Source organism: Macaca fascicularis, chromosome 5 (genome assembly GCF_037993035.2).
Source record: "Macaca fascicularis isolate 582-1 chromosome 5, T2T-MFA8v1.1".
Classification (NCBI taxonomy): Eukaryota; Metazoa; Chordata; class Mammalia; order Primates; family Cercopithecidae; genus Macaca; species Macaca fascicularis.
In genome coordinates, this window is record NC_088379.1 from 203,090 (window position 1) to 275,178 (window position 72,089).

Genomic DNA, 72,089 nt, shown 5'->3' on the forward strand with positions numbered 1-72,089 from the left:
TTACAGGCGTGAGCCACAGCGCCTGGTAAAATATATTTTATTTCTAATTATGTGTCCGGAGTTGGTTCCTTCCCGTGGGTTCCTCCTCTCGCTGACCAAGAATGAAGCCGCGGACCTTCACGGTGAGTGTTACAGCTTTTAAAGATGGCATGGACCCCAAGAGTGAGCAGTAGCAAGGTTTATTGTGAAGAGGGAAATAATAAAGCTTCCACAGCATAGAAGGGGACCCCAGTGGGTTGCCACTGCTCCCTGAGGTAGCCAGCTTTTATTCCCCCTCCCATTTCCCCTTAATTGTCCCCTCCCATGTTCCGTTTTTGTCCTATCAGAGTGCCCTTTTTTCAATCCTCCCTGCGATTGACTACTTTTAGTATCCTGTTGATTGGTGCATTTTACAACCCCCTTGTTCACTACAGAGCACTGATTGATGCATTTTTACAGAGTGTTGATTGGTGCATTTTATAATCCTCTTGCAAGACAGAAAAGTTCTCCAAGTCCCCACTTGACCCAGGAAGTCCAGCTGGCTTCACCTCTCAATTCTATATTGATCACATATTAAAACAGTAATATTTTGGAGATAGCAGGCTAAAATTAACACAAACAATTTCACTTCTTCTTCTTATTATTTTTGATGTGGCTAATAAAAAATTAAAAATTCACTAATAGCTAACATTTTAGTTTTTAGAGGATTAATTCCTTCTTAAAAATCTGTGTCCTACACAAAAGACCAGAGGCCAGAAAGGTTATAAAACATTAAAATAATTGTCATTATATTGTTTCCATTTGTGAACATGTGTGTGTGCAAGCGTGCATGTGTACCTGTGTGTGAGTACATGGGCGTGTGTGTGCATGCATGTGTGTACAATTTATATTATAAATGGACTTAACCTTACACACCACAAGGTTAAAAAATGACCAAGCGAAGCACAGAGATAAAACCCAGCCTGGGCCAGACGCGGTGCCTCACACCTTTAATCCCAGCATTTTGGGAGGCCCAAGCAAACAGATAACCTGGTTCAAGACCAGCCTGGCCAACATGGTGAAACCCTGTCTCTACTAAAAATACAAAAATTGGCCAGGTGTGGTGGCAGGCACCCGTAATCCAAGCTACTTGGGAGGCTGAGGCAGGACAATCGCTTAAACCCGGGAGGCAGAGGTTGCAGAAAGCCGACTTCTCGCCACTGCACTCCAGCCTGGGCGAGAAGAGCCAGACTCCCTCTCCAAACACAAACGCAAAAACCTGCCTCAAAGTGCCTGGAGGCCAGAGCCTATCACTCTCGCCTCATTCAGTGTAGTGTATGGTTGCAACTTCTGTCACTCAAGGCCTGAGGGGGGGGGGCTTATAGCCTATCCAATTAGGGCGCTGGATTGACAACTGCCGAATCAGGAGCGCAGTGGAGAGGAGGGGGCGGCATCCGGGATCTGGCGGGGCCTTTGCCTGTAGCTCCAGCCAGAGCTCCGTTAGGGCCTCATCGCTGTGCTTCAGCTCCTTGGGGAGGCGTCGGTGATTCTGCCACAGCCTCAGCCTCTGTCGCTCTGTGACCTGCGGGTATTGCATGATTCCTATCTAAGACTCTGGGACACTCCTGAAGTCGGGAAGTGGTGAGTGTGAGGGGCAGGGGGCAGGGCGTCCCGAGGCTGGGGAGGCCTCATGGGAACCGGCGGGAAATGGCGGCGGCAGGACCGAGTCTATGAATGGAGTTCGCGCTCAGCCCTCGGTCCTCAGTCCCCTCCCATGAGGGAGGCGGGCTCCTGTCAGTCCCCGCACAGCGGCTCTGCCCAGCCTGCAGCCCTCCTGGTGCAGCTCTGCGCCGGCAGTCCCGCACCTTCCCCGGGCTGTGGGGTGAGGAGCTCACCGGGAAGACGCCGGCGGAGCGTGCGCGGTGCCCGCGTGGCAGGAGCTGTGGTCCGGGGTCCTGCCCCAACTTTACCCGGTTCCGAATGAGATGGAGGCCCCGTCAAAACACAGAGTTCATGTGAGCAAACGGGACTCATTAGTGGGACAGTGCCGGCCATGGCTCGTGTTTTGGGGGCTGCCAGCGGGTCTTGAAGGAAAGGCTTTTGTGAGGTGTGTGAGGAAGGGAAGCAAATCGCCCGCCCGCCCCAACTTTCCACCGGTCCCCTTGCCCTGAGCGCCTCCTCCGCGTGGCTGTTCCTGAGCGGCATCTTTTAGAATACGCTGGTGTCCTGCGCACAGCGCTTCGCTGGGTTCTGTGAGTGGTTCTGCCACATTATGGAACTTGAGGAGGGTGTGGGCGCCCCTGGTTTGTTGCAGACGTTCAGAAATGAAGACGGGTGTCCAGAGGCAGGGACTGGTGTCTGCAGGGGGGCAGTTGAGGGAAGAGCGCTGAGCTTGTGGGTCTGCGCTGACTCTGGGTAGGGTCGTTAGTGAGTTACTGGACAGCCCGTTGGGGTTGGAGCATTGACAGGTGTTGAGGAAACTCCGCACGTTTTCTGTCAGAAGAAAGACGTGGCTGAGCCTGGGCTGGAGGGAGTCGCCTGGTGTCTGCGGGAGGCGCGAGTGGGTTCTGCACTTGCGCGGTCCTGCTGGGCACTGTCGGGTTCCTCCAGGTCTCCTCCCGGGGAAAGGGGACTGGGAACTTAAGAGGAAAGGAGGAGTTCTGAGAAACGTCCTTTCCCTGCACCCTGCTGCCAGCCCCCACCCAATGCTAACCCACTCCTGAGCACGCCCACTGGGCATTCGCACGGCCACACCCGTCCTAGGACAGGGTTCTACCCTCAGGAATTTTGGCCATGGCAGCTTTGCTCCTATAGTTTTCTGTCAAAAACACACGCAGTGCCCAGAGGACTCCTGGGTCATCTCAACCCCAGATCTGTAGCAGGAATCTGTTTGCTTCTCCAATCCAGGCTTCTGGACCATCTGATCCTAATCTCCTCTGCCTTTATGGACTCAGGAATCAGAGCATAGCCCTGCCTCAGCCTGTACCTGTAGCACAAACCAGTCCTTTCATCAGTTGTGCCCTGTCCCCACCCCATGGCTCTTGATAGCTCCTTTCTGTCTTCTGCTTTTTCCTTCCCCAAAAATCCTCTTCTGTGCACACAGTGTGCCCAAGTTCATCCCTTACGTGCCTACAATAATTCAGACGTTAGGGAATTCAAGACCATGCCTTTACACCTGGCTGTTGTAGGAACAAATAGAAATTAGAAAGAAGAGGCTTAATGATTTCTCTTTTGAATGAGGGAAGAATTTTTGTTCTTCTCCCTTTTCTTAAAGCATTTAGGTGGAATATTTTTATAATTATTTTCACTGGTTTTTGAAATATATGTAAATCATTTTTATCAGTTAAATAAGTCATTTGTCTTTTTTTGACTCAGACTTGTCTTTATCTAGGACCTGGAAACTATTGCTTTGAAATGTGAATAGCAAGAATATATACCACAGTTTCTGTAGGAGGGTGGGAGGCTGCCTTTAGCAGGTAACTGGCTCCACATTGCGAATCTACATCCTGTCATGAAGATGTGGGAAGTTTATTTTTCCTTTGAATATTACCAATTAGAAAACCCAGATTACCTCCCAAATTACTAGGTGAAATAATAAACTGTAAATGGTGCTTTCAAGTCTTCCACTTGAAAACTAATAATGGTGACTTTTTTTCTGTGTTTGTAGTCTCTTAGTAGATTGCCTTTAATGCACATCACATTTTGGTTTAATTATATAACAAAACATTTTCTTGCTGTTCTATTATGGTGGAAATTTTTTTGGGGATTGGAGATAATTTTTCTTTTCTCTCTCTCTTTTTTTTTTTTTTTTTTTAAGATGGAGTCTTGCTCTGTTGCCAGGCTGGAGTGCAGTAGTGCGATCTCAGCTCACTGCGGTCTCCACCTCCCAGGTTCAAGTGATTCTCCTGCCTCAGCCTCCCGAGTAGCTGGGACTACAGGCGCGCCACCACACTCAGCTAAGTTTTTTATATTTTTAGTAGAGATGGGGTTTCACCATGTTGGCCAGGATGGTCTCCATCTTCTGAATTCATGATCCACCCACCTCGGCCTCCCGAAGTGTTGGGATTATAGGCGTCAGCCACCGTGCCTGGCTGAAAATTTTTATTTTAGTCATGTTTTCCATACATTGTTTAGAAGTACCAGATGTTATATACAAAGTGCCTATCAGGCTTCACTTGAGAGAAAAACCTTCATTCTCAGGATTCCAGCCACAACCCACAATTGTACGACAAAGTGCAGCAAGGTGCTCCCCAAATCTGCAAACAAAATAGTCTCCCTATTTGGGATCTACAGTCCCTTCTAGAGCAGTTAGACTAGATTTCTACAAAAATAACTTCAGAACAGCAATCAGTTATTTCACCTCCTTCAGTGCTCCTGTCATCTTCAGATCTGACACAGATTCAGAGATCATGGGGCCCATAAACCCAACCAGGATCATACATATGCATTGATTAAACTTGAGAACTTCAGTTCTCTCCCTCCTCCCCTTGGCCCAATGCCCACAAATGTGCATAGCTCACCAGCCCTCCAAGACCTAAATGTGCAGTTCCAAATTTTGAATTTATTTTCTGGGATTTGAGAGAAGAAAAGAACTTTTATTTGAGAAATACATGTTCTTTTAATGATCAGACCCAGAGTCTTGTTAAAATGAGACCACAGTGATATACTGTTCCCATCTTTGAACTGTTGGTCTTTTGAAATTGCTTGCTGTTGGCACAAGTGGCTATAAATTAACCTAATAATGCCACACTGGACACCATAACCCACACCCAATAGCTTAAAAATGTATATAACCAATCACTAACCAATGTTACTATTGTAAACCAATAAGAATTCCTGACAACTTTCTATCAGTTGCCTCTCTGCCTTCCTTTTTCCTTTACAAATATACTTGTAACTGGAGTGTATATTCAGGGCAGCTTTATACTCCAGGATTGCAATATTCAAGCTTTGGCCCCAAAACTCTCTACTTATATTATGTTTACCCTAGTATTTCCTTTTAGGTCAAAATATTCTTTAGAATGTGTTGAAGGAACCTCACTGAGGGGATCTCTCCTCTGGTTTTACTGTGCTTGCTCTAATCCCTAAGAATGCAGAAGCACATTGATCCCACCTAGAATCTGCATATAAAAGTCGGCCTCTGCCTAGGATTCCCAACACTGGACCAGACTTTGGGTTGAAGACATACGAAAAACTCACGGAAGACATTTTCTGCATCATGAGAGGCCAACATAGACATCTTAAGCCCCGTTTTTAGAGTGGAGCCCTTTGAGTTTTCCAGATCTTATTCAGTGACCTGCTACAGCTGTGTGAGAGGCTTCTGATGGGAACAAAATCCTGTGGCAGAATCTGTAAGTGTAACAAGCATCTTAGCAGTGGGAGGTAAGGCCACAAAATATCCAGAGCCTTAATGACAACCATAATCACAAGTATGCCTTCCTCCTGTATACTGTGTTATGGGAGTAGAGTATTTTTGTCCTTTTCCTTACCTCAGAGTTAGCTGATCATGGGCAGGGGATATCACATCTGGAGCCAAGATATGCAGGTCCACTAGGACAGCTCCATTTTCTATTTGCACCCCACAAAGTCAGCCTGAGTGTCTCCTCCATGGATCACTATGGGGGCATCAACCAAAGGTCACTGGGGACACACTCACCAGCATCTTTGAGTAATGAGACATTTGAGGATGTCCTGTGCAGACTGGGGTCAGTCTGACAAGAAGGTCTAATTCTGCTCCCATTTCAGAGGAAGATTAAGTGACTCATCCAGGGTTTGTGCCTCCCCTCACAGAAAGAATCTCCTTGGTTTTTACCCAGATAAGAATTGTTCCAGTTTTCTGGTTCTTTGGTGAAAAATGAGGAGATCTGGAGACCCAAACTGATCAATAACCTAATTGCTTCTATTTCATATGGTCATTAGAAAAAGACATAAAGCAGTCATGGTCCCTACTATCAAGGAACTTGCAGTCTGGAGCACATGAATAAATGGTTGAATTCAGCATCGTGTGTTCAGTACAAAGATGGACACTGTACAGGAGACTTAAGCTTCATTTGGGTTACTTCCCTTTTATTGTTTTGTGAGTTTTGATGCCACCACCTGATCAGCTGTTCATTGGCAGAAGAGAAATTGTTGTTATTACTATTCGTATTGTTTTTAACCTTGCTAAGAATAAATAATTAGTTTCTAATATAATTGGTCTAGAAAAACATAAGGGTTTTGGTTGAATTCCTTGCTATTGTGTGTTATAAAATAGGGAATTAGCTAAAATAGATTAAGATACAGAAACTCGGCCAGGCGCGGTGGCTCAAGCCTGTAATCCCAGCACTGTGGGAGGCCGAGACGGGCGGATCACGAGGTCAGGAGATCGAGACCATCCTGGCGAACACGGTGAAACCCAGTCTCTACTAAAAAGTACAAAAAAACTAGATGGGCGAGGTGGCGGGCGTCTGTAATCACAGCTACTCGGGAGGCTGAGGCGGGAGAATGGCGTAAACCCAGGAGGCGGAGCTTGCAGTGAGCTGAGATCCGGCCACTGCACTCCAGCCTGGGGGACAGAGCGAGACTCCGTCTCAAAAAAAAAAAAAAAAAAAAAAAGATACAGAAACTCTGGGAATCAAATTTCTCTTCGGCAGGCTTAGAAAAGACAAAACTGAAAATACTTACAGGCATAGAGAGCAGATGCCTAGGGCCCACCTTCTGTCCCATCTCTGTCCAGATCCACCCTCTGCTGAACCTTTTCCAGGTCTGACCCCACACTGAAATCTCTCATAGAACTGCTTAGAGAAGATCAGAGTTTGGGGTGGCTAACCCTACTGCCTCTCCGGAGCTGGTGCTCACAATTTCCTGAAACCCAAAAGCAGATAAATGGGGAAAAGCGATATACTTTTGTGCCTTAAATTGTTTTTTATAAAATTAAAATTAGTGTTTCTAGAGACATCCTATCCAGCAACCTGTTCCCCATCTCTACAGTTTCAGTGGTTTTTTCACAAGTTTCAAAGTAACTACAAACACAAAAATAAAAAATTCCTCTGAATTGCACTTAACTCTTTCTTTCTGTATATGTCCCATCTATCTATATTGAGCTATTATTTTACGCATTTAAAAAACAAAAAAAACAAAACCAATAAGTAAACAGAAGAGGAAATAGAAATGCCGGGGCCCTGCATTTAAATCCTGGGAAGTATAGGACTACTTTTCAGGATGTTACAGTATTAACACACGTAATGTGAACTTCCCAGCACACTGCTCTGTGACATACTTCTGAGCACATACTACATGCTCCATAAAGACTGCATTAATGCATATACACATTTTTCAAATGCAGACTTACTCAGACTTGCCACCATCTTCCGCCTCTGTAAACATTAAAGGACCTGCAGAGAATGCCATATTTCAAGATGATGATTGGTGGTCCTGTCTTCGGATGTAAAGTATTTGTGTTATGATAAGGGTGTTGCAGTGAGGGACTCATACTGTGATTGCTTTTTCTAGCTGAGTGGTATAATGGGTCTAGGAGCAGAAGCATCAGCAATAAGAAGACTTGCAATAACAGGAGACTTGCAATAAGAAGCTAATTCATGGACCCTTCTCAAACCTGCAGAATTTTGTTACTTACAGTGAGGTTTTGAATACCAAATAATTTGTATGCACATTGAACCTTAGAGGCAATGCTTGGCCGAGTGACTCTCAGCCCAGTCTTGCTGTAGAATCACGTGGACAGTCTGAAGAGAAACCATAACCTGTGCCCTCCCCACAGATCCTGTCTGTTTTACTAGGTGGAAAAATTGCTGTTTTTGGCCAGGCGCTGTGGCTCATGCCTGTAATATCAGCACTTTGGGAGGCCGAGGCGGGCGGATCACGAGGTCAGGAGATCAAGACTACCCTGGCTAACACAGTGAAACCCCATCTCTACTAAAAATACAAAAAAAATTAGCCGGGCATGGTGGCAGGCACCTGTGGTCCCAGCTATTCAGGAGGCTGAGGTAGGAGAATGGCGTGAACCTGGGAGGCAGAACTTGCAGTGAGCCGAGAGTATGCCACTGCATTCCAGCCTGGGCGACAGAGCAAGACTCCGTCGCAAAAAAGAATTCCTGGTTTTTAAATTGAATTCCTCACATGATTCTACCACAAGGCCAGGGTCAAGCATGAGGGCTTCCAGATACTTTAATGAGAAGTCAGTTCACCCTTTGTTCTAGGAAGTCACAGGGCCTGCTCTGCTTGGTTTTGGTAGGGCATGTCAGTGTAGCCCATATTTCCACTGCAGCAACAGAAATTGCTGGCATGCCCTCCTTTTTCCTCAAGAGTTATAGAATAATTTAGAGAACATTACTGTGTTGAAAGTTATTTTATCAGATAACTCCATTCAGTCTTGTAAGTCAGAACTAGTTCTCTTAACTCATTTCACCTGTAGTCAAATTAAGGCCTCACAGCCGGGTGCGGTGGCTCATGCCCTGTAATCCCAGCACTTTGGGAGGCTGAGGCAGGTGAATCACCTGAGGTCAGAAGTTGGAGACCAGCCTGGCCAACATGGTGAAACCCTGTCTCTAACAAAAATACAAAAATTAGCCGGGCATGGTGGTGGGTGCCTGTAATCCCTGCTAGTCAGGAGGCTGACGCAGGAGAATCACTTGAGCCTGGGAGGTGAAGGTTGCAGTGAGCCGAGACCGCGCCACTGCACTCCAGCCTGGGCAACAGAGCAGGACTCCATATTAAAAAAAAAGAAGAATTCTGTCACTTGATAAATATGTATTTTCAGGAGCTCTTAACATTCAGGGATATGGCCATAGAATTCTCTCCAGAAGAGTGGAAATGTCTGGACCCTTCTCAGCAGAATTTATATAGAGATGTGATGTTGGAGAACAGAAACTTGGTCTCCCTGGGTGAGGATAACTTTAATATGTAATTCCTAATACTTTTTCAGAATTTCATTTTCTTCCCTTGTATAACATCTCTTAGGAGCTTTTGCTTTGCATGAATTAATTTCAGTTCCTTCATGAAAAGTTTGGGAGTTTGGTGGTATAAAAAATAAAATCTTTAGGATGTTTCATCTTTACGTAAACCTTCTTTTGAGCTAATTTGTTTCCTTCACTCTAGGCTAGTGGTAATTCTATAAATTAATGATATAAAATAATTGTCTTTCACATCTTAACATGCAATTTGCACTACTTATTTTTGATTCAGTAGTACTTGGTAGTGGAACTTAAAGCCCACAGATTTAAAATACTTAAATATTCTAAAGATTCTGTCAGAAAACAATTTTTGGATTAATTTTCTAGAATCTTCCCTAATTTCTCTATTCTACTTAGCATAGTACTAGGTTGGTAATTGGAGTATCCCCAGCAATAGTCATGTTAATTTTTAAAAAATAAAACAGGTGTTACTATCTCTAACCCAGACCTGGTCACCTGTCTGGAGCAAAGAAAAGAGCTCTACAATTTCAAGATACATGAGGCAGCAGCCAGACCCTCAGGTAGGTGAGAGTGAATGGAGGAGAGGACACAGGCAAGGAGGCCAAAAGTCAAGAAGGAAGCCAGGCCTTAAAATGTAGTTTGGGAGGCTGAGCACTGTGGCTCACGCCTGTAATCCCAGCACTTTGGGAGGCCGAGGCAGGTGGATCACCTGAGATCAGGAGTTCAAGACCAGCCTAACCAATATAGTGAAACCCTGTCTCTGCTAAAAATACAAAAATTAGCTGGGTGTGGTGGCTTGTGCCTGTAATCCCAGCTACTCAGGATGCTGAGGCAGAGAGAATTGCTTAAAAACCCAGGAGGCAGAGGTTATGCTCAGCTGACATCACGCCACTGCACTCCAGCCTGGGCAGTATCGAGCTAGACTCCATTGCAAAAAATAAATAAGTAAATACATGTAGTTTGGGAAGCTCTGTGACAAAATAATTTCCAAAAAGGCTGCATTTTTTCTCATAGGGTCATCTTATGTCCCATGCTCTTAAATCCAAGAGTTCTGTTTTTCCTTTCGTATCTCCCTTCAAGTTTACAGGGAGAGCCGGTGTCCACTTTATCACTTACAAAGGGCTGCATGGTCTGACTGCTGTTCCTTGCTTTTGGGGACCTGGGAATATTTGTATGATTGAAGAGCTCTATGTTAAAGTTTTTTTTGTTTTTTGTTTTTTTCCAAATACTGTTTTTGCATCATGTCTAAAATGTGTAAGGTGAGTAGTGGACATATTGGGATTTGGTTCAGAAATCCCAGGAACACCAGGGACAGATGTTGCATCTTTTCTGCTTGGTGATTTTTAATCCTATAGAGGTTGCAAATGTAATTCTACAAAAAAATTCTTACTCAGCAATTTTATCAGAACAATAAGCATTTTCCTAAATATGAAAAAATGTAATTTTATTTTACTTCAAAATGTTATTGTTTTAATATAAACTGAGATTTGTAATTTAAACTCTACTTTTGCAAGTTTTCAAATTATTTAAAGCATGGGTTTCCAACCTTTGGCTTCCTTGGACCACCACATTGGAAGAAAAATTGTCTCGGCCACACATAAAATACAGTAACATGGCCGGGCATGGTGGCTCACACCTGTAATCCCAGCACTTTGGGAGACCGAGGCAGGCAGATCATGAGGTCAGGAGTTAGAGACCAGCCTGGCAAGCATGGTGAAACCCCATCTCTACTAAAAATACAAAAATTAGCTGGACATGGTGGTGCATGCCTGTAATCCCAGCTACTTGGGAGGCTAAGGTAGGAGAATTGCTTGACCCCGGGAGGTGGAAGTTGCAGTGAGCTGAGATCGTGCCACAGGCACTCCAGCCTGGGCAACAGAGCAACACTCCGTCTAAAAACAAATAAAAATAATAAAAATAATAGAAATTATGCTAACACCAATAATAGCTGATGAACATTAAAAAAAAAAAAAAAAAAAAAGGTTTGCAAATAATTTTTGTGATATCCACCACCACAGATAAGTAAAAATGTCCTCACATTCAAAGGGTTGGCCAGCACTGAATTTCTTAAATGTGCTGTGTCATTAACCAGCTTAGAACATTGCTAAGTGTATATTAAACTCTCAATTGTTACATTATTTCTTAATAACTATTATCTTTTAATTTTGTCTTAGTAGGAAGCCTACTGAAATTCTGTTATTGAAATCTATATATAAAAATGTGTGTTTCACACACACAAACACCTATGTAAGTTTTATACGTGTATAATAAATTCTTACTTAACTTTGCTGATAGGTTCTTGGAAACAGTAAGCAAAGCAACATATTAAGAAAACTAATTTTACCAGAGTTTAGTTAATACAAGAGATATGTTTGCATGACATATAGCAACATTGTTCATTTAAAGATGCAGTTTCCTTTTTTTTTTTTTTTTTTTTTTGAGACGGAGTCTTGCTGTGTCACCCAGGCTGGAGTGCAGTGGCCGGATCTCAGCTCACTGCAAGCTCCTCCTCTCGGGTTCACGCAATTCTCCTGCCTCAGCCTCCCGAGTAGCTGGGACTACAGGCACCCGCCACTTCGCCCGGCTAGTTTTTTGTATTTTTTTAGTAGAGACGGGGTTTCACCGTATTAGCCAGGATCGTCTCGATCTCCTGACTTCATGATCCGCCCGTCTCGGCCTCCCAAAGTGCTGGGATTACAGGCTTGAGCCACCGCGCCCGGCCAAAGATGCAGTTTTCAAGAACCTATTTTGAACATAAAGTGAGGGCTTACTGTACATCTCTGTGCGACCTGGATTTTTCTGATAAATAAAAATTGTATAACTATTAATGTGTACAGTGTAATGATTTGATATGTTTATACGTTGTAAAATAAAATATAGTCAAGTTGATGAACACATCTATTACCTCAGGTAGATAACCAATTTTTTTGTAGTAAGAACACTTAAAGTCTACTGTTGTAGCAAATTGTAAGCATACATTACAGTGTTACTAACTATAAACAATGCTATTTTGCTGATCTAATGCTGATGTACTTTAGATTTTTCAGAGTTACTCAACTTATAACTAAAAATTGGTATTCTTTGAACATCTCCTTATTTTCCACCCTCAGGCACTAACAATCACCATCAATCAATGTTAAAGTTTTTTTTTGTTTGTTTTATTTTGTTTTTGAGACGGGGAGCCTCACTGTCACCCAGGCTGGAGTGCAGTGGCGTGATGTCCACTCACTGCAAGCTCCGCATCTCGGGTTCACCCCATTCTTCTGCCTCAGCCTCCCGAGTAGCTGGGACTAGAGGCACTCGCCACCATGCCCGGCTAATTTTGTTTTTATATTTTTAGTAGAGACAGGGTTTCACCATGTTAGCCAGGATGGTCTCTATCTGACCTCGTGATCCACCCACCTCGGCCTCCCAAAGTGCTGGGATTACAGGTGTGAGCCACTGTGCCCAGCCAATCAATGTTAAAGTTGTTTAAGGTTATACTTAAGTTTTACAATTGTGTTTTCTATTACTGTGAAAAATGACACTAAAATTTTCACATTGAATATAGATAACTTATGATAATATGGTACTTTGACAATATTAGTTATTCTAATGAAATAGGTTTCTATTTATTTGTGTCTACTGCAATTTCTGTCATTAATATCTTATTGTATTTAGTGTATTCATATTTCATTGGTTAAATTTACTTTGATTACATTTTTTATATTTATACTATTGCAAATGAAAATTGTTTCTTCCTTTTTTGGGAAGGTTTGTTGTTACTATTTGGAAATGCAACAAATATTTTTATGTTGGGCCAGGTCCAGTGACTCATTTCTGTAATCCCAGTACTTTCAGAGGCCAAGGCTGGTGGATCACTTGAGCATAGGAGTTTAAGATGAACCTGGGCAACAGAGTATTAACTCCAAAAATCTGAGATGGGTCTCAGTTAATGTGGAAAGTTTATTTTGCTGGCCAGGCACGGTGGCTCATGACCGTAATCCCAGGACTTTGGGAGCCCGAGGCGGGTGGATCAAGAGATCGAGACCATCCTGGCCAACATGGTGAAACCCCATCTCTACTAAAAACACAAAAAATAGCGGGGCGTGGTGGCACGCACCTATAGTCCCAGCTACTTGGGAGGCTGAGGCAGGAGAATTGCTTGATCCCAGGAGGTGGAAATTACAGTGAACTGAGATTGCACCACTGCACTCCAGCCTGGCGACAGAGCAAGACTCTGTCTCAAAAAAAAAGGAAAAGAAAAAGAAAGAAAAAAAGTTTATTTTGTCAAGGTTGAGGACACATGCCCCTGACACAGCCTTAGGAAGTCTTGATGACATGTACCCAAGGTGGTTTGGGCACAGCTTGGTTTTATACATTTTAAGGAGACATGAGACATAAGTCAATCTATATAAGATGTACATTGGTTCCATCCTGAAAGGCAGGACAACTCAAGCAAGGGATGGGGTTTCTAGGTCACAGTACATGAGAGAGAGACTGCTGTATTCTTTTGAGTTTCTGATTTGCCTGTCCAAAGGAGGCAATCAGATGTCCATTTATCTCAGTGAGCAGAGGGATGACTTTGAATAGAATGGGAGGCAGGTTTGCCCTAGGCAGTTCCCAGCTTGACGGTTTAGCTTAGTGATTTTGGGGGCCCTAAGAGTTCCAAGATTTATTTTCCTTTCACAAGATTATGTATCCTGATGCTTTAATGAATACATTTATTGAGTTTTTGTTTATTTACTCTAGAGTTATATGTATATATACACACACATATATAGGCATGATTATATAATCTCCAAACAGCAGTAATGTTTTTATTTCTTTCCCAAAGCTGGAGAGCTTTGTTCAGTCCTTTTCCTTGCCTAATTGTTCTCATACAAGTTTTTAGTAATACGCTAAGATAGAAGTTGTGGCCCTGGAGCAGGCCTGCAGATCTTGGCCTCAGCTGTGGTCTCTGAAGCAGCCCTGTGTCTGTACATTTGAAGGATCTAACAATGATTACAATTTGGCAGGTAAAGAACTCCTTTTGTTCTGTCCTCATGCTGATGAGATTACCTCTGCTTTTGATGGTTGTGTTACCAGAGATTTGGACAGTCATGGATTCTTTCTAGGCCCTGGAAAGATTAAATTTCCTTGAGGACATTATCTGTATGGCAGGCAGTAAGGTAGGGTTTTGAAGTTTGTCTGCATATGATAGGCCAAGTACCAGGTGTATGAATGGGTTTGGCTTCTACTGACAACTGGGGAACAGTTTTCACAGGTCTCTCTGAGTCCGTGAGTATGTACAACTGGCCATGGACTGTGACTGTGAGGGCTAGAACTGAGTCACATGGCTGCTGCAGGGACCATAGCTAAGGCCAAGATCTGTAGGCCTGCCTCCAGGGCCATGGCTGCGTGTGTCTCCTGGCAGTCTCTTGAAAGGAAGGACCACTTGTGTACTCTAGCTGAGAGGAGTTTGAGACAGGTTGCAGAACTGCTTCAGCATCCTTAATAAGACCAAGCTTAGTGTACCATGTTTTGTCTGCAGCCATGTCTATGGGCTCTTGAGTTGGCCACCTGGGTGAGGGCCTGCTTTTTCCAAATACCCCTACTTGATTTTTGGCTCCACTGAGGTTTCACAATCCTAACCAAAGGCAAGTACCTTTCTACTTAGGTTTTCTGTGAGTTTACTACTTAACATATCTTATTTATTCTGTGAGTTTACTACTTAACATATCTTACCTAAGTGGAATCATACACTGTCACTTTGTTAGTGTCTTCACTTAAAATAATGGCTTTAAGATTTATCCTTATTGTAGCCCCTGACAAGATATTTTCATCTGAAGCTAAAGAATATTTCATTGATGTATAAGCCACATCTTTTTAAATCATTCATCTGTTAAGGGACATTTCAATTTTTTTTTTCCTTTTTTACTTTTGTAAATGATATGGTTTGGATCTGTGTCCTCATTCAAATCTCATGTCAAATTGCAATCCCTAATGTTGGAGGTGGGGCCTGGTGGGAGGTGATGGGATGATAAGGTTGACTTTTCACGAATGGTTTAGCACCAGCCCCTTTGGTACTGTCTTTGCCATAGTGAGTTTGTTCTCCTGAGATCTCACTTTTTAAAAGCATGTGGCACCTCTCCTTTCACTGTCTCTTGCTCCTGCTCCCACCATGTGAGGTGACTCACTCCTTATTTGCTTTCTACCATAATTGGAAGCTTTTTGAGGCCTCACCAGAAACAGAAGCTGCTATGCTTCCTGTACAGCCTGCAGAACCATGAGCCAGTTAAACCTTTTTCTTTTAAAAAAAAAAAAAAAATTACCTAGTCTCAGGTATTTATAGCAATGCAAGAATAAACTAAAACAGTGAATATTGCTGCAGTAAACATAGATGTGCAAATATTTCTGTCAGATACGCTTTGCATATTTTGAGTAAGATGCTCAGAAGTAGAATTAGTGGGTCATAGAATAACTTCATTTTTTTTTTGGAGGAATCCCCTTACATTTTTTAGGGGGCTGTATCACTTTCTTCCTACCAACAATGCACAAGGGTTTCAATTCATCTACATTCTTTACATTTGTCATCTTTTGTTCGCTTGATGTTGGCCATTCTAATTAATACATGATAATACCTCATTGTGGTTTTGCTTTACATTTTTCTAAAGATTAAAAATTTTTCAATAATTGCTTGCTATGTGTATTTATTCTTTGGAGAAACATTTTCATCTGTTCATTTGTTAATCATGTTACTCTGTTGATTTTTTAGAGTCTATTCTGGGTGTTAATGTCTGTCAAATGTATACTTTTTACTTTTTTTTTCTTAGTTGGGACTCTGACTAAATGTTAATTTTAATGTGCAGAGATAAATTTAATGTAGTCCCATTTTTCTGTGTTTTTAAATGTGTTACTCATGTAGTTGATGTTATATGCAAGAAAACATTGCCAAGACCAATGTCATAATCTTTCTTCCTGTATTTTCTTCTAAAAATTGTAGTTATGCTTCTTACATTTAAATATTTAATTTATTCAAGATAGTTTTTGTATATGGTTCAGGATTTTAAATTTTTATGAGTACACAGTAGCTTTATGTATCTATGGGTTACATGAGATATTTTGATGTAGGCATGAAATGCATAAAAATTATATCAGGATAAATGGGTATTCATTACCTCAAGTGTTTATTCTTCGTTTTATAGACAACCTAACTACATTCTTTTAGTTATTTAAAAATGTACAATTAAGTTGCTTTTGACTATAGTCACTCTGTGTACTAGCAACTACTAAATCTTACTCTTTCTAATTATTTTTCTACCCATTAATCTTCCCCACTTCCCCCAAACCCCCACTACACTTTCCAGCCTCTGGTAACAATCCTGTTCTCTGTCTCTATGAATTAATTTAATTTTTGCTCCAGCAAATGTGTGAGAACATGCAACATTTACCTTCATGTGCCTGGCTTATTTTTCTTAACATAATGGCCTCTAGTTCCATCCATGTTGTTGAAGATGATGGGATCTTGTTCTTTTTTATTATTGAAAAGTACTTTGTTATGTATGTGCACCACATTTACTTTGTCCATTCATGTAATGATAGACACTTAGGTTGCTTCTAAATTTTGGATAATGTGAACACTGCTGCAGTAAAAATGGAGGTGCAAATATCTCTCTGATGTCCTGATTTCTTTTCTTTTATGTACATACCTATGAATGGGATTGCTGGATAATATAGTAGCTTTATTTTTCATTTTTTGAGGAACTCTAAACTGTTCTCCATAGTCATTGTACTAATTTACATTCCCACCAAGAGAGTGCTAGAGTTCACTTTCACTTTTCTCCACATCCTCACCAGTATTTGTTAATTGCCTGACTTTTGGATAAAAGCCATTGTAACTGGGGTGAGATAATATCTCATTGTCGTTTTGATTTGCACTTCTCTGAGATAAATGATGTTGAGCACAGTGTCATATGGCTTTTTGTTATTTATATGCTCTCTTTTGAGAAATGTCTATCCAAATTTTTTCTTATTTATCATCAGATTTTAACCTATAGAGCTGTTTGTGTGCCTTATGCATTCTTGTTATTAATTCCTTTTCTTTTTTTTTTTTTTTTTTTTTGAGACGGAGTCTCGCTCTGTCGCCCGGGCTGGAGTGCAGTGGCCCGATCTCGGCTCACTGCAAGCTCCGCCTCCCGGGTTCACGCCATTCTCCTGCCGCAGCCTCCCGTGTAGCTGGGACTACAGGCGCCCGCCACCTCGCCCTGCTAGTTTTTTGTATTTTTTAGTAGAGATGGGGTTTCACCCTGTTAGCCAGGATGGTCTTGATCTCCTGACCTCGTGATCCGCCCGTCTCGGCCTCCCAAAGTGCTGGGATTACAGGCTTGAGCCACCGCGCCCGGCCATTAATTCCTTTTCTTATGGGCAGTTTCCAGATATTTACTCCCATTTTGTGTGTTGTCTCTTCGCTTTGTTGATTGTTTCTTTTCTTTTTTTTTTTCTTTTTTTTGAGACAGAGTCTTGCTGTTTCCCCCGGGCTAGAGTGCAGTGGCGCGTTCTCAGCTCACTGCAAGCTCTGCCTCCTGGGTTCACGCCATTTTCCTGCCTCAGTCTCCTGAGTAGCTGGGACTACAGGCACCCGCCACCGCGACCGGCTAATTTTTTGTATTTTTAGTAGAGATGGGGTTTTATTGTGTTAGCCAGGATGGTCTTAATCTCCCGACCTTGTGATCCGCCCACTTTGGCCTCTCAAAGAGCTGGGATTATAGGCGTGAGCCATCGCGCCGGGCCTGTTGATGTTTCATTTGCTGTTTAGAAGCTCTTTAACTGATGTGATTCCATTTGTTCATTTTTGCATTGGCTGCCTGTGCTTGCGGGGTATTATTCAAGACATCTTTGTCCGGTTTAATTTCCTGGAGAGTTTCATCAATTTTTTTTTGTAGTAGTTTCATAGTTTCATGTCTTAGATTTGTCTCTAATCCATTTTGATTTATTTTTTCTTTTTAGATGGCAAGAGATATGGGTCTAGTTTCATTCCTCTGAATATGGATATTCAGTTTTTGTAACACAATTTGTTGAAGAGATTCCCCCATTATATTGAGGCAGGAAAATAGGATCTGGAGGCAGGGAACATAAGACCAATTCATGAAAGAAATCAGGCACATTCCTCAGCCCTGGGCTCAACACAAACAGGCCCAGTACAAACACATCCCACCATATATCTCTCAACTTCCTGAGCCCAGTACAAACACATCCCACCATATATCTCTCAACTTCCTGAGCCCAGTACAAACACCACCTGGAAAATCCCCGATAAGGACACAGCCGTTTGTGGTTTTACAGAAAGCGCGGGAACCAATAGAAAAACTACTAAATGTGTAACTTAAAATGTAAACCAATTGTAATGCTGTAACCAAGATAATTCCCTTGTTCCTCTGTAACTTTACGTAACCTATTTACATCGGGCTATAAAAAGCAAGCACTCGCATTGTTCAGGGCCCTCTTGTATGCTGTGGAATGGAGGGACCAAGTTCGAACTTGCAGTAAACGATCCTTGCCGCTTGGCTTTGACTCTGGACTCTGGTGGTCTTCTTTGGGGAGCAAACGGTCTGGGCATTACATTCACACTTCAGCTATGACAGGAAATACCCTTTCCATAGGGTGTAGGCCATAAATAACTTTGTAATTTTATTTAATCCTCTCCATTTACATAGGGCATACCCGAAGTAACCAGTGGAATCTTCTAGGGGGTATTTAAACTCCCAAAAATTGTGTAATGGAGCCTTTGAGCCCTACGCTTGGGCTTTTTCCCACACTGTGGATTGTACTTTCATTTTCAATAAATCCCTTCATGCCTTCCTTGCTTTGTTTGTGTGTTTTGTCCAATTCCTTGTTAAAGACATGTACAGCTGGTAACATGTATTTTGGCGAGCCAGCCAGGAGGAAGAAGTAAGCCCAATGTTTGGGTTTCATTTTTCTCCCTTTCCTTTCTGCTCCATACAGGGGCTTTCTCTTTTCCTTTCCAACTTGGAACCCTTGGTGGGAACACCTAAACATGGAGGCAACTGCGGGTTTCTGGCCATGGCCTGTGAAACTAATGGGTTTCCATGAGGAGAAGCCTGACTGCCACCTCCTGGATTTAAGGGATCCAGGATTTAAGGAATCCAGATTTAAGGAACCCAGGATTTAAGGAATCCAGATTTAAGGAATCCAGGATTTAAGGAATCTGGGTCTTTTTCTTTCTTTTTTTTTTTTTTTCCTTTATTTCTTTCTCAGTCTTTAAGTGGCTATTTATAATTGCCCTGCCCAGAAGAGGGAATGACTTTTTCTTTATCTTTTCTGAATGTGGTCCCCGATCCCTATGTATGACGCAGTTCGGAGCAAACTTGCACATGTTTCAAGAGACTTAAACCTTCTTATGCTAAATTCTTCCCTTATAGTACTCAACTGGCTAAGGAACAAAAAGGCCCACCCAGAATCCAGTTCTCATTACAGTTCATGGCTATTTTTATAACGCTTATAGTATGCTCTGGAGGTGCCCACCTAAGGTCAGAGACATCTGACACTAAGATCGGATCCACAGGAGGATACTCTGTGGGTCCTGCAGACCTCAACCTACCCAAAGGGGACATTCTCGGCAGATGTTCTGAGGTCAAGTACTAAACCCTCCTTAGAATTTTCTTATAGTTGCAATGCTGTTTGGCCCCAACATTGTTTGGAATCTGGAGTTTACTGTTGAATGGAAAAGTGGAATGGCATTGTATGTATGGAGGCTTTTGTACTGTGATTCCAAGAGGGGGCCTGGTTAATGTGTGATACCCTCCTTTGGTATGGTTTGGTCACAGTGCTCTTTGGATTCTGGGGAGGTTTGGCCTTTAAAAATCAAACTACCATGGAGACTGCTTTACCCAGAATTTTGGTTCACAGCCTTCACTGGATTATATACTGGGGCAAAGTAAAACCAGCAAGTTTCTATTTCTGTCTCATGGCTAAGGTTCCAAGCTATTGAGTCTTCATTTATGTGTGTTCATACATGTCTAGATGTCTTTATTTGCATGCACACTTACTGTTATATGTTATGTCTACCAAATTGGCTTACAAGTAAAAGAACGCTCATAAATTCATAAGTCTGAGCAATTTTCAAGTTCATGTGACTTAAAGTACAACTTTACTAAACAAGCTAGCTTTAAAAGTATTGGTGGACTAAAAATAGAAATGCCTTCATAATTGTCAGCATACATTTTGTCTGAATTTTATGTTTGTCTTTGCTAAATATTTTTAAATGTCAGTGTTAATTCAAGCTGGGAGCTGCTTAGGTTGAGCCTGCCTTCTATTCTATCCGAAGTCTTACTGAGATAAATGCGTATCTGATTGCTTCCTTTGGAAAGGATAATCGGAAACTCTAAAGAATGCAACTGTTTGCCTCCCACCTAGCTGTAATCTGAAAGCCCCCAAGCCTCCTCCTCATGTTGAGTTGTCCTGCCTTTGTGGACCAAACCAATGTTCATTTTACATATGTCAATTAATATCTAATTTCTCCCGTGTTAAAAGTAAATAACTAAGAACAGTGAATAAGATAATTGTTTTAGGTAAACTTTTTGTTTAAATTAAAACCATAAAGTTATTTTTAATGCTCACTTAATAGCTGTGTCATTTCCAATTAAGAAAAGGGCTATGATATGGGAAATATGTTTCTAAAATTGTGGAATTGTCCATATCCAATAGTTTAGGATTTTTTGTATTTTAGGGTTTCATTAAAGTTTTAGGTTTCTATTTAACATGTAATTCTGTATACCAAATGTACCAGAAAGGGTTATGTTATTCATGAAAAAAAGAGAATAATTTTGTCTAATTCAATAGTTACCTAAAAGTTGGTTCAAATTACAGATTTAAAAAGGTTATTCATAAAACAATGTAGTAAGGAATCATTAGACGAAAAATGTGGAAAAAGTTTAAATAATAAAATATTTTTTAAAACCTGATAAAGAATTGGAGACATTTGGCTAATTGAACATTTTCATAAAGCTGTTAGTTTTGATTAAAGTAAAATAAAAAGTATTGTAAAAATGCATCAGCAGTTTGGCAATTTTTAAAAAAAATATAGTTAAGCATGAACCTGGATATAATGTAAAGGCAAATTTCACATACATGCTTGTTTCCTAATGCCTGGCTTTTTGGATGGATCAGAGGGCCCCTGAAAACATTCAGAAAGGAGGTAAAGGGGATTATTTGACATGTTTGGGTACATGTGATTGCTAAAATGGTGTTCAATCTTCTTTAGGTTATATTTTTGTGAATAATACTAATATATGTTCCAAAATTGTATGAGCTTTCTAAAGTAGTATATGCTATCAATTATAATTATGGTTATTATGTTATTGTAAACTGCAGAAGTAATCAAATTTCTTTGTATAAAGCTACTAACCTACTAACCCAAGTAAAACAAAAATTAAATACCAAAAAAAAACTTTGTCAAATTTTCATGTTAAACCAGGTGATACTAAAATTGTTTAAAATAGTTTATAACCAAAACTTAATCCCATATTCCTAGGAATACAATTAAAGTTTAAGGTACATTTGGTCACCTGGTGGGCCATTTAAACATTTTATAAAGGGATTTCATTCTGTTGTTATTTTCAATGCATGTTTTCTGGTTGTATAAAAGCTTTCCTATGCAAGGAGGCTGAGATTATTATGCTACATATACTTCCACCAGGTAAAAAAGCTTTTTATGGTTTAAATCTTATGAGAACATTGGAGAAAAACTGTCCTTGCCACCCACACTACAACAAAATGTCAGGACTTTGGGCTTTGGGTTAATGGGTTTTGAGAAGGGCCCCTCCACATTTTTGGAACCGTGCACCCACTGGAACCCTTGAGGTGAAGCTAACCAGGGAAATTTCTCCCAAGAAGAGGGCATCCTTGATGTAAACAGCTTTTCCCAAGTTCACAAATTAAAACTTCTATCATAAAACTCTTGCCTTTGAATTTTTTTCTTTCTTATGCCTCTACAAACATTAAAAGTAGAAAAGGGGTCTGTTAAGTGCATTTATGGGGTATACTTCTATTTGTGAAGGAGTTTGCAGCCAGCGTTATACATGGATAAGCTTATACTTTGATAAATAAAAGATGAAAGCCCAGTCAGCGTAAGTAAGAAACTTCAGTGATACATACACTGCCTCATAATCAGTCCAAAAACAAAACGTTGGTTCATTCCTGTTAACCCACACCATGGGTTAAAGAGAACATTGCCAGGAGGCCTTCACTCTTCTAGAGGAGCATCATTTGTTAGGTCCTTTTCCGTGGTTTAAAGTAAAAGAAGCAATGGTTAAAAAGGTATCCCTCATGATAGGCTCTATAGCAAATTCTACTGTAAAGGCTACAGTTATGCAGTAGACTTTAAATTCTTTTGTGAAAGTTATAATAGAATTGACTAAACAGAGAAGTACCTATGCAGCTGCTGGCACTTGTTGTGGCTTATGGAGAAATACATCAGATGAAGATTATAGACATTCACTGGTAGGGGATTAACAAATTGCTTAGTTAAGTAAGTAAACTCTTTATCTGGCTCATTCTTTGATTTATTTAATTTTACAAGGTTTGGTTAATGGAAACCTTGAGTAAGGAGCATACTGTGAACTCTCGGTGTTTTCCTCCCAATAGTCATAATAGTAGTCTCCCTGTGTGCTGTATTCTCTCAAAGGTTTAAATGCTTGCATGCAGCCATCTCTAGGATGTCATACGGTCTCTCTTCAACTATAATAACAGGAGCTAAAAGAAATGTGCAACCATGAGAACACCGTAACCTATAAATAATGTGCTGAGACCAGAAATCCAAAATGATGGTAACTGAGAGTGGCTCAAAGGCCCTAAATTTTGGACACACTGTAATCTAAGTGAGAACCTAACCAAAAAGGGAATTTTGTTTTGTTTTGTTTTGAGATGGAGTCTCACTCTGTCACCCAGACTGGCGTGCAGTGGTGTAATCTTGGCTCACGGCAACCTGCACCTCCCAGGTTCAAGCAGTTCTTTGCCTCAGCCTCCCAAGTGACGGGGATTACAGGCGCCTGCCACCATGCCCGGCTAATTTTTTAATTTTTAGTAGAGATGGGGTTTCACCATTTTGCCCAGGCTGATCTTGAACTCCTGACCTCGTGATCCACCTGCCTCAGCCTCCCAAAGTGCCGGGGTTACAGGCTTAAGCCACTGTGCATGGCCAAGGGGGAAGTTTTTAAACAAAATTCTGGGATGCCATTGTTTTGGACTAAGCTCATACACTAGGCCCCAACAGACCAAACCAAAATGGAGTTGTTTGTGCCAAGACTTTAAGGAAACACATAAATTCTAGAACAAACCAGGTTTTTTTTTTGTCCTGCAAATCTCTGTAACAAACATTCCTAACAGCATAGGTATCCACCCCCATTATATCTTTTAATCAAATACATTTGCTGTTGCATAGAGACCATCAAGTTTCAGATGATCATGCAATGAAAGCTCCAGCCAGTTCCAGGTAAAAACACACCCCTGGCAATCAAGAAACTACCCTGTCTCCACTAGACAGAACAGAGCAGGAGTACTGTGATCTCCAATAGGCGGGGACTACATCCCAAGCCAGCATAAAGCAGTTACAGAAAGAAAAAGACCATTGATCCCACTGCCTCCTATAAAGATTTATGAGGATCACATATCTTGGGGGAGATGAGGCAGGAAAACAGGGTCTGGAGGCAGGGACCATAAGGCCAATTCACACTTTAGCTATAACAGGAAATCTCTCCACAGGCGCTGTAAATAACTAACTTTACTTCACCCTCTCCATTTACATAGGGCATACCCAAAGTAACCAATGGAATCCTCTAGGTGGTATTTAAGCTCCCAAAAATTCTGTAACCGGGCCTTTGAGCCCCTATGCTCGGGCTTGCACTTTGGAGTGTACTTTCATTTTCAATAAATTCTTTTATTCCTTCCTTGCTTTGTGCATTTTGTCCAATTCTTTGTTCAAGATGCCAAGGACCTGGACACTTTCTACCAGTAACAATATATTCCTGACAGCTTTGTCAAAAAGAAGTTTGCTGTAGTATGGATTTATCTCTGCGTTCTCTCTACTGTTTTACTGATCAGTTTTATGCTGTTTTAATTATGGTAGCTCTGTTGTATCATTTAAATTCAAATACTATGATTCCTCCAGTTTCTTTTTTCGTACAACGGCTTTGGCTATTTTGAGTCATTTATGGTTCTGTCTACATTATAAGATTGTTTTTCCTATTTCTGTGAAGAATGTCATTCATGCTTTGACAGGAATTGCATTAAATCTGTAGATTGTTTTGGGTAGTATGAAAATTTTAATAACGCTGATCTTTCCTATTCATGAACATAAAATATCTTTCCTTTTTTTTCTCTTGCTTAATTTCTTGCATTGATGTTTTATAGTATTCATCATAGAGATCCTTCACGTCTTTGGTTAAGTTCATTCCTGGTATTTAATTTGTGGCTATTGTAAATGGGATTACTCTCTTGGTTTGATTTTCACATTGTTCACTGTTGGCATGTAGAAACACTAATTTTTTAATCCTATATCTTGACTAAATGTATGAGTTCTAATGGTGTTTTAGTGAAGTAGGTTTTTCAAATATAAGACCGCATCATATGCAAAGTTCTTTTTTTGTGACAGATTTTTTGTTTCTATATGTCTCTTTTGTCTGATATTGAAGGGGGCCAGCCCCTCCACAACCTGTGGGTGTTTCTCGTCAGGTGGGACGAGAGACTGAGAAAAGAAATAAGAGACAGAGACAAAGTATAGAGAAAGAAAAGTGGGCCCAAGGGACCGGCGCTCAGCATACGGAGGACCTGTGCTGGCACTGGCCTCTGAGTTCCCTCAGTATTTAGTGATCATTATTATCTCTACCATCTCGGAGAGGGGGATGTGGCAGGACAATAGGGTAATAGTGGGGAGAGGGTCAGCAGGAAAACATGTGAACAAAGGTCTCTGTGTCATAAATAAGTTTAAGGAAAGGTGCTATGCCTTGATGTGCACACACACCAACATCTCGGTGCAATAAAAAGCAGTATTGCCGCCAGCATGTCTCACCTTCAGTCCTAAGGTGGTTTTCTCCTATCTCAGTAAATAGAACAGACAATCGGGTTTTACACCAAGACTTTGTATTCCCAGGGACGAGCAGGAGACATATGCCTTCCTCTTCTCTCAGCCGCAAAGAGGCCTTCCTCTTTCACTAATCCTCCTCAGCACAGACCCTTTACGGGTGTCGGGCTGGGGGACGGTCAGGTCTTTCCCTTCCCCCGAGGCCATATCTCAGGCTATCGCATGGGGAGAAACCTTGGACAATACCTGGCTTTCCTGGGCAGAGGTCCCTGTGGCCTTCTGCAGTGTATTGTGTCCCTGGGTACTTGAGATTAGAGAATGGCAATGACTTTTAACAAGCATACTGCCTTCAAGCATTTTTTTTAAACAAAGCACATCCTGCATAGCCCTAAATCCATTAAACCTCGAGTCAACACAGCACGTCTCTGCAAGCACAGGGTTGGGGCTAGGGTTACAGATGAACAGCATATCAAGGCAGAAGAATTTCTCTTAGTACAGAACAAAATGGAGTTTCTTATGTCTACTTCTTTCTACATAGACACAGTAACAGTCTGATCTCTCTTTCTTTTCCCCACAAATATAGCCACTCCTACACTTTTTTAGTTATTGGCATGGAATATTCTTTTTCATCTTTGAACCACTAATTCCCAGTGTGGGAATAATGATACCAATCCTTTCATGAGAATAGAGCTCTCATAACCTAATAGCTTCTTAAGGGGCTGACTTCTTCATTTTCTCACCATGGCAGTTAAATATTAACATAAATTTTGGAGGGACACTCAAACAATAGCAGTGTGTGTTTATTGGATAAGTAAATGTTTTTCTGTTTAAAGTAATTATTGACAAGAACTTATTACTGCTATTTTGTTCATTGTTTTCTGACCATTTAGTAGTTTCTATGTTTTAATTCTTTCATGCTTTCTTCCCTTGCATTTTCTTGAATTTTTGTTTTTGTTTTTGTTTTTGTTTGTTATATGCTTTAATTCTTTTTCTTTTGCGTGTATTTACTACCGTTTTTATTTTAATTTCCAAGACACTTACGTAAAACTTCTCATAGTTATAAAAGTCTAGTTTGAGATAACAATGTAACTTCTTTTTTTGTACAGATAGGGTCTTCCTTTGTTACTCAGGCTGTAGTGCAGTACATTCACAGCTCAATGCAGCCTTGACCTCCCCGAACTCAAGCAATCTTCCCATGTTACCCTCCTGAGCAGCTGGGACTACAAGCGCAAGTCTGGCTACTTTTTTTGGTACTCTATGTAGAGACAGGGTTTTGCCATGTTGCTCAGGTTGGTCTTGAACTCCTGGGCTCAAGCACTCCACCTGCCTTGGCCTCTCAAAGTGCTAGGATTACCTGAATGAGACATCACACCCAGTGCTGCTTTTAAAAAAAAACAAAAACAAAAACTAGCCTTGTGAGATCCTTATTTTATTTTATTCTTGTATTTATTTTAGAGACAGAGTCCTGCTATATTGACCAGGCTGGTTTTGAACTCCAGATCTCAAGCAAAAGTTAACTTCTATGTGTAGAAATATTAAATAATTTTCCTTCCTTTAAAACACTATTTATGTCACCCTTTACATTTTTTTATATTGTGTACCTGTTAACAAATATACTGAAGCTGTATGTGTTCTAATGCTTTTTTTGTGACTTTTATGTCAGAGTTAAAAGTGATTTATGCTCCATAATTAGTTATATAGCCTTCTATGTATATATGTTTTCCAGTAAGATTTGTACTTTTATGTTTTCTTGCTGTAAGTTAGGATTCCATCCTTACAACTTGAAAAATTCTCTTTAACATTTTTTTGTAAGACAGGTCTAGTGATTATAAATTCCCTCAACTTATTTTTTGATCTGAGAATATCTTGATTGATACTTCATTTGTCAACGACAGCTTCGTCAGGTGTAGTCTCCTTATTTGTCAGAGTTTTTTCTTTTTCTCTGTTCATTTGCACTTTAAATATATGGTCTCACTTCTATGTGGCTTGCATTGTTTCTGCTGAGCAATTTACGGATAACTTTATGGATGTTCCCTTGTATGAGAAGAATCTCTTTTTCTTGCTTCTTTTAAGAATCTTCCATTGTATTTGAATTTTTGGCAGTTTAATTATAATTGTGTCCTGGGCAATTTTTTATTAGGTTCTTCTTGCTACAGATATTTTGAGCCTCAGAAAACTGAATGTCTTCCAAGATTGGGAAAAATTTAACACATTATATCTTTAAACAATTAAAAAAAAGTTTTCTCTCTTTTGAACCTCCTAAAATATGTACCTTTTTATGGTTTATTATATAGTGTGGATCCCAAATGCTTTATTCACACTTTTTTTTTTTTTTTGAGACGGAGTCTCGCTCTGTCGCCCAGGCTGGAGTGCAGTGGCCAGATCTCAGCTCACTGCAAGCTCCGCCTCCCGGGTTCACGCCATTCTCCTGCCTCAGCCTCCCGAGTAGCTGGGACCACAGGCGCCGCCACCTCGCCCGGCTAATTTTTTGTGTTTTTAGTAGAGACGGGGTTTCGCCGTGTTAGCCAGGATAGTCTCGATCTCCTGACCTTGTGATCCGCCCGTCTCGGCCTCCCAAAGTGCTGGGATTACAGGCTTGAGCCACCGTGCCCGGCCCACACTTTTATTTTTTAAAAAATTCTAATAAGAAACTTCCAAATGACTTAAGTTTGCTGGGGTTTTTTTTTTTTGTATAGCTGAGTCTCCTGTTAAAACTTTCTCTTAAATTGTTTTTTCTTTTTTTTTTTTATTATACATTAAGTTCTAGGGTACATGTACACAATGTGCAGGTTTGTTACATATGTATTACATGTGCCATGTCGGTGTGCTGCACTCATTAACTCGTCATTTACATTAGGTGTATCTCCTAATGCTATCCCTCCCGCCTCCCCCCTCCCCACAATAGGACCCGGTGTGTGATGTTCCCCTTCCTGTGTCCAAGTGATCTCATTGTTCAATTCCCACCTATGAGTGAGAACATGCAGTGTTTGGTTTTCTGTTCTTGCGATAGTTTGCTGAGAATGATGGTTTCCAGCTGCATCCATGTCCCTACAAAGGACACGAACTCATCCTTTTTTATGGCTGCATAGTATTCCATGGTGTATATGTGTCACATTTTCTTAATCCAGTCTGTCACTGATGGACATTTGGGTTGATTCCAAGTCTTTGCTATTATGAATAGTGCCGTAATAAACATACGTGTGCATGTGTCTTTATAGCAGCATGACTTATAATCGTTTGGGTATATCCCCAGTAATGGGATGGCTGGGTTAAATGGTATTTCTAGTTATAGATCCTTGAGGAATTGCCACACTGTTTTCCACAATGGTTGAACTAGTTTACAGTCCCGCCAACAGTGTAAAAGTGTTCGTATTTCTCCACATCCTTTCCAGCACCTGTTGTTTCCTGGCTCCGATGCACTTAACTGCAATATCAGCAGAAATCTCATCAGTCCAGAGATCCAATAGAAGAAGATATTTACCTCCCCAAATTAGTTTCTAATGACTGAAAGAGGTATTTGCTCCTTCAGATGCAAGGACATCCTTAATGGATCATGAAGGATCAGGCAAATATAACACTACCAAAGGAAACTAAAAATGCTCCAGTAACCAGTTACAATAAAACACAGATCTAAAAAATGACTAACAAAGAATTCCAGATAATCTTAAAGCATCTTACCAGCCTGACCAACATGGTGAAACCCTCTTTCTACTAAAAATACAAAAATTAGCCAGGTGTGGTGGTGCACACCTGTAGTCACAGCTACTTTGGAGGCTGAGGCAAAAGAATCGCTTGAATCTGGAGGGTGGAGGTTGCAGTGAGTTGAGATCACCCCACACCGCACTCTAGCCTGAGCAACAGAGTGAGACTGTCTAAAAAAAAAAATAAAAGCTCAGTAAGATGCAAAAGTACACAGATTACCAATTTTTTTTGCAACAATGCATGAACAAAATCACAATTATAATACAAAAAAACCATTATAATTTATATATTGTTTTTATAAGATATATCAGAATATCTATTTTAAAATGAAATAATATTGTATATATATGTCACATTTTAAAAATCTGATACTAATCTGTAAAGGGACATTTGTGTTGTTTCCAGGAATTGTCTTTTGTAGATAATAATAAATGAACATGTGTGTGTAAATATCTATTTAAAGTCCTGCTTTAAATATTTTTGGGATATTTTGGATACAATGATGTAGTACCATGTATATTTTCAGATGTTTGTTTCCTGAGCCTTCCAAAAAATGATTGCCAAGACCAGTGTGTGAAGCCTTTATCATATACTGTTAGATTTCATATATGTGTAAGATCATGTGGTACTTGTCTTGGTGAATCTGGTTTATTTCACTTAATGTAATGGCCTCCAGGTTCATCCACACCCTTGCAAATATCAAACTTTTATTGTCTTTTGTAACTGAATAGTATTTTGTTGTGTATCTGTACTAGATTTTCTTTATCATCTGGTTTTCAATAATTGGATTGATTCCATATCTTAGCTATTATAAATAGTATTGTAATAAACATGGGAGTCTCTTTGACATACTGATGTTGTTTTTTTTTTAGCTACAAAGAAAATAGAACTTTTATATGCTCCAGCAATTGTGTTTAATTAAAAAACTAAAAATAGAACTAACATGCTTCAGCAGTCCTGTTTTATTAAAAAATAAATAGAACTAACATATGACCCAACAATTTGAATTTTGTGTGTGTGTGTTTGTGTGTAGTCATCAATGTTTTATTGTCTAGGTGATGAGTCAAAGAAACAGTCTAAATTATCATATATTGATTATTTAAATATGTTATCCTGTGATGCTTTTTTTCCTGTAATGGCTCTACTAACTTACAGTTTTACAACTGTATTTGTTTCCTTTTCTATACATTCTCACTAACAATTGTTAGTCTTTATTTATTTATTTATTTATTTATTTATTTATTTGAGATGGAGTCTTACTCTGTCACCCAGGCTGGAGTGCAGTGGTGTGATCTTGGCTCCCTGCAACCTCTGCCTCCTGGGTTCAGGCAGTTCTCCTGCCTCAGCCTCCCAAGTAGCTGGGACTACAGGTGTATACTGCCATGTCCGGCTAATTTTTTTTTTTGTATTTTAGTAAAGACGGGGTTTCATCATGTTGCTCAGGCTGGTCTCGAACTCCTGAGCTCAGGCAACCTGCCCATTTTGGCCTCCCAAAGTCCTAGGATTACAGGTGTGAGCCACCACGCCCAGCCAGTCTTTTCAATTACAGTCTTTTCAATTACAGTCTTTTCAATAACAGTTGTTCTCACTGGAGTAATGTTTTTTATTGTTGTTGTTGTTATTGTTGTGTTTTGTATTGTTTTGTTTTGTTTGTTTTGTTTTGTTTGGGACAGAGTTTTGCTCTAGTTGCCAAGGCTGGAGTGCAGTGACGTGATCTCAGCTCACTGCAACCTCTGCCTCCCAGGTTCAAGTGATTCTCCTGCCTCAGCCTCCTAAGTAGCTGGGACTACAGGTGGCCCATACTGTGCTCATTCTGCCTTTTTAGTAGAGATGAGGTTTCACCATGTTGGCCAGGCTGGTCTTGAACTCCTAACCTCAGGTAATCCACCCACCTCAGCCTCCCAAAGTGCTGGGATTACAGGCGTGAGCCACCGTACCTGGCTGTGATGTGGTATTTTATTGTGGTTTTGATTTTAATTTCTCTGAGAATTAGTGATATTGAGCATATTTGCATGTACTTTTTGACCATTTGCATTTCTTCTTTTGAAAAATGTCTGTTAAGGTCTCTTGCTTGTTTTTAAGTTGTGTGTTATTTTTGTTTTAAGTTTGTTAAAAATCACTTGGCTCTAGGCTCATGAATTTATTATTGGGCTCACTGGATACTGTCCTCTGTCTATTTTTATGCCAGAACCATGCTCCTTTGCTTACTGTAGCTTTATAGCATATTATGGAGTCGGGTAGTGTGATGTCTCCAGCTTTATTCTTTTTACTCAGGATTTCTTTAGCTATGTGGGGGTCTTTGATGGTTCCCTATAAAGTTTAAGCTTGTTTTTTCCATTTCTTTGAAAAAAGTCATTGGTATTTTGATAGAGATTGCATCGAATCTGTAGATCACCTTGGGTAGTATAGCAAATTTCTTAATATTTTTTCAATTCATGAGCATAAAAATCTTTCAGTTTTTCATGTCTTTTTCAGATTTTTATCAGTGATTTATCATTTTCATTGTAGTGTTCAGCTTTTTAATGACGTTTGCTGCTAGACATCTCTTTTTTATTGTGGATGCAAAGCAGCATTTGGCAAAACTCAACATGCGTTTGTGACTTAAGAAACTCAATAAATTAGGTATAGATGGTATGTAGCTCAACACAATAAAGGCCACATTTGACAAACCTATGACTGAACAAATCTGTATACTGAACAGAAATCTATATACTGACAAATCTATATACTAAACAGAAAAAAAAAGCAGAAAATGTTTTATTTGAAATTTGGGACAAGATAAGGATGTTATTTGATATTGTAATTGTGTATGACAATATCCAACTGTGTACACTGTAAGACAGTGACTGTAAGATGGTTTGATTGTGTCCCCACCCAAATCTCATCTTGAATTACAGCTTTCATAATTCCCATGTGTTGTGGGAGATAATTAAGTCATGGGGGCAGTCTCCCCCATACTGTTCTCATGGTGGTGAATAAGTCTCAGGAGATCTGATAATTTTATAAGGTTTCCCCTTTTGTTTGGCTCTCATTCTGTCTTGCCTCCCACCATATATGACATGACTTTTGGCTTCTGCCATGATTTTGAGGCCTCCCTAGCCACATGAAACTGTGAGTCCATTAAACCTCTTTTTCTTCATAGATTACCCAATCTCAGGTATGTCTTTATCAGCAGTGTGAAAATGGACTTCTGCAGTAAATTGGTACCAGTAGAGTCAGGAACTTCACCCAAAAATGTGGAAGTGACACTGGAACTGGATAACAGGCAGAGGTTGGAACAGTTTGGAGGGCTGAGAAGGAGACAGGAAAATGTGGGAAAGTTTGGAACTTCCTAGAGATGTGTTTAACCAAAATGCTAATAATGATATGGACAATGAAATCCAGTCCAAGGTGCTCTCAGGTGGAGATGAGGAACTTGGGAAATGCAGTAAAGGTGTCTCTTGCTATGTTTTAACAGAAAGACTGGTGGCATTTTGCCCCTGCACTAGACATCTGTGGAACTTTGAACTTGAGGGAGATGACTTAGAGTATCTGGTAGAAGAAATTCCTAACCCATAAAGCATTCATGAGGTGACTTGGGTGCTGTTAAAAGCATTCAGTTTTAAAAGGGAAACAGCATAAACGTTCAGAAGTTTTATAGCCTGATGATGTGATAGACAAGAAAAACCTATTTTCTGAAGCGAAATTCAAGCTCACTGCAGAAATTCACATAAGTAATGAGGAGCCAAATGTTAATCACCAAGACACTGGGGAAAATGTCTCTAGGGCATTTCAGAGAACTTTGTGATAGCTTCTCCCATCACAGGCCCAGAGGCCTAAGAGAGAAAATAATTTTATGGGTTGGGCCTAGCCCCGCCTTTCCTAGGGCATTGGTTCCCTATGTCCCAGCTACTCTACCCATAGATAAAAAAGCTCAAGGTACAGCTTAGACCTTGGCTTCAGAGGGTCCAAGCCCCAAGGCTTGGCAGGTTCCATGTGGTATTGAGCCTGCAGGTACACAGAAGTCAAAAATCGAGGTTTGGAAACCTCTGCCTACATTTCAGAATATGTATGGAAATGCCTGACTGTCCAGGCAGAAGTTTGCTGGAGGGATGCAGCCCTCATGGAGACCTTCTGCTAGGGCAGTGCAGAAGGGAAATGTGGGGTTGGAGCCCCCACACAAAGTCCCCACTGGGGCACTGCCTAGTGAAGCTGTGAGAAGCAGGACTACTGTTCTCCAGACCCCAGAATGGTAGATCCACTGTCAGCTTGCACCATGCACCTGTAAAACCCACAGGCCCTCAACACCAGCCCATGAAAGCAGCCAGAAGGCTGGTTGTACCCTGCAAAACCTCAGGGGTGGAGCTGCTCAAGATCATGGGAACCCATTTCTTGCATCAATGTGACCTGGATGTGAGACATGGAGTCAAAGGAGATCATTTTGGAGCTTTAAGATTTAACTGCCCTGCTGAATTTTGGCCTTGCATGGGGCCTCTAGCTTCCTTGTTTTGGCCAATTTCTCTTATTTGGTATGGGTGTATTTACCCAATGCCTGCACCCCCATTGTGTCTAGGAAATAACTAACTTGCTTTTGATTTTACAGGCTCATAGGTAGAAGGGACTTACTTTCTCTCAAATGAGACTTGACTGTGGACTTACGAGTTTAACCTGAAATGAGTTAAGACTTTGGAGGCCTGTTGGGAAGGCATAATTTGTTTTGAAGTGTGAGGACATGAGATTTGGAAAGGGCCGGGGGTGGAATGATAGGGTTTGGCTGTGTCTTCACCCAAATCTCATTCTGAATTGTAGCTCCCATAATTCCTATGTGTTGTGGGAGGGACGCAGAGAGAGAGAATTGAATCGTGGTGGTTTTTGCCATACCGTTTTTACAGTAGTGAATGACTCTCATGAGACCTGATGGTTTTTATAAGGGGTTTCCCCATTTGCTTGGTTCTTATTCTCTTTTGTCTACCACCATGTAAGATGTGCCTTTCACTTTCTACCTCCCACAATGATTTTGAGGCCACCCCAGCCACATGTGACTGTGAGTCCATTAAACCTTTCTTTCTTTGGGTATGTTTATCAGTAGTATGAAAATAGAATAATACAGTGTGGAGCACAAGTCAAATATGCATCAGTGATATATCTATTTCCAATATAAGTCTCTGTGTTTGTTTATCTGTATTTGTATTGTTCCTGCATTGCTTGTAAGTTGTATACTTGTTCTGTTTGTGTGTATACAGTGGTCGTTTTACCCTGTCTAGGTGAGTTGTCATTGAAATACTTCTAATTTTACCCTCTATTTATTTGTAAATTTTATTTTTATGTGTGGGAGAAGCATTTTTGTGATTAGAGGATAATTTCAAAAGCTATCCTACCTCTGTATCTGTTTTAGATATCACTATTTTTAATTGTCAAAAAAACAAACTTTACAATCTTAAAAATTTTTAATACTCAGTTTAGTCATATTATATTGACATTGTTGTGCACTGTATCTCTAGAATGTATCTAGCAAAGCTAAAACTCTACACATTAAGCAACTATGTATTTCTGTTTTCTGGCACTTTACAAAAACAACTGCATTCTATTTCAGATTCAGACTGTTTTAGATATCTTATGTAAGTTGATTCATATAGTTTCTGTCTCTGTGGCTGACTTATTTCATGTTGCACAATTTCATTAAGATTTATTTTTATTTCATTAGATTTCTTTTTCTTCTAAAAAACTAATATTAATATTTCAAATTACATTTATCCATCTGATGAGACATTTGCATTACTTTCATTTTTTTGCTTCATTAACAATGCTGCAATAACTATGAGTGTACAAATTGCTCCTCTTGACCATGTATATGAGAGTTTATATTTGTGCTGGATTTAATCTTATGGATCTAGCTGTTCAGCTTATACCCATACTAAATTGTTTTAATTTTTAGCTTTATACGTGTTTTGAAATCAGGAGCTGTGATGCCTCCAACATTGTTGTTTTTCTTTTTCTTTTCTTTTCTTTTTTTTTTAAAGACAGTTTCACGCTTGTTGCCCATGCTGGAGTGCAGTGGTGCAATCTCGGCTCACCGCAACCTCTGCCTCCCAGGTTCAAGTGGTTGTCCTGCCTCAGCCTCCTGAATGGCTGGGATTACAGGCATGTGCCACCATGCCCAGCTAATTTTGTATCTTTTAGTAGAGATGGGATTTCTCCATGTTGGTCAGGTTGGTCTTGAACTCCCAACCTCAGGTGATCCACCCACCTCAGTCTCCCAAAGTGCTGGTATTACAGGTGTGAGCCACCGCACCGAGCCTTGTTGTTTTTCTTATTGAAGATCGCTTGGCGCTATATTGTCTCTTGAAATTTTATCTAATTTTAGGGTTGCTGTTTCTATTTCTGGAAAAACTCAATTTGAAATTTGACAGAGATTGCATTTAATCTGAATATTACATTCAGCAGTCCAGACAGCTTCATAATATTAAATATTTTAAATGTTGAACAAGAGCAAGCTAAAGAGTATATTTTTTACTTTCTATAATTATGTAAGATTTCCCGTTGTTTTTTTTTGTTTTTTTTTTTTTTATTCTACTGTCTTTCCAGTTTGGTCATAAAAAGTAATCTGTAAAATTTTAATTTAAAAAAAATTTGTTAAGGGTCTTTTTGTGGTCTAACCCATGGTTTATCAAGAAGACTTTTGTATGAGCTATTGAGAAGGTTGTGTATTCTGCTGTTGTTGAGCAGTGTTTTCTACACTTCTGTAAGGCATAATTTTTTAATACTGCTTTCAAGTCTTCTGTTCCCTTATGAATCTTGTCTTTTTGTTTTATTCATTACCAAAATTGGGATATCAAAATATCCTAGTATAATTGTATTGCTTTGTATATCTTGCTTTACTTTTGTTAGTATTTGCTTTATATATTTGAAACGCTAATGTGAGTTACACACACACATTTATATATATATATACACATGCATTTGTCATAGGTTTCCAGTAAATGAACATTTTTATTACTGTTTAATGTCTTTTGTCTCTTATAAGCTTTTAGTTAAGGCATATTTTATGAAATAGGACAGTTTTTCACTTAAGATGCACTTTGTGTAATATAATTTTGACCTCTTATTTGGTCATTTGCGTGAAATGTCTTTTTTCATCTTGTCTCCTTTAATCATTAGATTTTAAGTGACTTGTAGAAAAGCAGGTTGGATCTTTTTTTTAATTGTTAAAATTTTTTTATTCGATGCATGTATTTTGAATGGAAAGTTTACTTCATAAATATTTAAATAATTTGCTGAAATAGAAAGGCTTACTAATGTTATTTTATTGTTTTACTTGATAATTTTATCTTCATCCCTTATTTTCTGTCTTCCTTTGTGTCTTTTTGATTTTTGTATTGACAGGCCCTTCCTACTTTTTCAGTATCTCTACAGATCCTTTTTTATTTGGTATCTTGGGAATTACATAAAATTTCTTAAATTTAAAATAATATATTTTAAACTAGTAAAAATTTTTTACTTGCACGTCGAAATTCTTCCTCATTACATCTGCCCTCAACTTTATTATCGATGTCACTAACCATATTTTTCATTTTGCATATTAACAGTTTATGATTACTTTTTTTTTTGCTTTTATCTTTCACATTTTGGAGAATAATTAAAATGTTTTCTGTGCTATCATGGTAATGGCATAGAACTTTATATTTTTGTATGTGCGTATCTTTCCCAGAAAATTATGTTTTCATATGATTATGTTTTGTTTTCTTGCATTATATTATTTTCAGTGAAAGATACTTGCTTTAGCTTTTTTAAAATTTTATTTATTTATTTATTTTGCAAGGCAGATGTAGTGCTAATATACTTTTTCAGCATTTGGTTATCTTGAAAGGTCTTTACTTTTTCTTCATTTTTAGGACAGTTTTGCTAGTAATATTATTCCCCTTAGAAGCTATTTTTCTTTTCTTTTTTTTTTTCCGAGATGGAGTCTTGCTTTGTCACCCAGGGGCACAATCTCAGCTCACTGCCACCTCTGCCTCCCGGGTTCAAGTGATTCTGCTGCCTCAGCCTCCCAAGTAGCTGGGACTACAGGCACATGCCACCACACCCAGCTTTTTTTTTGGTATTTTACCATGTTGGCCAGGATGGTCTCGTGATCTGCCCGCCTCGGCCTCCCAAAGTGCTGGGATTACAAGTGTGAGCCACCATGCCTGGCTGAAGCTATTTTTTTTTTTTCAGCACTTTATATTACAAATTCCCTGACATCTGAAAATTTTTTTTGACAGATTCACTGTTTATCTTATAAGACTACACTTATAAATGACACATCACTTTTATAACTCCTAAGATTCTCTTCTTGTCTTTGACTTTTGAAACTTTGCTTATATGTGTCTTGTCATAAATCTCTGTGTGTATCCTAGTTAATAAATTTGTGGAGCATCTTCAGTTTTTACATCCTTTTTTTACTTTTGAAAATGTCTCAGTCATTATTGTTGTATTTTTCACCTTCATGACTTTTGTTTTTTATATTTTTAATGTTTTCATTGATACTCTTATTTTTCTGATTTTATAAATTGTATGTGTTTCTATTTCACTCATTGAGCATTATTCAGGTTAAAATTTTAAAATTTGAATATCTTCATTATTTATAGTTGTTTTCTGAAAATTTTCAAATTTTTAAATTGGGCCATGTTGCCCTTTTTGCCTACATTGTAACATTGTTATTTGAACATTAACTAAAAGCTATTTGTCACAGTCTTTACAATGTTGCCTTGTCCTGACATAGTCTGAAACCAGTTGTCTTTGATAGAGATTATGGGAGCCTCCCATACATGTTGTAAGGATGTGTCTTGTCTAGAATTCTGTGTTTATTCTTCAGTTAAAAGAGTTCACTCGTTTCTTCTTATGGTCTCTAATCACTTGCTCTACCTGTTCCCTGTGTTTAGCACTGCTGTCTGCTCATGAAACATTTACCTTTGATCTTAGCAGACTCTCCACCATTTCTTTCAGCACCCTGTAGTATTGGAGACAGAAACCAGTTTTTGTAATAATTTCCAAAAGCCAGAAGAAGGACTGTGTATGTCACTGTTTTTCCTCTATTAAGCCAGGTGTTGGCAGTTTACTCCTAAGGGCACAATGCTGTATTTGTGGGGAGGAAGAGCTGCAGTGGGTAAATGTAACACACTTTTTCTTCGTGTTTTATGTGGCTTTTGGCATTGTGCTTACCTGAGGCATTGCACACAGTTAACTCATTTATAGATTTCACACAAAGGTGTTTTCGTCAGTGTATTTTTGTTATGTGTGTCTGTAAAGAAATTATGTCTTGTGGTATTTACTGAGCATCTTACTGATGTACTTTGTATAATTTTATATATTAGATTTGTAATTTTATATATTAGATTTGTAAAGTATATTTATTTACTTACTTGTTTATTTATGTATTGAGACGGGGTCTCGCACCGTCACCTTGCCTGGAGTGCAGTGATGTGATCTCGGCTGATGGAAACCTCTGCCTCCCGGGTTCAAGGGATTTTCCTGCCTCAGCCTCCCAAGTAGCTGGGATTATAGGCATGCACCATCATTCCCAGCACTTTTTTTTTTTTTTGTATTTTTAGTACAGATGGGGTTTCACCATGTTGGCCAGGCTGGTCTTGAACTCCTGACCTTGTTATTTGTCCACCTCGGCCTTGGAAACTTCTGGAATTACAGGCATGAGTCACCACGCTTGGCCTTTATAGTATATTTACACGAATCTAGTAAGTGGGATAATTTGTTATTTTTATTTCTTTCAGCTGTGTGTTCTCATTTCACCCAAGACCTTTGGACAGTGCAGGGCATAGAAGATTCATTCCACAAACTTATACAAAAAGGACATGAGAAATGTGGACATGAGAATTTAAAATTAAGAAAAACTTGTAGAAGTGTGAATGAGTGTAAGGTGCAGAAAGGTGGTTATAAAATGGAATTAGCCAATGCTTATTAACTACCCGGAGCAAAATAATTCAATGTAGTATATGTGTTGAAGTTTTTCATAAATTTTCAAATTCAAACAAACATAAGATAAACTGGAGAGAAAACCTTTAAATGTAAAGAATGTGGCAAATCATTTCACGTGCTCTGACACCTAATTCAACACAAAAGAATTCATACTGGAGAGAACTCCCACACATATGAAGAATGTGGCAAAGCCTTTAATCGGTCCTCAATTCTTACTAAACATAAGAGAATTCATGCCAGAGAGAAACCCTACAAGTGTGAGGAATGTGGTAAAGGCTTTACTCGGTCCTCACACCTTACTAAACACAAGAGAATTCATACTGGAGAGAAACCATACATATGTGAAGAATGTGGTAAAGCTTTTAACCAATCCTCAACCCTTAATTTACGTAAGAGAATTCATTCTGGACAAAAATGTTACAAATGTGAAGAATGTGGTAAAGCCTTTAAGTGGTCCTCATCCCTTAATGAACATAAGAGAATTCATGCTGGAGAGAAATCCTTCTCATGCGAAGAATGTGGCAATGTCTTTACTACATCCTCAGACTTTGCTAAACATAAGAGAATTCATACAGGAGAGAAACCCCACAAATGTGAAGAATGTGGCAAATCCTTTAATAGGTCCACAACCCTTATGACACATAAGAGAATCCATACTGGAGAGAAACCCTACACGTGGAGAATGTGGTAAAGCCTTTAATTGGTCCTCAACCCTTAATGTACACAAGAGAATTCACTCTGGAAAAAATCCCTACAAATGTGAAGATTGTGGCAAAGCCTTTAAAGTGTTTGCAAACCTGCGTAATAATAAAAAAATTCATACTGGAGAGAAACCCTATGTATGTACACAATGTGGCAAAGCCTTTAAATAGTCCTCACACCTGAATAAACATAAGAAAATTCGCACTGTAGATAAACCCTACAAATGTAAAGAATGTGGGAGTACTTTTAAGCAGTATTCCAACCTTCCTCAACATAAGAGAACTCATACTGGAGGAAAATTTTAGAAATGTAAAGCATGTGGGAGCTTTTAAGTCTTCCTCAATCTTTTATAATCATAATTCATACTGGAGAGAAACTCTACATATGTGAAAAATTTGACAAAGCTTTTAACCACAACTCAATCTGTTCTAAACATAAGAGAAATGGTATTGGTGAGAAGCCATAAAAATATGAAAAGTGTAGAAAAGCTTTCAAATGCTTGTCACATCTTACTATTTATAATTCCTACAGAAGAAAACCCCTAGGAATATTAAAAGTGTTGGCAAAACTTTTAACCAATGCTCATATCTCTTAGCACATGATAGCATTTATGCTTGAGAAAAATTGTACAAATATGGAAAATGTAGATGCAGGGGCCTTTGAAAACAGTATGCTGAGAATAGATAGGGCTCAAGGACAGTATCTCCAATTGAACTTTTAATGAACTCCTGTAGGCGCCAAGAAGGCAGGCAGATAAGGAAGAGCATAGAAACAAAGAACTGAGTAGAAGGTTACATCTGGGAAAAGAAAGTTTGTTTTGCATTGCATTCTTTCTGCTGATGTGGGGTTTATGGAGTATAAATAAAGTGAGGCGGACGCTCTGAGCGTGGCCGCCATGTTCTCTGTGTGTCTTTGTCTTTTGTGTGTTCTTTCATTCTCCACCACCCCCGGCACGGACCCCAACAGTAGAAGAGCCACTAATGCCTACTCACGGGTTACTAAATATCAGAGAGTCTGTACTTAATAAAAGCATTATAAATGTAATGTTTGTTGAAAGACCTATTAGAAAATACAGGTCTTAAAAGTGAAGAAGAGTATTCTGAAGACGGACAATACAAATAGTAAGATGGTTGTTGTACCTATACTTGCATCATGGGTCTTATTGTGCATATTTCGTACTAGAAGAAAACCCTGAAGCACTTGCCCAAAATTTCTTCAACATTGGAGAATTTATATTGGAAAGAAATTTTACAAATATAATAAATTTGGAAAAGCATTTGTTCAAAAACTGTAGCTTAAAAAATACCAGAGGGTTTATACTAGAAGATGTTTTGTAGATGCGTTAAATATGAAAAGATATTCAGTCTAAAATTAAGACTAAATGTCAGAATATTTACAGTAGAAAGAAGAAGGCATTAACACTTGAAACATTACAGTAAATCAGAGTGTTAAGTATAAAAAAATTCCAAAGCCGAAACTGTTAGATAATTTCTTTGTATATAAGTTGAAAAGGAGTAGATTTTTGAAGTTATTCCATTGAAATTATACTTTTTTACTTGAAAAAGTTATAGATTTTTTGAAAAGCAAATTCAACTCTAAAATTTATTCATACTGATTCAACTTATTGTTTATATGAAAGCGTGTGATGAGTTGTTGCATCAGAGGTATGAGTGATTCTTTTTAGGTGGGCATCATTCATGAACTTTTCCATGAATGAGTAGGGACATTGAAAGATGCATGAGATGATGTTTGCATCTTTGTGGTTGACTTATATCATTGCATGATTCGTGAGGTACATGTTCAAACTAATATTCTTCTGCATTATAGTGAGAGAAAATCTGAATTTTAGTAATAAATTGTTTTACCAATTGTACATTTAGGTAATAAAATACAGTAAATTTTATTTTATTTTATTTTATTTTTTTTTTTTTGAGACGGAGTCTCACTCTGTCCCCCTTGCTGGAGTGCAGTGGCCGGATCTCAGCTCACTGCAAGCTCCGCCTCCCGGGTTCAGGCCATTCTCCTGCCTCAGCCTCCCGAGTAGCTGGGACTACAGGCACCCGCCACCTCGCCCGGCTAGTTTTTTTGTATTTTTTAGTAGAGACGGGGTTTCACTGTGTTAGCCAGGATGGTCTCGATCTCCTGACCTCGTGATCCACCCGTCTCGGCCTCCCAAAGTGCTGGGATTACAGGCTTGAGCCACCGCGCCCTGCCAATACAGTAAATTTTAAAATTATCTTTTAAGATTGTGTGTGAACTTAATTTTTTAATTCAACAAAATTGCTAATGTGTTGAAATTACTGTGTCTGGAGTGAAGTGTTATTATGCCACAACTTTCACCTATCCCACCTTACTCAAGGGTATAGGTAAAAAATGGTAACAGTATACTTTTAGTAACATAGTTTAATGATATTTCTAGCAATCTCTTTTTCCAGTGGCTTTAAACAGCAAATAAATTGAAGAATATTGTTCTCATGTTAAATTTTTATTATTTTTCTTATTTAAATTTATTTTTAAAAATTTATGTGGGTACATGGTATGTGTATATATTCATGGCATATATGGGTTACTTTGATACAGGCATACAACATGTAATCACATCAGTGTAAATGAGTTATTCATCACCTCAAGCATTTATCCTTTGTATTACAAACAATCCAATTATACACTTTATTTTTAAATGTACAATTAAATTATTTTTTATTACAAGTAATTTTATGATTGTATTCAGTATTATATCAGAATATAATGTAGACATTTCTGTGTCCTGAATACATATTTTTTTAAATGTTCCATATTTTTCTTTGGACATGTGGCTTCTCTTCTGGCAAACACATACAGACTTTTAGTTTTGATTTACATGGAGATAAATATATAAATGTATTGCTCTAAGATAAACCTTAGGTATAAAAAATTATAGAACAAGCAATTGTGTTTGGAAATTTGTACCTATTTTCCAAAGAAAATAGCAACGTTGGGACAAAAAATATTCTTTTAATAATATGTATAACTGATTAGAAACATAAAAACCTAAAATATTCTGGAAACAAATCTACACTATCTTCTTTGTATTTAATTAATTACTGTAAAATCTAATGGATCATTGTTGAGAATCTCCTTGTGCAAATTACCTGTTTTGTCTGGTACTCATGCTAGTGATACAATTCACTTGTTTCTCATAGTTTTTTGTTTTAACTTCATTAAGTATTTATTGTGTGAGCTGGTCAGAAATTGTAAGAATGATTTTTATAAAATTTAGTAGAGCACACAAAATAAATTTAAGATGTTCACAATGTGTGTATTAAGTAATATTTAGTTAGAACATTTTGTTTAATTGGGGAACCATATATAAGCTGTTTAGTTATTGTTCCTTTCACTTTTTATAATTGACATAATTGAGTTTATTGGGCCAATTCAAGTAAGTACTGGGAACACTTTATAAGTTATGAGGATGTTTTGATACATAATTGCAGTGAACAAACATAAGAAAGTGAAGGGTGTGTAGTAGATGCTCCATAATTAGGTACAAATATTTTTCTGGAGTTTATTTGTAGGTCCAAGTAAGAGATTGAAAATATCTGTGGTGAAGAAATGGTATTTATTCTGCATGTTAAGAGGACAGGCTGTAAAAGTGACTCATTCTGAATTTAAATAAGATTTCGGTGTTTATATTCTAATTATCTTCAGTTTTTTGTTTTTGTTTTTTTTTTTTTTTTTTTTTTTTTGATGTCTTTATGTGTTCATCCTCAGCTGTGTGTACCTCACAGCCCTTCTCCTGATTTGTGTTATGGCTACAGTTTTTTCACTCTTCTCTTCATGCCATGTAATTTCACATGGATTTTCTAGGTTCTCATGAAAAGTTTGGATTGTTTTTAATGTGGTAAATTATTGTTTTTAAGTGGGGTGTTTGTATAGTTTATCAATGCAACATTTATATTACTTAAGAGTCATTTACTGTTCACATGTAAAAGGATTCAGTCAGTCAGCATTGTTTTTCTCTGTAAAAGAAAAATTTTATGAGATTCTAAACAAAGTGTGTTAAATGAAACATAAGCTAGAATAGGTAAAGCATTAATATGGGTGGATTGCATATTATAACTACCATACGAAGAAACTCATCCAAATTTTGAAATCTCTTAGAAGAAAATATGTCTTAGAAATAAATTTCTAGGCCGGGCAAAGTGGCTCACGCCTGTAATCCCAGCACTTTGGGAGGCTGAGGCAGATGGATCACCTGAGGTCAGGAGTTCAAGACCAGCCTGACTAACATGGAGAAACCCCGTTTCTACTAAAAATACAAAAATTAGCCAGTTGCGATGGCAGGTGCCTGTAATCCCAGCTACTTGGAAGGCTGAGGCCGGAGAATTGCTTGAACCTGGGAGGTGGAGGTTGCAGTGAACTGAGATGGCAACACTACACTCCAGCCTGGGTGACAGACTGAGACTCAATCTCAAAAGAAAGAAATTTCTTGGCGACTTAGTGATATGTGAAATATTTTACATTAATTTTCTATGACATAGCAAAACTTATTTTGTTATGCAGAATAGTCTATATTCTATATTTATTATAAAGTATATACTGTACATGGTGACTGTAGTCACCATGTTGTACAATAAATTTTCTGAACTTCTCCTAGTCAACTGTACTTAGGTATTATTTTACGGACATCTCTCCAAATGCCTCTTTTTTTCTAAATAACCAAGCATCCAGTAACCAGCATTTGCTGTCTGGCTTATTTCACTTAGCATAATGTCCTCCAAATTTATCCATATTGTTTCAAATGACAAGATTTTTTCTCTTTTATTGCTGAATAGTATTTCATTGTAACACATTTTAAAAAATTTAAATAAGTAATCATTTATTGCTTGAAAAACTCATGTAATGAAAATACATTTGCGTTAAAGCATGTATTAATGTAATTCAGCGTGTAAAATTTTATTAATCATAGCTAATTTGTACCAAACACTAACCAAAACTCTATGTGTGTTAAGGAAGGTAAATTCTCAGTGGTGGAATTGTAGGTTATTTTAATTTGCTTTATTGAATAGTTTTTTACTTCCTAATTTTTGGCATTGTGTCTTTTAATTAAAATAAAACATCATATATGTTTTAACCTTGCCTTTATTTGTATATACATGTTAAAAGAAGTAAGAAAGAAAGAACAAAAGAAAGGGAGAAAAAAGAAACAAAAAGTAAGAATTTAAAAAATGAAAGACAGGAAGAAAGGAAGCAGAGAAAAAAATAAAATTTTAAAAGTGCTATAAATTAGAGCCAAGAAAGCATCTGGATAGTGTAATCACTGTTTTGCTATACAAGGCCCAAGCCAGCAGGGCCTCCTGGGAAAGACAGAGATACTGGAGACTGCAAATCATTCCTAAACATTTTCCATTTTTATCGCTTTTCATTTATTGTGTAAGTTACTACACTTTTTTTGTCAGCTGAAACTAATTCCGGTTGTCTAACAATATTTCACTTTATTATAATCCAGATTCAAAGAATAAAAATGAAAGTGTTTTCTAGGCTGGTTGTTTCTTTGTAAATTAGGCAGAATGATCAGTCTAGACAAGAATCATTTATTAGCATTCTGAACAGGGATCCTGGCCAAGAGAAGGAATTCTCCAGAAAGGAACCAGGGATCTCAGTATGAGAAAAACTCTTGGTCGGTTGCAGTGACAATCACAAGCAATTTCACTCTGACCAGATGAGACTCTGGCTGGCAGTGTGGAAAAAGAGCCCAACTTTGGGGGAATCAAACCAGGACCTTCCAGATATTCATTCATTTACCAAGAAAGCATTACTGATGTAAAATTATGTGCATCACCCTGTGTTTAGGGCAATGAAAGTTAAATAAAAACGCATAATGCATATCCACCCTTCTGGAAACACATTGGGTGCCTCTGAAGGCCTGCATTTGCTGTTGCCATTCTGGGGAATGTGGTGATATTATTGTGGTTTTAGTAGCATTTCCTAACGAGTAATAACATTGAAACATTTTACATGCCACTTAGAATTTGTCTATTCAAACGCTTTATTCGCGTTGCATTGGTAAATTATCGTATTATTATTAAATCATAAGAATTCTCTTAATATATTTATTCCTAGACCCAAATCAGTTTTAAAACTTAAAATATGTTTTGCCATTAGGTAGTTTGTCTTTTGTATTCATTATGCTTCTGTTCAAAAAGCAAATGTTTTTCTCTTTCATGAAGTAATATTCTTTATTTTTCTCTCGTTTTGAGACAGGGTCTCTGCACCCTGTCTGGAGTGCAGTGGCACAATTGTGTCTCACTGCAGCCTCAATCTCCTCTCCTGAGGAGCTGGGACTACAGGCCTGTGCCCCAATGCCCAGCTTTATTTATTTTTTTTCCTTAATTTTTCACAGACATGAAGTCTCACTATGTTGCCCAGGCTGGTCTCGAACTCCTGGGATCAGGTAATTCTCCCACCTCAGCCTCTCTAAGAGCTAGGATTACAGGCATAAGCCATTGATCCTGGCCTAAGTTTTTCTTATTCTGGATTTTGCTTTTGTGTAATTTTGTGTAATATCTAAGATATTTTTTCCTAACCCAATATTATAAAAATTTACTCTAATTTTTGTCCAGTGAATATGATAATTTTAACTTTTATAATTAAGAGATAATCAATTTTTAATATTTTCTTTTGTGTGGTTTGAGTTAGGGGTTCAGCTTTACTTGTTTGTGTGTTGACAACTGATTTCTCAGCATCATTTGTTGAAGAAACTTCTGCTATTAAAATTTCTTGGCATCTTTGACAAAATCAATTTTACCACAAATTAATGTATTTATTAATATACCATCAATTATATTCCTTTAATCCATAAAAATCTATTTTTTTCACTGTATTTCCAACTCTTAAGTCCAGGAGTACATGTGCAGGATGTGTGGGTTTGTTACATGGGTAAACGTGTGCCATGGTGGTTGGCGGCACAGATCATCCAGTCACCCAGGTATTAAGCCCAGCATGTGCTAGCTGTTCTTCCTAATCCTCTACCTCCTCTCAGGTTCCATACTCAGGCCCCAGTGTGTGTTGTTCCCCCTGTGTGTACATGTGTTCTCTTTACTTAGTTCCCACCTATAAGTGAGAATATGCAGTATTTGGTTTTTGGTTCCTGCGTTAATTTGCTAAAAATAATGGCCTCTAGATCTATCCATGTCACTGCAAAGGACATGATCTCGTTCCTTTTTATGGATGCATAGAATTTCATGGTGTTTATATATCGCATTTTCTTTATCTGGCCTGTCATTGATGGGCATTTAGATTCATCCCATGTCTTTGCTATTATGAATAGTGCTGCAATGAGCATATGCGTGTATGTGCCTTTATAATGAAACAATTTATAATCCTTTAGGTATATACCCAGTTATGGGATTTCTGGGTCAAATGGTATTTCTTCCTCTAGGTCTCTGAGGAATCGTCACACTGTCTTCCACAATGGTTGAACTAATTTACACTCTCACCCATGGTGTAAGAGCATTCCTTTTTTTCCACAACCTTACCTGCATCTGTTGTTTTGTGACTTTTTTGTTATAGCCATTCTGACTCGTGTGAGATGATATCTCATTTTAGTTTTGATTTGAATTTATATTTATTTATTTATTTTTGAGACAGAGACTTACTCTGTTGCCAAGGCTGGAGTGCAGTGGCATGATATTGGTTTACTGCAACCTCCACCGCCCAGGTTTAAGTGATTCTTCTGCCTTAGCCTTCTGAGTAGCTGGGATTACAACCACCACCACCATGCCTGGCTAATTTTTTGTATTTTTAGTACAAATGGGGTTTCACCATGTTGGCCATGCTGGTGTTGAACTCTTCACCTCAAGTGATCCACCCACCTCAGCCTCCCAAAGTGCTGAGATTACAGGTGTGAGCCACTGCATTTGGCCTGCATTTTTCTAATGATCAGTGATGTTGAGCTTTTTTTCATATGTTGTTTGGCCACATGTATGTCTTCTTTTGAGAAGTGTCTGTTAATATCCTTTGCCCACTTTTAAGGGGGAATGTTTGTTTTCTTGTAAATTTGTTCAAAGTTTTTATAGGTGCTGGATATTAGACCTTTGTCAGATGTATAGATTGCAATTTTTTTCATTTTGTAGGTTATCTGTTTACTCTGTTGACAGTTTCTTTTTCTGTGCAGAAGCTCTTTAGTTTAATTAGATCCCATTTTTAAATTTTTTTCTTTTTTTTTCTTTTTTTTTCCTTTTTTTTTTTTTTTTGAGACGGAGTCTCGCTCTGTCGCCCAGGCTGGAGTGCCGTGGCCGGATCTCAGCTCACTGCAAGCTCCGCCTCCCAGGTTCACGCCATTCTCCTGCCTCAGCCTCGCGAGTAGCTGGGAATACAGGCGCCGCCACCTCGCCTGGCTAGTTTTTTGTATTTTTTAGTGGAGACGGGTTTTCACCGTGTTAGCCAGGATGGTCTCGATCTCCTGACCTCGTGATCCACCCATCTCGGCCTCCCAAAGTGCTGGGATTACAGGCTTGAGCCACCGTGCCCGGCCTAAATTTTTTTCTTGAAATGGTTTTTTGCATCTTTGTCATGAAATCTTTGCCCATGCCTATGTCCTGAATGATATTGCCTTGGTTTTCTTTTTTTTTTTTTTTTTGAGACGGAGTCTCACGCTGTTGCCCAGGCTGGAGTGCAGTGGCGCGATCTCGGCTCACTGTAAGCTCCGCCTCCTGGGTTCACGCCATTCTCCTGCCTCAGCCTCCTGAGTAGCTGGGACTACAGGCGCCCGCCACCGCGCCCGGCTAATTTTTTGTATTTTTAGTAGAGACGGGGTTTCACTGTGGTCTCGATCTCCTGACCTTGTGATCCGCCCGCCTCGGCCTCCCAAAGTGCTGGGATTACAGGCTTGAGCCACCGCGCCCGGCGCCTTGGTTTTCTTTTAGGGTTTTTATAGTTTTTGGTTTTACATTTAAGTCTTAAAACCATTTTGAGTTGATTTTTGTATATGGTGTAAGAAAGGGATCCAGTTTCAATTTTCTGCATATGGCTAGCCAGTTCTCCCAACACCATTTATTAAATAGGACATTCTTTTCCCATTGCTTGTTTTTGTCAGGTTTGTTGAAGACCAGGTGGCTGTAGATGTACAGACTTATTTATAGGTTTTCTATTCTGTTCCATTGGTCTATCTATCTGTTCTTGTACCAGTACCAGACTGTTTTGGTTACTGTAGCCCTGTAGTATCGTTTCAAGTCAGGTAGCGTGATGCCTCCAGCTTTATTCTTTTTGCTTAGAATTGCCTTGGCTATTTGGACTATTTTTTGGTTCCATATGAATTTTAAAATAGTTTCTTTCTAGTTCTGTGAAGAATGTCAATGGTAGTTTAATGGGAATAGCATTGAATCTCTAAATTTCTTTGGGTAGCGTGGCCATTTTCATGATATTGATTCTTCCTATGTATGGGCATGAAATGTATTTCCATTTGTTTGTGTCAAGTCTGATTTATTTGAGCCATGGCTTTTAGTTCTTGAAGAGATCCTTCACTTCCCTTGTTAGCGGTATTCCTAGGTATTGTATTCCTTTTGTGGCAATTATGAATGGGAGTTCATTCTTGATTTGGATCTCAACTGGCTTGTTTTTGGTACATAGGAATGTTAGAGGTTGTTTTTTTTTTTTTTTTTTTTCCGTTGATTTTGTATCCTGAGACACTGCTGAAGTTGCTTGTCAGCATAAGAAGCTTTTGGGCTGAGACAGTGGGGTTTTCTAGATATAGGATCATGTCGTCTGCAGAAAACATAGTTTAATTTCCTCTCTTTTTATGTGAATACACTTTATTTCCTTCTCTTGCCTGATTGTTGTGGCCACAACTTCCAATATTGTGTTGAATAAAAGTGGTGAGAGTGGGCATCCTTGTCTTGTGCTGATTTTCAAGGCAAATGCTTCTACCTTTTGCCCATTCAGTATAATATTGGCTGTGGGTTTGTCATAGGTGCCTCTTATTATTTTGAGGTATGTTCCTTCAATACCTAGTTTATTGACAGTGTTTAACATGAAGGGATGTTGAATTTTATCAAAGGCCACTTCTGCATCTATTGAGAAATATCATGTGGTTTTTGTCCTTAGTTGTGTTTATGTGATGAACCACATATATCGATTTCTGTATGTTCAGCCAACCAGGGATGAAACCTACTTGGTGGTGGTGGATAAGCTTTTCTATGGGCTGTTGGGTTCAGTTTGCCAGTATTTTGTTGAGGATTTTTGCATCGATGTTTATCAAGAATATTGGCCTAAAGTTTTCTTTTTTTGTTGTTGTATCTCTGTCAGGTTTTGGTATCAGAATAATGCTGGCCTCATAGAATGCCTTAGGGAAGAGTCCATCATTTTCACTTTTTTGGGGGTAGTTTCAGTAAGAATGGTACCAGCTCTTCTTTGTACCTCTGGTGGAATTCAGCTTTGAATCTGTCAGATCCTGGGCTTTTTTTGGGTCAGTAGGTTTTCTATTACTGTCTCAAATTCAGAACTCATAATTGGCCTATTTAGGGGTTCAGTTTCTTCCTAGTTCAGTCTTGGGAGGGTTATATGTCCAAGAATGTATTTATTTATTCTAGATTTTCTAGTTTATGTATGTAGAAGTGTTTATCATATTCTCTGTTTGTTATCTGTATTTCTGTGGAGTCAGTGGTAATATCTCTTTTCTTATTTCTGATTGTGTTTATTTGAATCGTTCCTCTTTTCTTCTTTATTAGTCTAGCTAGAAGTCTATTTTATTAATTTTTTCAAAAAATAGCTCCTGAATTTGTTGATATTTTGAAGGGGTTCTTTTGTGTCTCTATTACCTTCTGTTCAGCTCTCATCTTGGTTATTTTTTGTCTTATGCTAGCTTTGGGGTTTATTTGCTCTTGTTTCTCTAGTTCTTTTAGTTGTAATGTTAGGTTGATAACTTGAGACCTTTTTAGCTTTTTAATGTGGACATGTAGTGCTACACGTTTTTCTCTTAACACTGCTTTAGCTGCACATCAGAGATTCTGGTACATTGTCTCTTTGTGCTCATTAGTTTAAAAGAACTTCTTGATGTTTGCCTTAATTTCATTATTTACCCCGAATCCTTAAGGAGCATGTTGTTCAAGTTCCATGTAGTTGCATGGTTTTGAGTGAATTTCTTACTCTTGAGTTCTAATTTGCTTGCACTGTGGTTTGAGACACTGTTATGATTTCAGTTCTTTTGCACTTGTTGAGGCATGTTTTACTTCTGATTATGTGGTCAATTTTAGAGTAAGTTGTATGTGGTGATGAGAACAATGCATATTCTGTTATTTTGGGGTGGAGAGTTCTGTAAGTATCTATCAGTTTCACTTAATTTAGGGCTGGGTTCACATCCTGAAATCTTTGTTAATTTTCTATCTTGATGTCTAATATTATCAGTGAGTTGTTAAAGTACCCCACTACTATTATGTGGGAGTCTAAGTCTCTTTGAAGGTTGCTAAGAACTTGCTTTATGAATCAGGGTGCTCCTGTGTTGGGTACGTATATATTTAGGATAGTTCACTCTTTGTTGAATTGAAACCTTTACGCTTATTTAATGCCTTTCTTTGTGTTTTTGATCTTTGTTGGTTTAAAGTCTGTTTTATCAGAAACTAGGATTGCAACCTCTGCTTTTTTCTGTTATCTATTTGCTTGGTAAATTTTCATCTATCCTTTTATTTTGAGCCTATGTGTGTCTTTGCATGTGAGATGGGTCTTTTGAAGACAGCATACCAATGGTTCTTGGTACTTTATCCAGCTTACCATGCCGTGTCTTTTAACCAGGGCACTTATCCCGTTCATATTTAAGGTTAGTATTGTTGTGTGTGGTTTTGATCCTGTCATCATGATGCTAGCTGGTTATTTTGTAGACTTCTTTATGTGGTTGCTTCATAGTGTCACTGGTCTGTATACTTCAGTATGTTTTTGTAGTGGCTGGTAATGGTAACTTTCCATATTTAGTGCTTCCTTCAAGAGGTCTTGTCAGGCAAGTCTGCTGGTAATAAATTCCCTCAGTATTTGCTTGTCTGAAAAAAAAAAAAAAAATCTTATTTCTCCTTCACTTATGAAGCTTAGTTTGGCCAGATATGAAATTCTGGGTTGGAATTTCTTTTCTTTAAGAATGTTGAATATTGGCCCCCAATCTCTTCTGGCTTGCAGGGTTTCCACTGAGAGGTCTGCTGTTAGTCTGATGGGCTTCTGTTTGTAGGTGACCTGACCATTCTCTCTGGCTGCCCTTAACATTTTTTCTTTCATTTTGACCTTGGAGAATCTGATGATTATATGACTTGGGAGTGGTCTTTTCATGGAGTGTCTTACTAGGGTTCTCTGCATTTCCCGAATTTGAATGTTGGCCTGTCTAGCTAGGTTGAGGAAGTTCTCCCGGATGATATCCTGAAATATGTTCATACATCTCAGAGGTTTTGTTCATTCCTTTTCATTTTTTTCTCTATTCATGTCTGCCTGTCTTATTTGAGAAAGACAGTCTTCAAGCTCTGTGATGTTTTTCCTCCACTTGGTCTATTCTGCTATTAATACTTGTGATTATATTGTGAATGTCTTGCAGTGTGTTTTTTCAACTTTATTGGGTCATTTATGTTTCTATGTATACTGGCCATTTTGGCTGTCAGTTCCTGCATTGTTTTAACATGATTCTTAGCTTACTTGCATTTGATTACAATATGCCCCTTTAGCTCAGCAAAGCTCATTTGTATTCACATTCTGAAGCCTACGTCTATCATTTCAGCCATTTCAGCCTCAGCCCAGTTCTGAACCCTTGTTGGAGAGGTGTTGCAGTCATTTGGAGAACAGGGTGCACCCTTACTTTTTGAGTTTTCATCATGTTTGTGCCACTTCTTATCTTTGTGGGCTTATCTATTTTCAATCTTTCAGGTTGCTGACCTTTGGATGGGGTTATTGTGGGGAGTTTTTGTTGTTGTTTGTCTGTTTTTCTTTTAATCATTTGGTTGCTCTTTTGTAGGGCTACTGTTGTTTGCTGGGAGTCCACTCCAGACTTGGTTTTTTTGTTTTTTTTTTTTTGTTTTTCTGTTTCTTTGAGACAGAGTCTCGCTCTGTAGCCCAAGCTGGAGTTCAGTGGTGCAATCTCAGCTCACTGCAACCTCCACCTCCAGGGTTCAAGCGATTCTTCTTCCTCAGCCTCCTGAGTGGCTGGGACTACAGGTGCACATCACCATGCTCAGCTAATTTTTGTATTTTTAGTAGAGACAGGATTTCACCATATTGGCCAGGCTGGTCTCAAACTCCTGACCTCGTGATCCACCCACCTCAGCCTCTCAAAGCGCTGGGATCACAGGCGTGAGCCATGTGAGCCACCAGGCCCGGCAGTCACCTTGGTTTTTTAAGTACCTGGAAGTATCACCAGGTAAGGCTGCAATATAGCAAGGATGGCAGCCTGAACATTCCTCTGGGGTCTCCATCCCAGGGGTTACTGACCTGTTGACTGCCTGAACACAACTGTAGGAGGTGGCTGGAGACCACAGTTTGGAGGTCTCACCCAATGAGGAGAAAGGGGATGAGCAACCAATTAAAGAAGGAGTCTGGCCCTGTTTTAGTAGAACGACTGTACTGTGTTGGGGATTTGTTCAGCCCCCAATTGTCTTGGGCTCTCCAAGGCCCACAGACTACACTGGCTGAGATGCTCAAACAGCAAAGATGGTGACCCACTCTGCTTCCTGGGCACTCTATCCCAGAGAGAAATTAGAACTCTGGTGGCCTCAGAACATGGGCATGGGTGGCAGGAAGCCCTGGCTGGGAGGACCTGCCCAGCAAGGAAAAATGGATTGGGGTCCCATTTAGAGAAGCAGTCAGGCCATGCCTCCACAAAACAGCTGTTCCATGCTGGGGAACCACCTTTGTCCCAGTCAGCTTGGACTCTCCAAAGCCACAGGCTAGAATGGCCGAGTCACCCAAACAGCTAAGGTAGCAGCCCATCTTCCCCTTTCTGAGCATTCCATCTTAGGGAGAAATCAGAACTCTGTTCATAGAATATGGGTGGGGCTGGCTGGAGGTCCCTGCTGGGAAGACTTATCCAACGAGGATAATGGATTGGGTTTTTATTTGAAGAAGCAGCCTGGCCATATTTTGGTAAAACAGCTGCGCCGTGCTGTGGGGTCCCTTCCTCATTCGGATTGTTTGGACTCTACAAAGCCATCATCCAAGCAGCAATGATGGCGGCCTGGCTCTCCCCCAGGGCCTCAGACCCATCTCAGTCAGGTGCTAGGCTGTTGCTGGCAGGCTGGCTGGAATTCCAAGCCAGTGGGGCTTGTCATGTGAGGTGCGGGGGAAGTGGGGCCCACAGACTGATGCCCCTCCGCCCCCTGGATTCAGCCCCTTCCTGGAGGCACCCACCGACTCCCACCTTGCAGTCACCTTTGTTTGAAATCCCAGGGCTGAAGTATGTAAAGCTCCTGGGTCTCTGTGTGTGTCTGAGCAGCTGCTCTACTGAGACTCCACACAACTCTGTGTGTCAGGCCCAAGGCCCTGGTCAAGTGGGCTCACAAGGGTTGATCCAAGGTTGCAAAGATCTGTGGGAGAAGTGTGGTTTCCTAGGGTTGCAGATTTTCTCACCCCTATTCTTGGCTGGGGGTGGGAGTTTTGTTGGCTCTGTGTCACTCCTGGATAGGTCCCCAAAATCTACCCTTATAGTAGTACCATACTGTTTGGTTATGATAACATTTTAGTAAGAACTGATATTGGAAGTTAATTTTGTTTTTATTTTCAAAATTCTCAGGTGTGTTTGATTTTTTTGCACATCTATATAGAATTTTCAAAGATCAGCTTGTCAACTTACATTGAAAATAATTTACTTTGAAATTTGCATTGAATCTGTAAAATTTTTTTTGTTTTTTTTTTTGTTTGTTTTGTTTTTTTTTGGGGGGGGAGACAGAGTTTTGCTCTTGTCACCCAGGCTGGAGTGCAATGGTGCAATCTTGGCCCACTTCAACCTCTGCCTCCTGGGTTCAAGCAATTCTCCTGCCTCAGCCTCCCAAGAAGCTGGGATTACAGGTGTGCACCACCACGCCCAGCTACTGTAAATGTTTTCTTTGGGTATTTTGATATTAACATTTCTTATTGATAATCTTGAATATTAGATGTATCTTTCCTTATAGTTCAAAAAATTTCTGGCCGGGCGCGGTGGCTCAAGCCTGTAATCCCAGCACTTTGGGAGGCCGAGACGGACGGATCACGAGGTCAGGAGATTGAGACCATCCTGGAGAACAGGGTGAAAACCCGTCTCTACTAAAAAAAAAAATACAAAAAAACTAGCCGGGCGAGGTGGCGGGCGCCTGTAGTCCCAGCCACTCGGGAGGCTGAGGCAGGAGAATGGCATGAACCTGGGAGGCGGAGCTTGCAGTGAGCTGAGATCTGGCCACTGCACTCCAGCCTGGGTGACAGAGCGAGACTCCGTCTCAAAAAAAAAAAAAAAAAAAAAAAAATTTAAAAAATTTCTTTCAGCATTTAAGAAAATTTTCACTGTAAAGTATGTGTATTTGCTTTTAAAAATATATTCCTAAATGGTTTTTCCAATGTTATTATTAATAAATGTTTTCTTGACTTAATTTTTAGTATGTCAATTACTGTTATATAAAAGTATTATTTAATATTGTATATTAATCTTGTATTTTGTGACATTAATAAACTTTTTTTATTAGTTCAATTAAGTTTTTGGTAAATTTATAAGAGATTTTTATACAACATTATGGCAAGAAAATAGTATTCTACTTTTTTCTAATCCGAAAGTTTTATTTATTTTTCTAGTATAGTTTTCTGGTTAGTGCTTCCAGTACAATGTTAAACAGAGTGGAAGAAATGTACATTCTTGTTCCATTTTTTGAACTTACAAATAAAGTCTGCAGTCATCCACCATTAAGTATACTATTAGCTGTTATTTTTTTATACATGCTTTCTAGCAGGTCTTAGAAGTTCCATTCTAGTCGTTTTCTGAGTGTTTTATCATAAATAGGTGCTGGATTTGTCAAACTTTTGCATCTATTTAAGTTGTCACTTTTTTCTATTGTTCAAGTAACATTTTGTAATATGTTGATTTTTAAAATATTAAGGCAACACTGCATTTGTGAAAAACTATTACTTTGGTCATTGTATGTAATCAGTTTTACATATTGCTAAATTTAGTTTGCTAACATTTCTGAGAATTTCATCAGGAATTCTGTATTTATATAGGATTTTGGTCCACGGTCGTCTTTATTTGTGATCCTTTTATCTAGTTTTGGTATCCCAGTACTCCTGGCTAATAGATAAATAGAAAAATCTTACCTGTTCTAGGCCGGGCATGGTGGCTCTTGCCTGTAATCCCAACACTTTGGGAGGCCAAGGCAGGCAGATCATAAGGTCAGGAGATCGAGACCATCCTGGCTAACACAGTGAAACGCTGTCTCAACTAAAAATACAAAAAATTAGCCAGGTGTGGTGATGGGTGCCTGTAGTCCCAGCTACTCAGGAGGCTGAGGCAGGAGAATGGCGTGAACCCAGGAAGTGGAGCTTGCAGTGAGCTGAGATCGCGCCACTGCACTCCAGCCTGTACGATAGAGTGAGACTCTGTCTCAAAAAAAAAAAAGAAAAAGTTTTAAGTCAATATAGTGAGGAAAATAGTAAATATATTAATAATGTGGAAGAAAAAAGAAGCTATAAGGGTGACAAATCTTATTTGGAAAAAAGTCAAATATAAAGTAAACAATTAAAAATTAATCAGTCTATTTAATTTACAACATTTGAGTGAAACATTAAATTAGTCTGAGCTAATGAGAAAATTAGGGAACTATAATACCGAGCAGAATTAGTGTAAAAGCAGAAAAGGAGAAGTTATATAACCACAAATACACATTTATGAAAAGTAGAATGAGAAGAAATAAATCTATTTTTTTCAGCTGGGCGTGTGGCTCACACTTGTAATCCCAGCACTTTAGGAGGCCGAGGCTGGCAGATCACAAGGTCAGGAGTTTGAGACCAGCCTGACTAACATAGGGAAGCCCTGTCTCTACTAAAAATACAAAAATTAGCTGGACGTGGTGGTGGGTGACTGTAATCCCAGCTACTTGGGAGGCTGAGGCAGGAGAATCGCTCGGACCCAGGAGGCAGAGGTTGCAGTGAGCCAAGATCATGCCACTGCACTCCAACCTGGTGACAGAGCAATACTCCATCTCAAAAAAAAAAAAAAAGATCTATTTTTTTCTCAGAACATATTTTCAAAAGTAAAGTCAATATTCAGAGTTGGTGTCTTCTAAGTTTCTAAAAGTGAAAACCAGACATGTCTTTTTTTTTTTTTTTTTTTTTTTTTGAGATGGAGTCTCACTCTAGTTGCCCCAGGCTGGAGGGCAGTGGTGCCATCTCGGCTCACTGCAACCTCCGCTTTCTGGGTTCAGGCGATTCTCCTGTCTCAGCCTCCTGAGTAGCTGGAACTACAGGAGCACACCACCACGCCTGGCTAATTTTTGTATTTGTTTTAGTAGAGACGGGGTTTCACCATATTGGTCAGGCTGGTCTTGAACTCCTGACCTTAGGTGATCCACCTGCCTCGGCTCCCCAAAGTGCTGGGATTTCAAGTGTGAGCCACCGTGCCCAGCCTAAGTCTTTAAAAGAAGAAACACAGTGGGTCAAAAAATAAATTAAATACCAAAAATAGTCAAGCCACCTAACATCAAAGAGGAGAAAAAACACTATAAATCAGTGAGAGAAAAAATATATACTTTACAAGGATGGAAGTAAAATGTCCATAACTTGTATAGAACCAAAACCAGAATAATAAATATAAATGGAAATGTGAAAAATTATTCTTAAAGCTGGAAATGGATACTTACCAGCAATACCTTCATCAAAATGGGTAAGTTAAAATATTTTGATAAGAAAAATATTAATTTAGTCATCAACAGCATTATGGTCTTTGTTCTTAGAGCTCCCAAGATGGAGTGGGCCACTCCCAAGATGGTGGCAAGACTTTTGTTCTCTGATCTGGGGTTCTTGGCCTCATGGATTACAAGGAATTGAACCTTGGGCCATGCAGTGAGTGTTACAGCTCTATTAGAAGCCATGGGTCACAGAAGAGAACCGTGGAACCCAGGGACTAGTGTTTAGCTCGATTAGGATGAACCCGGGCACTTAGCCACACAGGAACAATGGCGAGCCTCTAGCCCAATCGGGAGTGGCAATGGGTGCCTTGCTGGATCAGAAGTGCAGTGGACACCCTGCTGGATCTGGAGGGGTGGAAGTCAGTGGCAGGTCTGTGACAGCGGTGATCAGCAGTGGTGGATGGTGAGCGATATAGCTCAGCTCAAGCTGGAACAAACACGGACCAGAAGAGTGCAGTTGCAAGATTTAATAGAGTGAAAACAGAGCTCCCATATGATGGGAGGGGACCCAAAGGGAGTTGCCACTCTCTGCTCGCATGCCTGGGTTTATATCCCAATCATTGTCCCTCCCCCTGTGCTCCTAGGTGATACATGATTTGACTATTTCTTTACCTCCTGCTTTTAGCTTAATTTGTATTTTAGTGAGCCCTCTTTACTACCTGATTGGTTGGGTGTGAGCTGAGTTACAAGCCCTGTGTTTAAAGGTAGGTGTGGTCACCTTCCCCAGCTAGGCTTAGGAATTCTTAGTCGACCCAAGAAATCCAGCTAGTCCTGTGTCTTAGTCCCTCCCCCCCGCAACAGGAAAACCCAAGTGCTGTTGGGGAGGTTGGCCGATGACCGCTCTAACTGCTTCCTGTTGAATTGGGGCATAGTAGGGGTAGTGCAGTTGAGATTTCCTCGGGAGGGGTGCCTTCAACATCATTAACATCAGAGCATGGACTAGCAGGCCAGTCCAGGGGTCCTCAGTAGATCTTAGTCATGGACTGCATCTAGGGCTCCATTTGAAGAACTATTTGTAGTTTTACAGCTTTGATTCTGGAAGAGATGAACTTAACAAGGAGGTTAAAGATACAGGGATTGAAATGTATGGCCTAAAGTGCAGGGAATTATTTCTTTGGCACACTTCACAGGTCCTGACTATCTGCTTGATAGTTTTGAAAAGGCCTGGTCCAGTAAATAATGATTTGGCCATCTGATGGGTGCTATCAATGCGTAAGTGAAAGGTTTGGTGAAGGGTTTTAAGTAATTTCCATTGGTTAGCTGCAGACAAAAGTATTTTTCCTTCTTCAGTGGCTAGCCATCCTGAGGAGAGGAAACTATGTCCTCATGAGGTTCCCCATTCTATTTCTTCTGCTGAGTACTGGGGCTTGGTTTCCCGGAGGAGATTATCCCATACTAGGGGTCCTTCTATGAGCATTTCGAATGGAGGGTCCCACCTTGCGGCTCTTTCGGCTTCAGTATCCGCTTGGCGATTCCCTTCTATTTCCCTTTCCTTTCCTTTCTGATGACCCGGGCAGTGTTAGACTGCCACCTCTTTAGGTTTCAGTACAGCCAATAATAATCTCCTGATGGCTTCCTGGTGTTTGATAGGTGTTCCCTTGGAAGTTAGGAGTTCCCTTTCTCTCCATATTGCTGCGTGGGCACAGAGAACTAGGTAAGCATACTTAGAGTCTATATATATATTTACCCTTTTTCCTTCTCCTAATTCTAGTGTGTAATGGCCCCTGCTTTTGCTAGAATGTCTCTCCCTAACAAAGGAGTGGGGCTTTCTGGCATAATTAGAAAGGCATGTGAAAAGAGTAAAGTTCCCCAGTCACAACTTAGTGGCTGGGAGAAGTATCTAGTGACTGCCTGTCCTAGGACCCCTCAGATAGTGACAGATTTGGAGGACAGTTGTCCGGGACAGGAGAGTAAGACTGAGAAGGCTGCGCCAGTGTCCAGGAGGCAGTTAACCTCCTGGCCCTCAATGGTCAAGCATACCCGGGGCATAATGAGGGTGATGGCATGGGCTGGTGCTTGCCCCAGGCACCCTCAGTCCTGCTGCTGGACCATCTAGTTAGTGGCTTCTGACTAAGAGAACCTTCGTCCCCTGGAGCAGTGGGCCTTCCAGTGATTCCCTTGACTTAAGGGGCATGGACAAGGGGGGGGATTATTTTTATTCAGACAGTCTTTTTTAAAGTGTCCTTAAGCCCTATTAGGCATTTGATTTGCCCAGCCTTTCCCTGTTCCAGAGGCTCCAAAGTCCACTTGCCTGAGGGCCATGACTAAAGCAGTGGCCTTTTTCTTATCCCATTTATCCCATTCTGCCTGCTCCTCCTGATCTCTATTATAAAAAACTAAGGCTGCCAAGTTCAATAGGGTTTCTAAGTTTTGCTCCGGGCCCAAGGCAGGCTTTTGAAGTTTTTTTCTAATGTCTGCAGCTGACTGAGTGATAAACTTATCCTTTAAGATAGTTGGCCTTCAACAGAGTCAGGTGACAGAAAGGTATGCTTCCTCAATGCCTCTCTTAGTCTCTCCAGAAAGGCAGTAGGATTTTCTTCCTTTGCCTGTGTTATTGACATCATTAACATCCATCAGTGGACATCATTGAATAATTTATAGGCTTCTTCCTAGTTTTCCTTAGTCCTTCTGTCATACAAGTTAGTAAATGTCTGTGGCACCAATCTCCGTGTTCTGATTCTGCATCCCAATGAGGGTCTACACTGGGAACTGCCTGCTTACCTGTGAGGAATTGTTCTTTTTCCTCTGTTGTCATCCAGTCTTTGACCTGACTGAGGTATCAGAGATCGCCAAACTCTCGGACTGCAGTTATGGCGGCCCTTCTCTTATTTAGGGTTAGTGTCTGATCTAGCAGTAACATTATATCTCTCCATGTGAGATCAAAGGATTGTCCTAACCCTTGTAAAACATCAACATAGCCATAAGGGTTATCGGAGAATTTACGGAGATCTATTTTAATTTGCTTCAAATCTGAGAGGGAAAAAGATACATGCGCTCTGACTGGGCCGAATTCTCCAGAATACATCTTAGGGGCGTTTTTGCCTTGGGGGAACGTTTCCCATCTGAAAAAAGAACATAGGGATGCCAGTACCCCAATGAGCATGAGTCCTAGAGCATCCTCTATGGTCCTCATGCTTATTCCTTTCCAGGGTGCATAACCACATGTGGACCACTGCTTATCAGATTAATTATGCTCACCAATGTAGCAGTCCTGCACCCCTTTTCCCACCTTTCTTGACCACAAGAAAGGGGTCCGGGCTGCTGGATTCTAGTGGTCCTCTACCAGCACACCCAACATTGCCTTTGTGCTCAGGGGTGAGTCCTAGAGCTGGGCTGGGTTCCTGAGTATTTCATAACAACCCAGCTGCCCCATCAAGATGCATCCCCATAAACAACAGTTCTTATGCAAATTCATTTAGAGAGGGTGTCGGTAACCTTTTGAGTCAGGATTGAGATCGTTTTTTGATTCTGTAAGTACTTTAAGGCTTTGGCTGAGTGCAAACAGCTCACACGTTTGAGCAGACCAATTATTAAGCAATTCTCCTAACTCTGCTTCCACAAGAGTCTCCCTGTCAATTATAGCATACCCACTGGGGTTTTTTTCTCAGTCACCTGGGAGGAACCATCTAATCATCCTGTCCTGAAGGGAGTTCCTCCTAGGTCTGGTCGGACCTCTGTATGGTAATTAAGATTTAAATCCCCTGTTAGGAAATCTGCTGGGTTAAGGGAATTTTCAGCTATTAATGTTAAATCGCCTTTTTCTTTTTTTTTTTTTTGAGACGGAGTCTTGCTCTGTGTCCCAGGCTGGAGTGCAGTGGCCCGATCTCGGCTCACTGCAAGCTCCGCCCCCCCGGGTTCACGCCATTCTCCTGCCTCAGCCTCCCGAGTAGCTGGGACTACAGGCGCCCGCCACCTCACCCGGCTAATTTTCTTGTATTTTTTAGTAGAGACGGGGTTTCACCGTGTTAGCCAGGATGGTCTCGATCTCCTGACCTCGTGATCCGCCCGTCTCAGCCTCCCAAAGTGCTGGGATTACAGGCTTGAGCCACCGCGCCCGGCCTAAATCGCCTTTTTCTAACAGAATAGGGCTACACTTTAAGATTTTTGAGTTAGTAAGCTACCTTTTTGCTTTTTTTTTTTTTTTACTTAGGATAGCTCTGAACTGGTGAGGTGTGCTCACAGTGAGGTTTCCTCTAAGCTATTGTTTTACTATCTTCTGTTAGCAAAGAAGTTGCCACTACAGATTGAATGCATTTGACCCATCCGCGGGTTACTGGGTTACGAATTTTTGATAGGAAGTCTACGGGCTGTCGGTGGTCTCAGTGTTTTCAGGCTACGCTCTTGTTTACACTGACAACAAGGTAGTATTAGAATGTTATAGGGTCATGGAGAAGACCTTCAATTATCAATTATAGGTTTTAAATTTACCCTGGCTTTTAAAGGAATAGGGCACACTTTTTTCTTTACTACTTCTTTTTCTTTCTCTCTTTGACTCCCTCTTTGTCTCTCTGCCTCTTTCCCTTCTCTCTCTGCTTCTCTTTCCACTGTCTCTTTCTCTCTCTCTCTCTCTCTCTTTCCTCTCTGTCTCTCTCTCTCTGACTTACTCAATTTGCTTTCATCCTGATCTATTATGTTGTCATAGACTCAGTTCCAGTTGTTAAAGTACTGGGCCATCAGTTCTAAGGCCCTGGCCAAGGAACCAAGGCTTGGAGATTGCATTGTGGAGGGGTAAGCGGAGTAGAAATTGGGGAAGGAGAGCATCTTACACAATGGGAGAGCAATCTTCCTAGCCATTTACAAACTTGGGAACCTGGCAAGGGTGGTGAGGAACGGGTCCCACATAACTGCCCATGTCAAGAGCTGTATGCCTAAATTGGGAGGGATACCAGGGACAAGACGCTCTGGGTTCATAGCCTAGGGGCCTAAAGATGCAGCATAGAGCTTCCTTAGATTCCTTTGGAGATATAACTTGCTAGAGGAAATGAAAGTCTGAACCATAAGGACCTAGGAAGCAGGGATCGGAGGAAGTAGATTCAGAGGTAAGGAGAATTTTGGGGCTACACTTTCAAAAACGTCATGGTCAGGACCCAGGAGGTATGGGTCAGAAGGAAAGGTAAGGGCACATGCATGGGCGACTGTTGGGTAGAGACTTCTGGCTGCACCATAGTCTCAACTGGCTAATGCTGGGAGTTTGGGATACAGTTTTCTGCCTATAGTCAGCCCTCAGCTTCCCCAGGAAAATTGTGAAAGTGGAAGCTGGTTCCCGGCAGACCAACACTACCAGCCCAGAAGCGTTGGGGGTTGTTAGCCCTTCCCAGGAAGCCTAACACCTGAGTCTTTAGTCCGGCAGCCATGCTAATCATTTTTAACCGGCTGACAGGTGCCCGGTATTTTCCTCCAATTCTAAGGAAGGATAGGGCAGAATAGCAAGTGAAAGTGGTCCGATATTACTCACTGCTTTGGAGAATCCCCATATGAGGCCACTAAATGTTACGCGCAGGTCTTTTTTCTTAGAGCTCCCAATGGAGGCGGGCCACATCTTGGGAGCACTAAGAACAAAGACCCGCCCATAACAATAGGAGCTTTTTAAGCATGTACTTCAAGAAAAACATTTTTGTGTTTGAAGTTAAAAATAAAAATGAAAGAGTGAGAGACTTCATTTGGGAGCTGACATGTCCTTTTCTCCGAGGTATCAGCACCTGGGAGCCTTTCACCCACATACAACACTCTAGAGTTTACAAAAAATTACTATATTCCATCTCTTCTTTGATCTTTATACCCTGTGAGGTGGTGCAAAATAGAGGCTTGCATCCCATTTTTCATATAAAAACGCTGAGGCTCAGAAAAACAAAGATAACACACAAAGCTTCAGTCAGAACCGGAACTAGAACATAGGACTCTCAAACCAGTGTTTTTCTCATCACTAAATCACATGTAGGGCTAAGAATACATTAAGACTCCAAAAGATAGAGAATTGCTCAATGCATTCCACCAAGATTAGACCTGACCCACCCCAGAAAGCTAAGCTGCTCTGGGGCCCTGGGGTGGAGAACTCAAGAAAGAGAATGATGCCTACATCTGCACATCTGAGCTCCAATCCAAACTCGGCCAGTTATAGAACCTCACTTTCTGAGCCTCAGCTTTTTCTGCTATAAAATGGAACTACGGAAGGCACCAAAAAGATCAGGATAAGGGCAGAACTGCACTCTAAATGCAGGAGTGCCTGGCAGGTGGAAAGCACTCATTGACTTTTAGTTTAAGCACATGAGTAATATGTTGTGTTTCACTGTGTCTCCTCCGTGGTGTTTCATTCATGGCTCCAGATCCTGGGGGCTTCTGATCAATCCTTCTGCTAAGTGATGGATGACTAGATGAATGGATGGGTGGATGAAAGTACGGATGGAAACATGGATGGATGGATGAATGCTCAGGAGACCAGAAAGAAGTAAACAGAGAGTCAAAATGAGAATGAGAAGATGACTGAAGGATCAAGAGTTGATTTATGAGACAGAGGCATGGTCTGCAATCCTCCTATCCCCACCCAGCCCCACCAACACCTGCCTTGGGGTAGCAGTGGCATGTGCTTCAGATGATGTCCCCAGTCACCATGACAGAGCTACAGAAGGTGCCATAGACCTGAGGCTGATCATGGCTCATGAGAAACGTGCTGAGAGAGAGCAGAAAAAAAACCCAGCAGCACAATAAAGTCGATGTTGAAGCTCTTCTCATCTGCCATGGCTGCCTGGCCAGGCCATAGACTCTGCACCCCTGGCAGAGGGGGTGCATGTCATCCAGCATAAACACCCAGACAGGCTCACAGGGAAGGACAAAGCTCTGTGATTGCTGCCAATTGAGGCTTAAAGTGTTTTTTGGGTTTGTTTGGGTTTTTTTTTATTTTTTGAGACAGAGTTTCGCTTTTGTTGCCCAGGCTGGAGTGCAGTGGCTTGATCTCAGCTCACTGCAACCTCCACCTCCTGGGTTCAAGCGATTCTCCTGCATCAGCCTCCTGAGTAGCTGGGATTACAAGCATGGGCCACCATGCCCAGCTAATTTTTTTGTATTTTTAGTAGAGACGGAGTTTCTCCATGTTGGTCAGGCTGGTCTCGAACTCCTTACCTCAGGTGATCCACCCACCTTGGCCTCCAAAAGTGCTGGGATTACAGGCGTGAACCACCACACCCAGCCGAGGCTTAAAGGGAGAACAAGACCCCCTCAGGTCCAAACCCAGTGCCTGGGCCCACAAGTTCAGCATGGCAAGAGGCAGCACACTTCAATGAACAATTGCACCCACCCACCCACTCTCCTTCTCTCCTCACCCTCCTGCCTTTTCTGTGGTCTAAGCAGTCCTGTAAGGAATGTATGAATATGAGTGAGAGAGCATGCAGGAAAGAGAGAAAGGAAGGTTACCAGGGCTGGGCCCAGCCAAGGTTTTGACATCACCTTATTTGCCTACTATAGGGATGAACTAGGTGGACACATGTCCGTATTATTACACTATATTAATACAAATACACCTTCCAGCCCTGGGAAGCAGCATACAATTCTGTAGCCAAGAGATGTTAGAATGCTGCTGGAGGATTCCAGGATCTCACAGACTGTATTTCAGAGTCCTGGGTTTTAGACTTTTCAAGGACATGTGCCCATCTGGGGTTCAGGCATAATCGACTATATTTACTGATGGTGACTGTGTGCATGCCACCATAACATGTTACACTATTAACTCACTTAAAGGACTCCATGAGGTAGATACCGCTATCTTGACTTTACAGAGGACACTGAGCACGGGCAAGTAACTTGCACGTGGTCACACAGCTGGAAATAGCAGAGCAGCTGGGATGTGAAACCAGAGTTTGTGTACTTAGACATAGCGCAGTCCTGCTTCATTGCAGAACAAGCTTCTGTGTGTGAGCTCTGATGGCAAGGCAAGCTGGCTGGTCTAGATCCTGGCTCCTCTACTCTGGGGCAGAATGGTTGATCAAGTGACCTGCTGTGCTTCATTTTCCTCCTCTGTAAAATAGGCATAATAACAGTGCCTCCTAGATTTGGAACTGTCTTTGGGCCTAGCCTTTTTGTGTTCCTCTATACCCTTCACATTCTGTGCACCATCCAGGCCTGGTTTTAATGAGCTCCTCCCATTCCCCAGCACAGCTCTGGTAAATTAATGTCTGTGCAGCATGTGAATGACTGATAGCAAATAACTCAATTTCCTTGCAGCCTAATCCAGAAAGATGCCTTCCTAAGAATAGTATTCTAACTTGGGATTTTAGTCCTGGGGACAGGCTGATAAGAGCAATAAGATTCGTTTACAGGATTACAGGAAAATAAGAACTATCCGTGTCTCTAAAACAGAATGTTCACTTGGAGTGTTGATGGGGTTAAATGGCTGATGCAGGATAAAAGGCTTTCATTTGGCTCAGTGACTTGCTGGGTTTGGGGATTTTCCTCTTCTTGGTCATCACCTCCTGCCTCCTGCCCCTGCATTGTGGTGCTTGTTCCCCTAACCCCACACCTGTGCTCACACCATGCCTTCTGCCTGGTAGTCCTACCCACAGACCTGTTTTGTTTTTTCTTTTCCTAGGCAAGCTCAGAGTGATCTTTAATATGCCAGTCAATATTAATAAAATACAAGTCAAAGACAAGAGCAAACATATTTTAGATCAAAATTGTGAGAAAACAATGGACAAATTCTATTTCTTTTTGCAAAATCTGCTTGCCAGTATTACTAGTCAAATGGCTAATCATAGATACAATGTATTTTGTGAAAGACTTAGAATGTCCGAAGTAATTCTAGCATTTCAAACAGCTATGTAGCAGATTACCAAGATCAGTTTATATACACAAACACTGCAGATGAACCTGGCAAGACCTTAAACATCAGAATAACAGTACAATCGTATACAAAATTGGGGAGGAGGGAGGAGGGTTTTTGTTGCTGTTGTTGTTGTTGTTGTTGTTTGTTTTTGAGACAGAGTCTCACTCTAGCCCAGGCTGGAGTACAGTGGTGCGATCTTGGCTCACTGCAACCTCTGTCTCCTGGGTCCTGATTCAAGCAATTCTTGTGCCTCAGCATCCCACGTAGCTGGGATTACAGGCGTGTGCCACCATGCCCAGCTAATTTTTGTCTTTTCAGTAGAGACAGCCTGTTGGCCAGGCTGGTCTTGAACTCCTGACCTCATGATCCACCCGCCTTGGCCTCCCAAAGTGCTGGGATTACAGGTATGAGTCACCGTACCCAGCTAGTGTTTTTCTTTCTTTCTTTCTTTCTTTCTTTCTTTTTTTTTTTTTAGAGTCAGACAAGTACAATACCAGAAAAAATTAACAAACTCAGTAATTATTATTTGGCGTTAATACAAAATTCCAAAGGCGAGGGGAAGATGCATTTTTTAAAAATTCACCAGCTTTAAAGTTCAAAGGAAAAAAGGCCAATAGTTGTTTTCATCAAGAGCAGCTGTACATTTCACATAATTGTTTCAAAAGAAAGACTATTAACAACAGTGTCTGTTTAATGCTGCAAGTTTACAGCAAAGACAAAACTAAATAGCAAATTCACAAGGCAATACTTCCACAGAACTATCATCCCATGTCTCATGCAGTGCCTAAAAGATGCTCTCAATTGGATATACAAGTATAATTCACATTAAAAAAAAAGAGAATAAATGTAAATGTGACACACAGATACATTAAAGGCTGAGTAGTAATGAGTGGTTTTAGCATTTGCCTTTTTGAGAGGAGAATATGTTTGTCATCAAGCACTTGAATCCTTTCCCCAGGTCACTACAGGAAAAGATATTTTCACTAAAGTGCATCAGCACACTGAGAGCAACACACCACCACAGCGGTTAATTTTGGAAAGGCTGCTGTAACCTCCACTAGTGACTGACATTTAACAGAAGACAGATTGGTAAGTACACGAAAGCCTGAAAAAGCTGTGGTCAAAGTACAGCTTTCAATTGTAATTCACAAGTATAAGTCCTAATCAGTAAAACTACTGACACCAAAGAGAGATTAATTGCAAATTGAATTCTAGCAGTGATTTCAACCTAGCTTGCTTTTGTCACAGTGTTATTTTGGTGGGGTGGTTAGGTAGGAAATGAGTAGCTTAGTATACTGGAAGGCTGATAGGGCACTTCATTTTCTTTCTAAGAAGTCAAGATGTTGTGTTCCTCTGCATGGTGGACCTAGTGGCCTCTGATCAGTGAAGAGTGCTCCTTCCTCAGCTGCAGCCTTCTCTGTCTGTGCTTTCATGATTTCTTTAGGTAAAAGTGTATTTTTGGACTTCTCAACATTCAGTTCTATACATAACTGTTCTCCTCTCTCTAGAAGCAGGCAGCAACATTGAATGCTTTATTAGGGCAATTGCTGAAGGTCTTCTCTCTGGATCTGGACGAATCATAAATTTGAGCAACTCTGTAAATTCTTGGAAAAGCCTGTGTAGTATCTGAGGTAATCTATTCTATCTGATTCCATGCCATTGGTCTCCATTCCTGGGAAGAGATTCTGCACCAGCAGCACATGCCACTGTGAGGGCAAGTACAAGATATCTGCTTTTAGTAGCTGATATAGTTCTTCTGTAAAACTTCATTTCCAAAAAAAGGACTATCATCCTTTTCAATCTGTGGGCTAGAGATCCTTGTTACATACCCAGAATTACCTGTTTTAAGTATAACTTCGTTGGATGCCCAGTGACATGCTTTGGCTGTGTCTCCACCCAAATCTCATCTTTAATTATAGCTCCCATAATTCCCATATGTTATGAGAAGGACCTGGTGGGAGATAATTGAATCATGGGGCAGTTTCCCCAATATTGTTCTCCTGGCAGTGAATAAGTCTCAATAGATCTGATGGTTTTATAAGGGGAAACCTGTTTCATTTGGTTCTCTCATTCTCTCTTATCTGCCACCACATAAGATGTGCCTTTCGTCTTCCGACATGAGTGAGAGGCCTCCCCAGCGATGTGGAATGTGAGTCCATTAAACCTCTTTTTCTTTATACATTACCCTGTCTTGAGTATCTCTTTACCAGCAGTGTAAAAATGGACTAATACACTAAACTGGTACAGTTAAAGTCGAGTGCTCCCTTAAAGTTACCCAAAAATGTGGAAGCAACTTTGGAACTGGGTAACAGGCTGAGGTTGGAACAGTTTGGAGGGCTCAGAAGAAGACAGGAAAATGTGGGAAAGTTTGGAACTTCCTAGAAACTAGTTGAATGGCCTTGATCAAAATGCTGATGATGATATGAACAATGAAATCCAGGCTGAGGTGGTCTCGGACAGAGATGAGGAACTTGTTGAGAACTGGAGTAAAGGTGACTCCTGTTATGTTTTAGCAAAGAGACTGGTGACTTTTTGGCCCTGTCCTAGAGATTTGTGGAACTTAGGACCTGAGGGAGATGATTTAGGGCATCTAGTGGAAGAAATTTCTAAGCACCAAAGCATTGAAAAGGTGACTTGGATGCTGTTAAAAGCATTTCGTTTCAAAAAAGAGACAAGAGAACATAAAGTTCAAAAAATTTGCAGCCTGACAATGTGATAGAAAAGAAAAACCCAAGGCCGGGCGCGGTGGCTCAAGCCTGTAATCCCAGCACTTTGGGAGGCCGAGGCGGGCGGATCACAAGGTCAGGAGATCGAGACCACAGTGAAACCCCGTCTCTACTAAAAATACAAAAAATTAGCCGGGCGCGGTGGCGGGCGCCTGTAGTCCTAGCTACTCAGGAGGCTGAGGCAGGAGAATGGCGTGAACCCAGGAGGCGGAGCTTGCAGTGAGCCGAGATCGCGCCACTGCACTCCAGCCTGGGCAACAGTGTGAGACTCCGTCTCAAAAAAAAAAAAAAAAAAAAGAAAAACCCATTTTCTGAGGAGAAATTCAAACCAGCTGCAGAAATTTGTATAAGTAGAGTAGCCAAATGTGAATCACCAAGACAATGGGGAAAATGTCTCCAGAGCATGTCAGAGGTCTTCATGGCAGCCCCTCCCATCACAGGCCAGAAGGTCTAGGAGGACAAAATGGTTTAGTGGGCCAGGCCCTGAGCCCTCCTGCTTTGTGCATCCTAGAGACTTGGTGTCTTATGTCCCAGCCACTACGGCTGTGGCTAAAAGGGGCCAAGGTACAGCTTGGGTTGTGGCTTCAGAGGGTGCAAGACCCAAACCTTGGGAGCTTCCACATGGTGTTGAGCCTGCAGCTGCACAGAAGTCAAGAATTGAGGTTTGGGAACCTCTGTCTAGATTTCAGAAGATGTATGGAAATGCCTGGATGTCCAGGGAGAAGTTTACTGCAGGGGCAAGGCCCTCATGGAGAAACTCTGCTAGGGCAATGTGGAAGGGAAATATAGGGTCAGAGCCCCTACACAGAATCCCTACCGGGGTACCACCTAGTGGAGCTGTGAGAAGAGGGCCATCGTCCTCCAGACCCCCGAATGGTAGCTCCACTAACAGCTTGCACCATGTACCTGGAAAAGCTGCAGACACTCAATACCAGCACAAGAACATAGCCAGGAGGGAGGCTGTACCCTGCAAAGCCACAAGGGTGGAGCTGCCCAAGACCATAGGAACCCACCTCTTACATCAGCATGACCTGGATGTGAGACATGGAGTCAAAGGAGATTATTTTGGAGCTTTAAGATTTGACCCACTGGATTGTGAACTTGCATGGGGCCTGTAGCCCCTATTTTGGGGCCAGTGTCTCCCATTTGGAACAGCTATATTTACCCAATGCCTGTACCCCCACTGTGTCTAGGAAGTAACTAACTTGCTTTTGATTTTACAGGCTCATGCGCAGAAGGGACTTGCCTTGTCTCAGATGAGACTTTAGACTGTGTGGTTTTTGTTTTTGTTTTTGTTGTTTTGTTTTTTTGACTGAACTTCACTCTTGTTGCCCACGCTGGAGTTCAGTGGCATGATCTCGGCTTACCACAACCTCCGCCTCCTGGGTTTAAGCGAGTCTTCTGCCTCAGCCTCCCAAGTAGCTGGGATTACAGGCATGTGCCACCACACCCAGCTAATTTTGTATTTTTAGTAGAGACAGGGTTTCTCCATGTTGGTCACGCTGGTCTTGAACTCCCAGCCTCAAGTGATCTGCCTGCCTCGGTCACCCAAGGTGCTGGGATTACAGGCATGAGCCACCACACCCAGCCTGGACTGTGGTCTTTTGAGTTAATGCTGAAACGAGTTAAGACTTTGGGGGACTGTTGGGAAGGCTTGATTGGTTTTGAAATGTGAGGACATGAGATTTAGGAGGGGCCAGAGGTGGAATAATATGATTTGGCTGTTTCCCCACCCAAATCTCATCTTGAACTATAGTTCCCATAATTCTCATGTGTTGTGAGAGGAACCTGGGGGGAGTTAATTGAATCATGGGGGCAGTTTCCCCAATACTTTTCTGGTAGTGAATAAGTCCTCCTGAGAGCTCTGATGGTTTCATAATGGCAAATCCCTTTCACTAGTTTCCCTCATTCTCTCTTGTCTGCTGCCCTGTAAGATGTGCCTTTTGTCTTCTGCCAGGGTTGTGAGGCCTCCCCAGCCATGTGGAACTGTGAGTCCATTAAACCTCTTTTTCTTTATACATTACCCAGTCTTGGGTATGTCTTTATCAGGAGCCTGAAAATGGACCAGTACCCCCAGTCATCTTCATCCCCTTCTTCAGAGGCTGCCTTGGGGATTGAGGTTTGAGACATGGAAATATTACCAGGTTACATGTCCATGTGAATCAAAGACATCGAATGAATATACCTCAAGTACCGGCCAACTTGCAGAAGGAGATCCTTCACCTCTGCTTGTTAAAAGTAACTTGTGATTCTGGAATTTTTACTTGTAGCATCAACTGACCTTCCACCATCACAATATCCATTCTGTGGAAGCATATGAGCATCTGCCCAAGCAGACAAGTGTCAAACTCCGCGAATGCCGTCCGAGCACTGCGTGAGCATACACTTCTCTGAAAGCGTTCTGCTCATCAACAGAGCCAGCCAGTGACTTTTCTGATCGCTTAATGCACCTATCCAGTCTCTCCACAGGCGGGCCCTGGGTCTGCCAGGGGTGCTGGCGTCGGGGTGGCCCTGGCGCTGTCCCTAGCCCCATTCTCCAGCCCGTGCAGCCCCATGAGGTGGGATGCCTGGGCGTGTCCTGGGCTGTGGCCCACCTGCGACACCAGCTGCCTGCAGTGCCAGACCCAGCTCCACCCCTCAGGGCTCCGCGGCTCAGGGCTCGCCCAGGGCGCTGGGCCCAGCTTCCTCTTCGCCGCCCACGGTGTCCGCTCCAGCCCTGGCTTGACCGATGGCTACTGGTCCGGGTGTGGCTCGGGCTCGGGGCGCGCCCCTCCCATCTCTGCAGGGTCCGCGTCCTCGCCGCTGTTGGGCCCCGCCGAGACCCCCGGTGGCCCTGGCTCCAGAGGCTACAGCGTCGCCATCTCCGGGCAGACTGGGGCTGCGCAGCGCGGCCTGGGGTGCGGGCAGCGGGGCCCCCAGGAGCTGCTCAGAACCGCGGGTCCTGGGGCCGCCCGCCCCGCACAGCTCCAAGCGAGTTTGGGGAGGGAGATACACTCTCAGCCCATCTCGCCGTGCCCGACAGCGCGCATCAGGAGGGCATCAAAGGTGTTTTAGTAGAGTGGCAGTGGACAGCGGCATCCATGCAGAAGGAGCAGCTTGTGGACAGAGTCACAGGCTGGTTAACTGGTGACAAATTCCTGAAGGTGCCTGACAAATTCAAGGAGAACCTGTTCCCAGATCAGCTGGGGTCTGGGTTTTGTGTTCGCCTTTTCTCAATGCTCCAGTGAGGCAGGACAGTGGGGCCAGATTGCACTCAACCATGGTCAAGGGCTCCCCTACAAGCTGGGGAGGACTAACTCCCTTCTTAGCCCAGGGACACAGAAGGTTAGAGCAGCCTGTCCAGTGGGGATTTGAGCTCAGAGAGGGGAAGCCACTGTCTCAGAGTCACAGAGCAGATCAGTGGCAGGC

General features: G+C 40.7%; 2 protein-coding genes and 1 pseudogene across 3 annotated transcripts in view; 2 read left to right on the forward strand and 1 right to left on the reverse strand.

Moving 5' to 3' along the window:
* Positions 1-1,410: 1,410 nt before the first annotated feature.
* On the forward strand, positions 1,411-40,180 carry ZNF718 (zinc finger protein 718). The gene is given in 7 exon segments (XM_074039166.1): positions 1,411-1,599; positions 8,714-8,837; positions 9,332-9,427; positions 38,373-38,536; positions 38,539-38,642; positions 38,644-39,252; positions 39,254-40,180. Coding segments are annotated over 6 exon segments (1,407 nt in total). The 5' UTR covers positions 1,411-1,599; positions 8,714-8,734; the 3' UTR covers positions 39,585-40,180.
* Positions 40,181-67,242: 27,062 nt separating this feature from the next.
* On the reverse strand, positions 67,243-69,583 carry LOC102139884 (wee1-like protein kinase pseudogene; annotated as a pseudogene).
* LOC102140254 (uncharacterized) overlaps positions 67,594-72,089 on the forward strand; it is a 5,638-nt gene continuing 1,142 nt past the window's right edge. The window contains exons 1-2 of one of the 2 annotated variants that reach the window (XM_045391969.3): positions 67,594-68,104; positions 70,639-72,089. The exon at positions 70,639-72,089 is cut by the window's right edge and continues 1,142 nt beyond it. In XM_045391969.3, the coding sequence (XP_045247904.2) occupies positions 71,126-71,908 (783 nt within the window). In that variant the 5' untranslated portion in view covers positions 67,594-68,104; positions 70,639-71,125 and the 3' untranslated portion in view covers positions 71,909-72,089. The remainder of the gene's footprint in view (positions 68,105-70,638) is intronic. The other variant, XM_045391970.3, reaches the window with a different exon arrangement.